Source organism: Eptesicus fuscus, chromosome 3 (genome assembly GCF_027574615.1).
Source record: "Eptesicus fuscus isolate TK198812 chromosome 3, DD_ASM_mEF_20220401, whole genome shotgun sequence".
In the NCBI taxonomy this organism is placed as follows: domain Eukaryota; kingdom Metazoa; phylum Chordata; class Mammalia; order Chiroptera; family Vespertilionidae; genus Eptesicus; species Eptesicus fuscus.
This window is the reverse complement of record NC_072475.1, coordinates 97,098,497-97,170,585: the sequence shown is the minus strand read 5'-3', so window position 1 is coordinate 97,170,585 and position 72,089 is coordinate 97,098,497.

The window sequence follows — 72,089 nt, the reverse complement described above, 5'->3', positions numbered from 1 at the left end:
AATCTCAAGATACCATGGGTTGGGGTGTTTTAGGGTCATGTTGTGAGCTGATTGGTTGGAAGTGAGGTAAGAGTAATAAATTATTTTTTCAGGTATTGAGGACAGTTCTAAGTCCTTTTCCAGCATCCCTCTGCCCAGTCTCAGGAAAGTAGCTAAGGGATTACTTAGGGCTCAGGAGCTGAAACATAAATTATCTTCAGCCTGCTAGAGGTCTGGATCTTTTGACCATTAGTCAGGTCTGGGATACTGTCTTCTGCTGCCTCTGGGGTTGTTGATTACTGGGGGAGAGGCTAGTCTCTGAAAAGAGCTAGGATTTAAAATTAATTTAACCAAAATCATAAGGACCCTCCATTTCAGACCACAGTGCAGGATGTAAAGGAGGACTACCAGAGTCATGTCAGGAGAACTGGGTGCTTAGAAAAATTAAAGGAGACCTGAAAAGTAATGTGGAAACCAACAGTTAACACAAGTCTTTAGCCATTAGACCTTAAAATTGTTTTGAATGTCTAAAGAAAGTAAAACAGCATAAATGTGCAGTGGATGCAAAGGTCCGCTCAGTGAAAACAGGATCTTTGCCCTTTGTCTTCTTTCCTACTTCCAGCTGTGCATAGAAAATTTAAGACCTACAGGTCTTAACTGCAGCCAAAGTCATTTCAAAAAGTCATTTCAAAGTTTCTTCTTAATCGAATCAGGGATATTAGGCAACTTCTCTTGTTTTCTTTCTTTCTTTCTTTTTTTCTTTCAGCTATCCTGAGATATAGCACATATCTTATCAACTGGCCTTGAAGGAGAAATAAATAAACACTAAGTGAACCACATGCTGACAGCATCCTCAATAACATAATTTCTTTGGTAATAAACCAAAAAGCATTTTCCCAGGATGCTAGAGCTGTGAATGTCAATTCTGAAACAGCTTAATTGTTTTTTATTTGTTTATTTATTTCCTAATGGAAGTGCCAGTTTTCCTATTGATTTTTCAACCTCCCCTGACTGTATTCTCAAGTGTCTAAGTAGTCTGCCATATAATCTATAGGTCCATACTGATAGGATCATCTACACCTATCAATCAGAAGGGATATATTAAATACAGGCTAAGTACTTGGCATTCCAGTAATAAGAAAAAAGTAAAGTATACATCAGTTGATCTAAAATGATGACCCAACATTTTGTCATTATAGCAATAAGACTGTATTGGTGAAATAGGAAGTATATTATCTGGTTGAAAAAAACAAACATGATTTCGCTAGGAGCTTGAAAAAAATATAGAAATGTCAATGGTAAATTTGGCATATTCAGTCTTGGGCATAGAACATTTTGTTGTTCATGGTTTATTTTTTCTTGCTTTTAAGTGTATCAATTAAGCTTATGAGAATATATGTCACTTGGTTTATCATTCCAACACCTTTAGGATGACACAGATTTTAAGTTTCTCCTTATTCTAATTTTTAGATTATAACCTCTTGTATGTTAGTCCTGCTTTCAGGACTATTGTGATGTCAGCAAACATGATAGAATGGATAATTATATTTGTGAGCTTAGCATTATTGCTTATACCTCTATTCTTTAGTGTCTTGGGAGAAATTAAAGAACATATCTTCAGCCTTAATCCCTGGCAAATACAAATACAAACTAAAACTTTACTTAAACAGACTTATTTCAGTTTCATGGTGTGTTTGACTGTATGCTTTGGAGACATGGTGTGGGAATCTATAATCTCTACTGTCTTCTAAACATTCTTTCCTAAGGATTTAGTTTACTCTCAAATCCAATTGGGATATTATTTCCCCATTTCTCCAAATAAAATGATCAATTCCTTGATGTTGCATGTTGCTCAGGCCTACTCTTACTCTGATGGGTATTCTAGCTTCAAAATAAACAAATCCATTTTAGCTCATGACTTAGGGAGTTTTTAAGAGGTCATTTTGTTATGAAAATTGAAAAATAAACTCACAGGTAAAAATGCATGATAGGGCAGTAACCAACAAGAACACAGAGTCAGTCTACAGGTTGGCATATCTGCCACAAATATCTAGGCATAGATAGATAGATAGATAGATAGATAGATAGATAGATAGATTATTGATAGATAAATAGATAGCTAGATGATAGATGATAGGTAATTCCATCACCATGTTGACCAGAGTCATATCCTATAGCTATGGAGCTGTGGGTGGATCTGCTTCTGTCATTTGCTAGTTACCTAATAGTAATAGTGAGTGCTTGTTCTCTCTTTCTGTTTCCCTCTCTCTTTCTTACTCTGAAAACAATCTAGACAAACTAACTTATGTCTGATATGTTTTCTATCTATCTATATAAAACCCTAATATGCAAATATACCAAAAGGTGGAACAACTGAACAACCAAACAACCGGTCGTTATGACGTGCTCTGACCACGAGGGGACACACGCGGGCATGGCGGGCGTCAGCAGCAGGTGGCAGAGTGTGGAACATGGCAGGCGTTGGCCATGGTGGGATGGTGGAGCGGGTGAGTGGGGGGTGAGGGAGAAGACCAAGGCGGGGCACTGGTCACTGTCATTGGGGTGAGCCTCTGGTGGTTACTGAAAGTTCTTTGCTCCCGTGCCATGGCCCTACCTGGAGCTCGTACCTACTGCTCATGCCCGGTGCCAGCCCCGATGGCTCAGGGCCGTCAGCAGGTGGGAGCAGTGGCTGTCAGCCCCAATCACCCCTCAGGGCTTCTCCACCTCCCCCTACTCCTGAGGGGCAATCGGAGCCGGCAGCCACCTCTTGCACCCACTGCCGGAGATGGCCCTGCTCACACCCGCTGCCGGCACTGCCGCTTGCACCTGCTGCCGGTGCTGGCCCCACTCACACCTGCAGCCAGTGCCAGAGCTGCCACTCGCACCCACTGCTGGCGCCCAGTGCCGGTCCTGATCACTTGGCACTGTCAGCAGGTGCAAGCAGCAGCTGCTGGCCCCAATCACCCCTGAGGGCTTCTCCACCTCCCCCTACTCCTGAGGGGTGATGGGGGCAGCAGCTGCCACTCTTAACCTGCTTACGGTGCTAGCACCGCTTGCACCCACTGCTGGCGCTGGCCCCAATTGATCTGCACCATCAGGCCCCAATTGCTCCACTCAGTCAGCAGTTGCAAGTGGGACCAGCACTGTCAGTGCATGGGTGCAGCAGCAGCAGGAGGGGGGTTGCCAGCAGACAGGGGACCAGGGACTGCAGCAGGAGGTGCCAGGTGGGGTCGCAGATGATGGGCCGAGGCATGCCCCTCTGTCCACTGCAACATCACAGCCCTCAGTTCCTTTCAAGGTGCACGAATTTGTGCACTGGGCCCCTAGTTAAAGAAATAATATGTCACCCAACTGGCGTAGCTCAGTAGTTGAGCATTGACCTAGGAACCAAGAGATTTCGGTTCAATTCCCAGTCAGGGCACATGCCTGGGTTGCAGGCTCAATATCCAGAAGGGGTCATGCAGGAGGCAGTCAATTGATGATGTTTCTCTTTCATCAATGTTTCTATCTCTCTAACCCTCTCCCTTCCACTCTCTCTAAAAATCAATAAAAACATATTAAAAAAAACAAAAACAGAAAAAGAGTGCACCACTAACTTCATCAGACTGCACCACTAACTTCACTGTAATAGAAAATTCTTGAACATTTTCTAATAATTTTTTTTTTTTTTTTTTGCTTTTTGCTTTTTTGGTAATTATCTCTCACAATAAAATAGAGTTCCTAACCAGTTTTAAGGAAAAGGACTAGGTACTTGAAAATAAATAAATAAATAAATAAATAAATAAATAATAAATACGTAAATAAGATTAGAATCCTCTTGATATGAATTTTTTTTTTAAATTTCTTTATTGATTAAGGTGTCACATATTTGTCCTCATCCCCCCATTCCCATCCCACCCCTCTCCCCACGCATGCCCCAACCCCCTGTTGAACTTAACTGTTGGATAGGCTCATATGCTTGCATACAGGTCCTTTGGTTGAACTCTCCTCCTCCCCCCACCCTCCCCTATCCTCCCTCTGAGGCCCGATAGTCCGATCGATGCCTCCTTGCTTCTGGTTCTGTTCTTGTTCCTCAGTCTATGTTGTTCATCATTTCCCCTAGATGAGCGAGATCATATGTCACTAGATATATACTTATAAGAACTGAATGTGAGACGAGCAATAATAGTTATGCTGACAGGCAAATGAATCAGTCTGTAGCGAGCTTCCCCCTGGACCAACAGTTCTTTTGAGACCCAATTTCAATGTCCAGCAGTTCCTTATGTGTACATGTCAGCACTGACCCCTCAGCTCTGGATGGTGGACAAATGGTGGTAACGGAGGTCCGACTCCCTCTGGTTTGGTCTCGGCCGGACCCAGAGGCACGGCGTCACCCGGATTAAGGGGCACGTGGCCACACCCATACCCAAGGGGCGCGTGGCCTCACCCGGGCCTGAGACCCAGCCTCACCCGGATGGATCCAGGGGCACACGGCCTCACCCGGACCCAGGATCCGGCTTCACCCGTACCCAGGGACGTTTGGCCTCTCCCAGACCCAGGGGCACGTGGCCTCACCCGGGCCTAGGTGCACGAGGCCTCACCCGGATCCTGGGACACATGGTCTCTCCCGGACCCAGGGACGCTTGGCCTCTCCCAGACCCAGGGGCACGTGGCCTCACCCGGGCCTAGGTGCACGAGGCCTCACCCGGATCCAGGGACACATGGTCTCACCCGGACCCAGGGACGCTTGGCCTCTCCCAGACCCAGGGGCACGTGGCCTCACCCGGGCCTAGGTGCACGAGGCCTCACCCGGATCCAGGGACACATGGTCTCACCCGGACCCAGGGACGCTTGGCCTCTCCCAGACCCAGGGGCACGTGGCCTCACCCAGGCCTAGGTGAACGAGGCCTCACCCGGATCCAGGGACACATGGTCTCACCCGGACCCAGGGACGCTTGGCCTCTCCCAGACCCAGGGGCACGTGGCCTCACCCGGGCCTAGGTGCACGAGGCCTCACCCGGATCCAGGGACACATGGTCTCACCCGGACCCAGGGACGCTTGGCCTCTCCCAGACCCAGGGGCACGTGGCCTCACCCGGGCCTAGGTGCACGAGGCCTCACCCGGATCCAGGGACACCTGGTCTCACCCGGACCCGGGGACGCTTGGCCTCTCCCAGACCCAGGGGCACGTGGTCTCACCCGGGCCTAGGTGCGCGAGGCCTCACCCGGATCCAGGGACACATGGTCTCACCCGGACCCAGGGACGCTTGGCCTCTCCCAGACCCAGGGGCACGTGGCCTCACCCGGGCCTAGGTGCGCGAGGCCTCACCCGGATCCAGGGACACATGGTCTCACCCGGACCCAGGGACGCTTGGCCTCTCCCAGACCCAGGGGCACGTGGCCTCACCCAGGCCTAGGTGCGCGAGGCCTCACCCGGATCCAGGGACACATGGTCTCACCCGGACCAAGGGGTGCGTGGCCTCTCCCAGACCCAGGGGCACGTGGCCTCACCTGGACCTAGGTGCACGAGGCCTCGCCCGGATCCAGGGACCCATGGTCTCACCCGGACCCAGGGGCGCTTGGCCTCTCCCAGACCCAGGGGCACGTGGCCTCACCCGGGCCTAGGTGCACGAGGCCTCACCCGGATCCAGGGACACATGGTCTCACCTGGACCCGGGGATGCTTGGCCTCTCCTAGACCCAGGGGCACGTGGCCTCACCCGGGCCTAGGTGCACAAGGCCTCACCCAGATCCAGGGACAAAACAAAGGGGGAAAGGTTGGACAACAAGATCTGTAGCAAGGAAACTGAGTCACAATTTGAATCCTTTCATGTACTACTTTATTTGCTTATTTTTAGTAGTGAGTAGTTATGCAGGATAAAAAGAAGAGCTGTAAGATTCTGCTCTTATTTTCTTTTGAAATGAAACAAGATCTCTATTCTTGGTTTTTAGAAGATAGTCCTCAAGTGTTTTTGTAGCTAGATACCAAGGATTCTAGTAAACATTCTCCTCTTTTTTTTTTTTTTTAAATTTGATAATTGCCTTTTGATAATTACTCATTGGCCAACCAAAGATAAGTGAACCAATTAATGATGGGCTCTTTCAACATTTCTGCTCCTCTGGAATGCCCTTAACTTTTTTAGAATAAACATGTATTTAGATACTTAACTTTAAGAAGCTCTACCCAGAGACTCACAATAAAAATGTATCTATGCCTATAATATCAGTAGTAGCTAAAGTATAAACAAACAAAGAGAAAGCATAATGTTAGATAACTAATTTATTTTAGTTTTCTCTTCGGTAAAGTGAAGGGGACTAGAGCTAATATTCCTAAATGTTCTTTTGTTTCCAATTATTTTCTCCTATGCATGTGCACACACACACTTTCTCTCTGCTTCTCATCAGTTTAATAGACAATTTATAATCTACAATCATTTTAAAATTCATTCCAAACATTGCACTGCATTCCTTTCCTGATACTGATGTATATAGCTTACTATGGGATATTTTAATGTATGTCAGGCATATAGAAACATTGTATTATGATGGTGGGTAAAACAAGCATAACATTAGAATAAATTAGTTCTGGGTTTGTTGGTAACTGGATGAGTTACTTGACCTTTCTGTGCTTCAGCTTCTTCATTTGCTAAATCCATTTCATAGAGCTATTGTGAGAATTAAGTATAATCAACTGACTAGATGTATAGGTGTGTGTATCAATTTTTCAGTGTCATACACTTTATTAAATATTTAGTTACTTTCTTTTTCTTATACATTGATAGAATGATCTTGGTTGGGCCTGGACCTTGGTACTTTATGTGTTAATTAAATATATGTGTAAGTGAATTTGAAGAAAAATAAGTGTGTGCGTGTGAAATCAAAGTATGTATTCATATATTTTAATGCATAAATACACACATATATAATTTATTGCTAAGATTATGTATCTTGGATCATTGGAGAACAAATTGGTTCTAGTAGATCTGAGTGCAAAAATTCTACAATTTATTAGTCCTTTAGGGGCAGTAACACTATTCTTTAGATGTTTGAATTTTTCATTCTTTCATATACAGAATATTGTATAATTGATTATATTACATTTAATGAAAAATTGTTGCCATAGAACAAGAGTGTGCTCCTCAGCTCTTATTCCTAGTCATTTTGCTTAACCTTTACATTTTCACAATTTTGAAAGTATGGGATGATGACAGAGTGGTACATACTCTGGTATTTCAGGCTAGCCTATTTCTTTTTGGAAAGTAATAGTGTCCTGGACTCTAGAATAACTGGGTGTAACTCCTTAGGCACTATCACCACTTTAGCATACGTGCAACATTTTAGTGCACATTCATAGAGCTTTGCAATTTGTTTGTAGTTGACACTTTCTCTCTAGCAGTTTTCCCACTGGATTAGAAAGATCAGGCTGATCTATATAAACCAGATGCCAAGGACTTCATTATCATTAACTTGGTTGTACTTGAAACTAAATTTGATCATTTCTACAGTGCTCGTGACAACATCAGCTACAGGTCATCCTGAGGTTAACAATGCAACTGTGTTAACAGCTGGAATCCCCATATTCAGAAGTTCATTCAACTGTGTATTAAGAGTGAAATAAATATTAATATCCAATATTATTGAGTACCCACTATACTCAAGCCACGGTTCTAGGTACAGGAAATACAAATCCTACCTTGCCACTGTGGAGCTCTCATATTAATGGAAAGGCTATGACCATCTAAGCCACAGAAACTATAACACAGAGTATAAAACATTATGACCAGAGAATTCAGGGATCATATGTCATAATGATCCACTTATTATGAGGGATTAGGAGAGACATTTTGAAGACATTTGAGCTGACTTTGGAATGAATAGGTATGACTTTAACTCAAAGAAAAGTAAAAGAACATCCCAAGCAAAGGATACAATATATGTAGAACAAAGTAGCTAAAGGGAAGAGTGAACATTTGATAAATGGAAATAAGTCTTATACAGTTGCCCTGCAGCCAGCAAAAAAAGAAAGGATAGGGAGAGGAGAAGGCAAAGAGAATTGAAGCACTGAATAAGTTAAGAAGTTATAGACCATGGTAAGGTTTTGATCATTATTTAAATGTCTGGGAAGACAATAAAGGATTTTGAATGCATGAATGTGTGGGTTATGGTTAGATTTTTAGTTAGAAAAAAATGACACTGGTGGGGGGGGGGTGGAAGGCATTCCTTCTTTTTTTTACAGCTGAATAGTATTCCATTGTGTAAATGTACCAACCTTTTCTTTTATTTTTTAAAAAAATATTTTTTATTGATTTTTTACAGAGAGGAAGGGAGAGAGATAGAGAGTTAGAAATATCAATGAAAAAGAAATATCGATCAGCTGCCTCCTGCACACCCCCTACTGGGGATGTGCCCACAACCAAGGTACATGCCCTTGACCAGAATCGAACCTGGGACCCTTCAGTCTGCAGGCCGACTCTCTATCCACTGAGACAAACCGGTTAGGGCACCTTTTCTTTTCTTAATCCTCACCCAAGCATATGTTTTTAATTATTTATTTATTTATTTTAGAGAGGAGGGGAAAGCGAGAGAGAGAGAAACATCTACGTGAGAGAGAAACATTAGTTTCTCTCAACCACCTGGGTCACAAATGCCAGGACACCACAGCTCTTTTATACACTCATCTACTGATGGGCACTTGGGCTGCTTCTAAATCTTGGCTATTGTAAATAACACTGCAATGAACATAAGAGTGCATGCAGCCCTAGCTGGTTTGGCTCAGTGGATAGAGCATCGGCCTGTGGACTGAAGGGTCCTGGGTTCAATTCCGGTCAAGGGCATATGCAACGGGTTCCAGGCTCGATTCCCAGTGGGTAGCATGCAGGAGGCGGCCAATCAATGATTCTCTCTCATCACTGATGTTTCCATTTCTCTCTCTCTCTTCATTCCTCTCTGAAATTAATAAAAATATATTTTTAGAAAAAAAAGAGTGCATGTATTCTTTTGAATTAATGTTCTGGTTTCTTTGGTAAATTTCCAAAAGTCAAATTACTGGGTCATAAGGCAGTTCCATTTTTAATATTTTGAGGTAACTTCATACTGTATCCCATTGTGGCTATATCAATCTGCATTCTCACCACAAATATTATATGATTTCACTCATGTGTGGAATCTAATGCACAAAATAAACTAACAACAAAATAGAGACAGATTCATAGATAGAGAACAAGCTGACAGCTGTTGGGGAGGAGCCTGGGTAGCGTGGTGGAAGGCTTGAGCAAAAAAGACAAAAGGAAAAAAAGAGCAAGAACTCACGGACATAAACAACAGTGTGATTGCCAAAGGGAGGGCTTAGGGAAGGTGAAGGAGGGTATAGGTGGGATAAATGGTGATGGACAGAGACTTGACTTGGGGTGATGAATACACAATACAGTGTATAAATAGTGTTTTGTAGAATTGTGCACCTGAAACCCATGTAATTTTGTTAACCAGTGTCACCCCAATAAATTCAGTTAAAAAATGACACTGGCTGCATTGTGAAACTGAAAATCAATTGAAAGAGAGAAAGAGACTAGCTAGTGCATCACTGCTTAAGGCCAGACAAAAGATGATTTGAAAGGATCAGATTTATTATAAAGGTATGGGAGAAGTAGAAACATTGGAAAGGATTCAATGAAGTGAAACCTGCAAGAGTAATTAATAAATTAATTTGAGGAAAGCACAGACTACAAAGACAATGTCAAAGATGATTCCACATATCTAGCTTGTATACTTGGTTTTCTGGTGATGTCGTTTCGTTGATATTGAAAATATTGGAAGTGTTATAAAAGTTAAGATCATAAATTCTGTTTTAGAAATATCACATTTTGGGTTCATATGCAATAATCAATTGAAAAGATGGATATACAGCTAGTCATAAATGGTTTGAAATTCAGAAAGAGGGATAAACTAAAAAAGTGAAAATAGTGTAATAAATAATCATTGAATCCATGAATGTGGTTAATATTGCCTAAAGAACAACTATACTAGTAGCAAGAAGAGCAGATGCTTCAAATAAATCTTAGAAAACTTCAAGGTATATTTTCTAGTTTAATAATGATAAATAGAGTACACTGAGAAAAATGGCCAGAGATATAGGGAAAATATCAGGAATATGGTAGAATTGAAAACAATACAAAGAGAGGGTTCCCCAAAGAAGGACAATGCCAGAAGTATTGAATGTTATATAAAAAAAGTCAAGTAAATAAGGACTACACTAAATGTCTTCTGATTTTAGTGACATGGAACCCATTTCTGACTTCAGTGAGAGCCATTTCATTGGAGTAATAAGAGCAAAAGACAGATTAGGGTAGGTTGGGAAGTTCTTGGAAAGCAAAGAAAATGAGTCTATGATATAAGACAGATTGTTAAAGAAGTTTGATGGTAAAGAGTGTCAGAGAGATAAAAGATCAGTTAGAAGACAAGTTTAAGCTGAACTATCATTCCATGGATAACAGGATAGCAGCTAGAAGCAACTTGGGTTAGGGGATGCATCAGAGACTGTTTAGAGTTATTTTGTGAGAGCTCAAAACAAGACAGTTATTCTGCCTTTTATGAAATCCAGTAAAATACTATCTATCTATCTATCTATCTATCTATCTATCTATCTATCTATCTATCTATCTATCATCTATCTATCTATACACTAGAGGCCCGGTGCACGAAATTTGTGCACGGGGGTGTGTGTTCCTCAGCCCAGCCTGCACCCTCTTCAATCTGGGAACCCTCAAGGGATGTCCGACTGCGGGCAGTCAGACATCCCTCTCACAATCCAGGACTGCTGGTTCCCAACCGCTTGCCTGCCTGTCTTCCTGATTGCCCCTAACCGCTTCTGCCTGCCAGCCTGATCACCCCCTAACCACTCACCTGCCAGCCTGATTGATGCCTAACTGCTCCCCTGCCAGCCTGTTTGCACCTAACTGCCCTCCCCTCCAGGCCTGGTCACCCCTAACTGCCCTCCCCTGCAGGCCTGGTCACCACTAACTGCCCTCCCCTGTAGGCCTGGTTCCCCCCAACTGCCCTTCCCTGCAGGCCCAGTTGCCCCCAATTTCCCTCCTCTTCTGGCCTGGTCAACCCTAACTGCCCTCCCCTGCAGGCTTCATCGCCCCCAACTGCCCTCCCTTGCAGGCTTGGTCCCTCCCAACTGCCCTCCCCTGCTGGCCATCTAGTGGCAGCTATCTTGTGTCCACATGGGGGCAGCCATCTTTGACCACATGGGAGCAGCCATTTAGTATGTTGGAATGGTGGTCAATTTGCATATTACTCTTTTATTAGATAGGATAGAGGCCTGGTGCATGGGTGGGGGCTTGCTGGTTTGCCCTGAAGGGTTTCCTGGATCAGGGTGGGGGTTCCCTTGGGGCGTGGGGCAGCCTGGGCGAGGGGCCTGTGGTGGTTTGCAGGCCAGCCACACCCCCCAGCGATCCAAGTGGAGGCCCTGGTATCTGGGATTTATTTTCCTTCTATAATTGAAACTTTGTAGCCTTGAGCAGAGCCAAGCCTCCTGCTTGCTCTGTGGCCACAGCCATTTTTGTTGGGATTTATTTATCTTCTATAATTGAAACTTTGTAGCCTTGAATAGAGGCCTAGGCCTGCCAGGGTGTGCGGAAAGCTTGGCTTCCTCCATTGCCGGGGAAACCCAAGCCTCCTGCTTGCTCTGTGGCTGCAGCCATCTTAGTTGGGTTAATTTGCATACTCCTGATTGGCTGGTGGGTGTGGCTTGTAGGTGTAGCGGAGGTACGGTCAATTTGCATATTACTCTTTTATTAGATAGGATAATCCAGCAACCGGAACACTGTAAAGACCAGAACAAGCGGTCTCTATGACGCCCACTGTGGCCAGTGAACCAGCCGGATCAGGGGGTGAGACCTGCGTGGAGGGGCCAACCTCCTGTAGCACCTCCCTGCATCTGGCCTGGCCCCTGATTGCCGCCCCTGTACCCCAATTAGGGGTGGGGCCACCATGCCAACCTCCTGCAGCCCCTCCCCCAGGCCAGCCTGCCCCAGTTGGGCCCCCACCACCCCGATTGGCCTGCAGCCCCTCCCCCTAGCCATCTCCGCCCCTGATCGCCCCCCCACACACACCAATCAGGTGTGGGGCTGGTTGGTCAACCTCCCATGGCTCCTCCCTAGCCCCATTTGGGGGTGGGGCCAGCCTGCCCACCACCCACAGACCCTCCCCCCAGCCGGCCCAGCCATGATCGGGCTCTGATCAGGGGTGGGCAGGCTGGCCAACCTCCCTCTGTCTCCTCCTCCCAACAGGCCCAGCCCTGATCTGCCAATTTGGGTCAGGCCAGCCGGACCCCAACCGTGCACAAATTCGTGCACTGGGCCTCTAGTTACATATAAACAGAAAAGAGATTTAGGCAAGATTTTACAAGATGTCATTGAATATAAACACTGATGTTTCAGAGAGGGTTAGACTGTTTTCTGATTTGATTGTTTTGCTAAAATGAGTACATTATGTCCTGAATTTATACAGATTTTGGGTAAATTATGCTTCAGACATTTAAAAAATTCAGTTGGAGAATTTGAAAATCATTCTCACCAAGATATTACACATAAGTACCTCGAGACAAAATGTTTTATAGGCAATGATTATTATACCTGCATTAAAGAAAGGAATTTATCTCAATACTGGCAGGCACATATTTGAAATGAAGGAATATTTTCTCAAAATATGTAATTTTTCAATATCTCACATATGAAAACATTGAAGCAAAATAATTCATTGTTATTTTATTTTATTTTTTAATCCTCACCAGAGGATGTTTTTTCCATTGCTTTTTAGAGAAAGTGGAAGGGAGAGAGACACGTCGATTGGCTGCCTCCCATTTGATCCCTGACTGGCTGGGGATCGAATCTGCAACCCAAGTACCTGTCCATGACTAGGAATCAAATCCTGGATCCTTCAGTGCAGTGGCTGACACTAACCATTGAAAAACACTGGCCAGGGCATTCACTGTCATTTTAATGTGAGATCTCACTTAAGGCTTTTTGCAAATATAAGCATGGAATACAATGCAGAAAATGTTATGATAATCTACACATATATAACCTCATAACTCTAGGGCAATATAATGCATCTATTTAATGGTAACCGAATTTATATGACTTCAACAACCATAAAACAAAGGTGCAGAACGTATATCCTTTTTTTTTTTTTTTCACAAAAAAGCTTAGGAAAAAAACATACATAAAAAAGCAATTAAAATGTTTCTACCTTAAATATCATAATTCTAGAATGAGATCTGTGATATATAGTATCTGTCATAATTTCTTAAAATACTAAATATTTTCCTCAAAAATTATTAAGGTTGTATATTCTAGGGCATAAATTTTTTTCCCCATAAAAAGAAAGACTTGAAATGAAGTCACTAATTTCAATTTGTTATATGGCATGTTGAAGGTCAACTTAAGGAAGTAGTTATTAACTTCCTCAGACTGCTAATTTAACTTGTGACACTTTTGCCAATTCTGAATGAGTTTTCTGTGCTTAAATCTAAATAAGTATGTTTGTATTTGGTATTAAATGTGTGCTGTATTGATACATAATGAATATTTTCCTGGGTTATTTTGAAATAATTTACATAATTTATCGTATAATTCTAATTATCAACTTTTTTAAAAAATGAAGTTTTATAAAAAGCGAATAGCCAACAGACAAGTAAGTTATTCTTAGCATTGGGTAAGTACAGACGTGATATGTAAATGAGTTACCCTCAGGCACCTTTAAAATATTCAAGTCTTTTCTCTTAGGAAATTCAAAGTTTTAATGACCTTGGCAACAAGGTAACAGTATGGTATATCTATTACAATGTATTATAAGAGAATATTACATTTCTGGAGGAATAAAACATCTTTCTTAAGAATTAACCATACCACAATTTTTAAATATATCTCATGATATGTTTACTCATCTGAAAAGACTCAGGTGCACACAAGAAAAATAAATACATTAGGTAGAAATCAATACATCTTTTCTTAACTTAAAAGGCTTTGCACTGAAATATAAAAAAAAACAAAAACCACAAATTAACTTTTTTATATTCATCATTTAAATAATTACTGTGTATTTATTTTAGACTTCTGAGTAAATTATTAATTACATTAATATTTATGATTCTCTTCTCTTATGATATATATTGTTCAATTCAGACTACTGCATTGAGTGATTAATGGGTATACATTTCTATTTGAAAGACTATTGTTATAATGTTTTTACCCCAGTAAACTAAATGTCTGTGAATAAGTGTTTCTGTAACAGATGCCAAGACAAGTGAATGGTAATCAGTTAGAATTGCTGTATTTCTGTAGTATCTATGTGTTCTAAAATGTTCTCATAATACCATATTACAAAATCTTGCCCACTTTAAATAATTTCAGAATTTTTTCTTCCGTAATATTTAGGTTATGTTTTGAATCTGTTTTCTTTATCTGGAAGACTAGGTTAACAGAGTGACTCAGTCCTTTCTTTGCCTATCCTGATTCAATTTCTTTTGACAAATGTAAATAACTGCTTCATTAATGGGTTTGTATTTTGTTCTATGTCAATTGAATTCGTTTATTATGATCACATAGTGTCAAAGATATTTCAATAATGTATAAATTGAGATTAAGTAGCAATTGTCAGGGCTTAACTATTTGTCTATCCCTTGATTCATTTCTTAAAACATATTTGTGATATTGAAATTTATAAGAAGACATATACAGTATACAGTATATTTAATCTAATCTGTGTTTCTAGCACAGAGCTCATAAAACTCTTGGCATTGCCAAAGCAATGATGAACTTGTCTTTTGTTAAATTGATGAGATGATTTTTGGAAAGCACCTAGGGATGGGAACTGGCTGTCTAGAGAACCAACCATGTAATTAGAGGGTTAAAACTTTCATTCCTACCCTCTGGCCATTGGGCCGAGAAGAGGTTCTGGAGATTGATCACCAGTGGCCAATGATTTAATCAACCATGCCTAAGTAATGAAGCCTCCATAAAAACCCAAAATAGCAGGGTTCAGAGAGCTTCTGGGTTGGTGAACACATGGAGATATAGGGAGAGTGGTGCACTCAGAGAGAGAGCATAGCAGCTCCCTGCCTTGGCTGGGTAGCTCTGTTGGTTAGAACATCATCCCCATATACCAAGGTTGTGGGTTCAATCCAGTCAGGGCACATACAAGAATAAAAAAATCTTCTATATATATAAAAGGCTAAGTGTCCGTCCTTCCCTCCGACCGGGAGCTATGATGTGCACTGACCACTAGGGGGCAGACGCTCAACACAGGAGCTGCCATGAGGCACACTGGCCATTTAAAAATAAACGGCACCACGGACCTGGTGCTGACAAACCAACACTTGGCTTCCCCCAAGTGGGACACAGGCCCAGCCACCACCCCGGAGTGACACCCCACCAAATTGTAGCCAACGCTGCCAAGACCCCATGGCACAAAATGTGGCCCACAGCTCATCTCAGCCCAGAAATGGTCTCTGTGAGCACCAGAATGGATTTAGGTGCCCAAATGGATTAAAAGAAGTTAAGGTCACTAAATTTAGAAATCAAGAACCATGAGGTTGGCCTATTAGAAGAGTTATCTGCATGAACATTCAACTTTTCCAAAACCCTAATAGGAATTGGATAAAGAAAAAGATTGTGAGCAGGTACCAAAGTTTTCAATAAATTTTTAGAAATGACCAAGAAGTCAGCATGTGACTGAGATAAGGACAGATAAAGGCCAGTATGGTATCGGCCTCAGAGGAAAAATATGCTTATCCTTGAGAGTACTGAAGAAACCAAAATAATACTAAGCCTTTACCTATACCACCCTTCCCCATGCTACCTTCATAGCTATATGATGTAAGGTGTGAGCAGCTCACACCAGAAATCAGTCAGGTTCAATTAAATCAGTGAGATAGAACAAGCATCCTGTGCAGAGGTTGAGGGATATGGGAGAGTTCCTAAGATCACAGTGGAAAGAAGGTGAAGTCAGGGTAAGAGATGAAGTGAGGAGGTACCTTCTCTTCTATGCTCATCTAAGTGTGACATGCTTGAGATTGGTGGTCTCAGCCATCCCTCCTTAGGCACAATTTTTAAAAATATATTTTTATTGATTTCAGAGAGGCAGGGAGAGGGAGAGAGCAATAGAAACATCAATGATGAGAGAGAATCATTGATTGGCTGCCTCCTGCACACCCCCTACTAGGGACTGAGCCTGCAACCTGGGCAAGTGCCCTTGACCAGCAATTGAACCTGGGACCCTTCAGTCCGTAGGCCAATGCTCTATCTACTGAACCAAACTGGCTAGGGCTCACAGCACAAGTTATTTTGATATAGAACTGCTTTAACGTCCTAAGGGCTGCAGCATAGGAACATTTCTGAAACTTCAGAAGCTGGCATGAAAAATTGTAGATGGCAGGTATGTCCTAGGATGAGCAAGACTGTTAGACAGTGTGTGGATAGGTAGTGAAGGCCCCGATATCCAGAGCAGCACATAAAATCTGGTTGCATATGATGATTTTCAAACAGGCTAACCATACTCTGGGGAAAAACACGTGTAGCATTGGCTGAATGAAGAAATAGAGCTTCATGATTTGGAGGACATTTGAAATCTAAACACAGGAAAACTTTTGTGTTATAGCTATAACAAGAAAGTATGGCTTTGCAAATCAGTACAGTAGTATCTATCTATATATATAAACGGCTAATACGCAAAGTGTCCCCTCGGGAGTTCAACCGGGAGACTGGGAGTTCAATTGCTCGCTATGACGTGCACTGACCACCAGGGGGTGGCGCGGAACGAAGGAAAGCCCCAGCCAGCAGCCAGCAGCCAGGGAAGGAAGGCCCCGGCTGGCAGACGGAAGGCCCCAATTGGCCCTGATCACTGGCCAGGCCTAGGGACCCTACCTATGCATGAATTTCATGCACCAGGCAGGCCTCTAGTCCTAATATATAAAGAGCCAGGGTCCATCACGACATAAACATCTGGACAGATGACCAAACACCAGGCTAGGGCCCCGACCGGCACAGCGGAAGTCAGTCCTGGGTTCCGGTGGGTGCGGTAGAAGTCAGTCCTGGGTTCCAGTGGCCCATGGCGGGAGTCAGTCCTGGGTCCTGGCTGCCTGCGGTAGGACCCAGGACTGACTCCCGCTGCGGGCGGCCAGGGCCGGAACCAGAACCATGCTGCCATCGACTGGCCTCTTGGTCCTACCCCTGCCCACAGGCCCAGGAACCAGAGCCATGCTGCGATGGGACTGGATCCTCCCTGAGGGGCCCTGGATTGTGAGTGTGCAGGCTGAGCTGAGAGACCCCCCCGAGTGCACGAATTTTGGTGCACCGGGCCTCTAGTATATAATAAAGAGCTAATATGCAAATGGTCATCACGCCATTGCACCCTGGTGCCAGGGCTGTGGGACCTGAGGCTGTGGCTGGGGGGACTGAGGCTGCTCCTCCTGCCCCAGCACCGGTACCAGGGGACCTGAGGCCAGGCTGAGGGACATGAGGCCGCACCCCCCACTCTGGAGCCGGGGCCAGGGACCTGAGGCTGCACCAGGGGACCTGAGGCTGCGCCCCCTGCCCGGCAGGGCTTGACAGGGGTAGGGCCAGCTGGGTCTGGGTCTTGTGCAATTTCAAGGCGCATGAAGGTGGGCAAGGACTTGACTCTGGGTCCCGCAGCACACCCCAGACTCTGACAGGAGGGAGATTTTTCATACACATTTTACTAATTTTCTTTCATCTCTGATACTTCTATTATAGAGAAAGGGAAAATAGCAATATTAAAATATTTCCTCTAATTTATTCCCTTTTAATGTGCACAAATTACATGCACCAGGCCACTAGTGAATACATAAATAAGTGGAACAACAAACCTCTCTCTCTCTCTTTCTCTCTCTCTCTCTCTCTCCCCCTGCACTGCTTTCTCTATCTCTCAAAAAAAAAAACACCCAAAAAAACCAACCAACAATAAATTAATTGATTGTTCCCATGCCTTATGCATTGCCCTGTGAATTTCTTTTATCTGGCTCCTCCTGAGTTATACCCATTTATAATAAACCTGTAATCTAGTAAGCTGCTCTAGCTCTAGAAAATTGATTTCCTCCAAGAAGCAGGTTGTTGGAATTTTCAGTCTTTAATGGGCGAATCAGAAGCCCAGGTGACAATCTGGACTTGACATTGGCATATGACTTACATGTGGGATATGAAGCTATCTACAGGTAGACTGTGCCAAAATTGCATACAATTGTAGAACACACAGCTGGTGTCCAGAAAATTTGTGATGATGTTGATCCCTCACCAACATACACATACACAAACTCACACACATAAGAATTAGGATCAGGAACTTTAATATGAAAAATAAAACTTAGCTTCTCTGTCAGATTTCTAGACTACTAATAACAATAAACCCTCTGTGGTCTGAATGTAGTGTCAAATATGATCAATATGATATTGAATATTATGGAATTAAGTGTCATAAAAATAAATTAGTTATTAGCATTAGTTAATATCAGGGAAGTCCAAATAATAATTGAAAGTTTAGAAAATGTCTCTCATTTCAAATTAACTAATTATTATGAGAATGTAAATTACATTTTGTTGACTACCGCCTCATCACTCAATTGTGTCAAGCATTATTGCAATATTATATTTAAAAGAGTTTAACAAGGCAGGAGCCTATCTGTATAAACCTGGAAGCTTGACTTCTGGAATATAGATATATGGGTCGATTTTCCCAAACATTTAAAATTCCCAGACTTTTCTGAAACTTCTGAGCCTTCAGTAGTTGTCCATTCTTTCTCATCAATAACATATTTCTGCCCCCGCACCCCCTCCCCCTGCCCCAATATGGAAATAGATACTTCAGTCTTCAGTGGCCCTATGCTCTCCCCTGGCTTCCAGGCTGATAATCAGATTAAAACACATACTAGGAAAACCATCCAGGGATGTGCTGGATCTTTTTAGGGAGGAAAGGGACTTTAATTCCAAGGAGTGAAATCTAGCCATCATGTACTGGCAGGAGGCTGGGACTATCCTGAAGGCGTTCAATTAAGGAGACCAGGAAATAAGACCCATCTAAGGAAAATTTATTGACTTAGGGAAAACTTATTTGGAGGCTTGTATTCCTTGGGCCAGACCCTAGGAAATGGATTTCGAAGTGTGTAAATATAAACTCAAAGTTATAGTAATCCCTAGAAACCTTGAAACAAAGATTGTTTACACTGAACAATGTGGAGATACCTTGTTGAGAAAGAAAAAATATGCTAAAAGATCAGGGAAATGGGCAAGCTAGAGAGATATGAGATGCGAAGTCCCACCAATGAATTACATTCCATGGGAAAGTGAAGAGAATACTGCTTTTGGAAAGAGCATCTGAAATGTGCTAGTGAAGAGACACCAGCATCACTAGGCGGTTCAGTGATGTTACGTGAGGGGCTCCTCGGAACAGCATCAGGCTCACTGGTAATGGGGTTTCAAGGCCTCTGGAAGAGTGCAGGCCAGGTAATAGTGCTTGGAGACCAGAAGCCAGGCACATTAGATAATTATTATAGTGCCTGAGAGTTAGATTTGCAACCCAAGGGATCTGACTAATCAAAATTTATGGTGATGGCTAATAAAGCTTGACTTTTCTAGGGACAAAATAGATGAGCAGTAAACAAGGGAACTGCTTAATATTGTTACTTAAAAGACAGCAATATTGGATGAAGAAGAAGCTGAGAGCAGTTGCACTAACAAAATGTTCCAAACTCCTTGACTAGTTTCTGGAACTGATCCAGTTTCCAGACACCAAACTCACTGATAAAATAAGTGGCTGCTTTCCTATGGAGAAAGACTGGGTACTGCTGTGGTTATTATATATTGTAAAGAAGTTCCTTAATCCTTTCCCACAGGCCATTATCTTAAGCGATTTTACAATGATTAAAGGAAAATGACCACATATTTTACTGTTGGATTCCAGCTCTGGATAGACATTGACAGCTGGGATCTGAAGCATCTTATGTTTTCTAAATTAGAAAATATATGGAGGGCAGAAATAAGTGAACTCCTGACTGAAAGCTGGCTTTCAGTGTGTCTCTGGACTTGCCTGGTCATCATTTTGCGGGTCCTTAAGCATATAAGTGGGATGGACAGACTTGGAATTTGGAGTGACTCCCACATTGTATCATCATGAGGAAAAGTAAGTTGGAAATCTTTAAAACTAGTCCCTAGCATAGGGAATAAATAAAAATAATATCACATTGGAAGGGGGTGCATATGGCAGAGATTAATAATAATCTCAAAAATGTAATGAAGGCAGAGAATGACTTTGGGTACTGTAAGCTCAGAGCCCTGATCATAGCTACTGTGTCAGATGTGTTACCTGAACTAGAGCAGGTTAATTTGGCTCAGGAATATGATGTTTGATATTTAAATAAATAAATGCATCCTTTCATATTTTAATCAGGAACGAAAATAAAATAAAATTCACATTCATTCACAGGAATACTCATGTTTATTTTTCCCCAGATCTATGTTAACCCTTCCATCTTTTGCCATGATATAATCCAAAGAGATCTGGGCCATCTCAGAACTCCACAGAACATCATATAAATTCACTATACCAAAGGCATGAGGGCTTATAAGAACTTTAATACCATAATTTATGGCCCCAAATTTGAAAATTTGCAGTTTGGACTCTGACTCATGACTTTTCTCTTTGGGCTCCAAAACCATGCCCAAGACAAACAGCCCCTGTGCTGGCTGTACTGTGTGATAAATCGTATCCCCTATATGGTTGATAAGCAACACTCCCTGCACCAAACTCTTTGCTCGCAGACCTGAAACTAAGACATTGATAAGTGCTTGATCATGCTACCCATTGCTCCCACTTGCTGACCACTGAACTGGCTGAACATTGAAGGTCCAGTTGCCCCCTCCAATCAGAAAAGGAATGATCTAGGTTTAAGACCTTGTTTCCTTAGCAACCCATCTCTGTGTTATTCACTCCTGTGCAACTTGCCTTTTGTCCTATTTCCCCCACTTCACAGTGTGTTTTTGGTTTATGCCAAAGGCTATGGTTTCCGGTTTGCAAATCATATTAGAATAAAGCTCTCTTTTAATTTCTCAGAAGTATCTCCTGGAAGTTTTGATTATAGGCATCATGCTGATCAGACAGAAGGTGCAAGAGGTAGCTGGCATGCTGTAGGCCTTGGTAAAACACATGTGTCCATACGGGTGGGAAACAAATCCTATAAAGATTCAGATTCTGCCATTTCAGGAAAGTGTTAGGAGTCCACCGATTTAGGACAACTTCTCCAGAGTAAAGAACTAACGGGTGCAGCTTCCATTCCTTACACAAATAAAGCAACACGAAACCTGGGAGACCTGTCTGGGTTCTGATGACAATATATCTCATAGCTTGGAATACTATTCTGGTCTTTAGAATAGAAGGTTGATAGTTGTGAGTTGGGTTAAAACAGGAAAGAGAAGGTCCAGACAGCATAAAAAGCAGTATGCTATTTGGGCCATGTAATCTGTGGACATTATAATACGTGGGTGTCAGCAGTGGGAAAAGATGCAGTGTGCAACTGAGAGTAGGAGAGTACAGCGGGGACTCAAGGTTTTGGAACAAAGCCATTGTACTTGCAGCAGAGAAACATACAGGTTCTGGGGTTTGACTGAGCCCAGATAAAGACAGAATGTTTGATCATAGGGTACCAAGGGACCATGTACCTGGAACTGCCCATCTCAGGCTGGGCTATTTTGGACTCACAAGACATTAAGTAAAGTGGATAAGTGGTCATCAACATTGGAAATAATATACCTTGAGTCATGTACAAGATTCTGGTCAGAGGGCACACGCAAGCTGCATGTGCAGTTATCCTAAATTCCCTTGTAACCACCGTGATTGTATCAGCATCCCTCCCTCAGCTCACATATCCCTATGTGAGTACTCTATGAGTGCTCTGTATGATTGACATAGAACGAAGAAAAAAGACATAACTTAGTTTATAGATAGGTAAGCTTGCTATGAGGAAGCAATTAAGAAATGACTGTCAGCTGCAATGCAACTTCACTCAGAAGTGGCTTTAAAAAAACAGCATGAGAGAAAATCTTCCTCATGTACAGAACTGTAGGAAGTCTACCTGGCAATCCACTCTGTGTGGAAGAAGGAGAAGTGGCCTGAATTTAGTATATATATATATACACACACACACACACACACACACACTGCTGAGTGGCCAGATTATTATGATCTCTAAATGCATAATAATCTGGCCACTCAGTGTATATTCTATATAATAAAAGGCTAATATACAAATTGTCCCCTCGACAAGGAGTTTGACCAGCAGGCAGGCCAGCCCACTGCCCATGTCCCCTCCCCCTGGCCAGGCTGGCCAGACCCCACCTATGCGTGAATTCATGCACCGGGCCTCTAATATATATATGATCATATATTATGATCTCTGAATGCATAATAATCTGGCCACTCAGTATATATACTGAGTGGCCAGATTATTATGCATTCAGAGATCATAATAATCTGGTCACTCAGTGTGTGTGTATATATATATATAGTATATAATGCTCTGGTTGGCTGGAAAATATTGGATGATGAGGAACAAAGAGAACTACGGTAAGGACATTGCTTAAACATGTGGGAGTGAATGGATTGAGAATCTTTGTATCGCATGCCCACCAGGGAACAACTGCCATGAAAAACCACTAGAGTCAAGTAGACACAATGACTCAGAACATTGGTGTCAGCAGCATTTTCTGGGATTCTCTCCAGTACTGGAATGATGGGCACATGAATTTAGGGATCACTGGGGAGCAAATGGAGGCAATGTAAGGGCTCAACAGCATAGGTTTCCACTTGCCAGGGCCCATCTAGCCACTGTTGCCAACTGGCCATCCACATGATAGCTCCAAGGGGCAGGGGCAGACTAGGAGGGGTCAATGGAGAAAAAAGGGACATCTGTAATACTTTCAACAATAAAGAGTTTTAAAATGACCACTTAGTGACAAATTAACTACTACATTTGTCCTTTCTCTCCCAGAAGGGCCATTGGTTTATTCTCCAGAAATAAATACTTTTTTAGGCTAGAGTTTATATCTTCTGTCTGCAGGCTCTTCAGCCTCAGTATTAAGGGCTTACAGAAGTCTTGATCACAGGCATGGACTTCTACATAATACATCATGCAATCAAGAAAACAACTTCAAATAAAAGAGATGTGGGAATAGACCCATCACCATGAGATCCACTGGTTGTGCTACATTTTGTACCATCTAGAAACTATGGACACTATAATGGTCTGTGGAAGATAACGCTGAAGTGGTAGCCCAGAGGTAATGCCTATAAAGATGAGGTGCCACTTTCCAAGATGCAATATAGGCATTTCATCAGAGACCACTACATGGCACTATATCCACAAAAAGAACACACAGATTTAGGAACCTAGGTATTGAAGCACAAGTTGTTTCACCTCCCATTACGTCCTATGGCCCACTAGGAATTTTGTGCTTCCCATCCCTTTAACTTTGCATGCTGCTGAGTAGAGGTCCTCCTGGATCTGGTCCCTGATAGGAGTGTGCTCTTGCCTGGAGCACAGCAGGGGGTCTCAAAAATGCTATGAGCTAGTGATGCCACTTAGACACTTTAGGGATCAGCAGGAGATACAGTGAGGCACGATCTTTTCAGGGGTAATTGAACCTGATCATCAGGTGGAGATGAGGCTGTTGTTTTACAGTAAGGACAGGGAGGGATACCTATAGGGTTTGACTGACTCAGTTGCCTTGCTTGGGGGAGTCAAGACTTTGCCTAATTGTAACTGTAAACAACAAGTGCAGTGTTTCCAGCCTAAGGTGATACGTGGGATAGGAATGAGTATTTAGATCACTTCACCAGATAAATCATTGTGACCAGCAAAGAGGAAGCTAAATGTGGGGAGAATTTAGGAGGAACCGTGAAAGAGGGAGAAATGAGTATCAGTCATGACCCTGGACCACTGGAGCAGCTGGGGCTGTGGTTCTTCCCTCTCTTTCCCACCTCTACATTCCCCCTCAGGAAGAGATTCTCACAGGGATCCTGGAGGAGCTCCTTCCCAACCCTCCACGGAGAAGTGGACCACAGCAGTACAGAGGGTAGACTGTGGCAGACATGGAGAAGGGCTACTCAGCTCCCCCTTTAAGAAATGATTAGCTTCACAGCTCTCTGGACTGGGTCTAGTTGACAGCCTTCAGCAGTTAGGCCCTTCAAGATTCACCCTGGAGCTTTTTGAGCTGAGATGATCTCTTCAAGCCAAAGACTGAGCAAAATACTAGTGTTAGGGGAGAACATGCTCTTATCCAGAAAAGCGCTGGACAGTTATAGACCTCCTCCCAGGGGGTTTTCTCTGAAACTCTCCTTTTGACTGGTACAGATTTTATCATGGCCTGTAGGCTTCTCTTGCCTGATTCTGCTTCTGTTCCCACTTCTTCACAGGTGCTGCTTCTTTATAAAATGTTTGCACTGGCAACTCTCTCTTCAGTACTTTCTGCTTCTTTTTTTATTAATATATGTTTATTGATTTCACAGAGGAAGGGGGAGAGAGAAACATCAATGATGTGAGAGAATCATTGCTTGGCTGCCTCCTGCATGCCTCCTATTGGGGATGGAACTGCAACCAGGGCATATGCCCCCATCTGGAATAAAAGCATGAACTCCTGGTTCATAGGTTGACACTCAACCACTGAGCAACACAAAAGAGGCAGTACTTGCTTCTTTAAAAAAGATTCCTGTGGCAAAAAAACTGAATAGTGTATATAGTATTCATGATTTTATTCCTATTACCTAGGAGAGTGCCTACTAAGTTTTTTTCTTTCAGTAAGCATTATATTTTATTATTATTATTTTAGTCTATTACAAGTGTTAAGAGAAAGGAAGAAAAAAGTCATTTAGCACCTAACATATGTCATGATTAAGTATCATGTAGGATAACTTTTTAAAAAAAAAATTTTTCTTGTTTAATGTATAACATGTTTCCTTTTTCCCCCATTGATTTCTCCCCAGCCGCCCCCAATCCCCAGCACAAGCCCTCCCCCATACCCTCTGTCTGTGTCCATTGTTTTTGCTCATATGCATGCATACAAGTCCTTTGGTTTTTCTCTTACCCCCTCCCCCCCACCTTCCCACATAGGTTGGACAGTCTGGTTGAAGCTTCTATGACTCTGGTTCTATTTTTGTTCATCAGTTTATGTTGCATAAATGAGTGAGACCATGTGATATTTGTGTTTCTCTGACTGGCTTATTTCATTTAGCATAATGCTCTACAGTTCCATCCATGTTGTTGCAAATGATAAGAATTCCTTCTTTTACAGTGGTGTAGTATTCCATTGTGTATATGTGCCACAGTTTTCTAATCCACACATCTGCTGATGAACACTTAGGCTGTTTCCAAATCTTAGCTATGGTAAATTGTGCTGCTATGAACATAGGGGTGCATATATTCTTTCTGATTGGTGTTTCTGTTTTCTTGGGATATATTCCAATAAGTGGTATTACTGGGTCGAATGAAAGTCCCATTTTTAATTTTTTGAGGAGACGCCATACTGTTCTCCACAGTGGCTGCACCAGTCTGCATTCCCACCAGCAGTGCACGAGGGATCCTTTTCTCTGCATCTTCTCCAGCACTTGTCATTTGTTGATTTGTTGATGATAGCCATTCTGACAGGTGTGAGATGCTACCTCCTTGTCATTTTGATTTGCATTTCTCAAATGATTAGTGACTTTGAGCATGTTTTCATATATCTCTTGGCTTTCTGAATGTCCTCTTTTGAAAAGTGTTTATTTAGGTCCTTTGTCCATTTTTGGATTGGATTGTTTATCTTCCTTTTGTTAAATTGTATGAGTTCCCTGTAAATGTTGGAGATTAAACCCTTATCAGAGAGAACATTGGCAAATATGTTCTCCCATGCAGTGGCCTTTCTTGTTGTTTTGTTGATGGTTTCTTTTGCTGTGCAGAAGCTTTTTATTTTGATGTAGTCACATTTGTTTATTTTCTCCTTAGTTTCCATTGCCCTAGGAACTGTGTTGGTAAAGATATTGCTATGACAAATGTCTGCTATTTTGCTGCCTATGGCTTCTTATAAGATTTTTATGGTTTCCCGTCTTACTTTTAAGTCCTTTATCCATTTTGAGTTTATTTTTGTGAATGGTGTAAATTGGTGATCTAGTTTCATTTTTTTGCATGTATCTGTCCAATTTTCCCAACACCTTTTATTGAAGAGACTGTCTTGACTCCATTGTATGCTCTTGCCTCCTTTGTCAAATATTAACTGGGCATAATGGCTTGGGTCTATTTCTGGGTTCTCTGTTCTGTTCCATTGATCTATACATCTGTTCTTGTGCCAGTGGCTTTGTAGTATAGCTTGATATCTGGCATTGTGATCCTTCCAACTTTGTTCTTATTTCTCAAAATTGCTGCAGCTATTCGGGGTATTTTTTGTTGTTGTTACAGATGAATTTTTGGAGTTTGTTCTAGATCTTTGAAGTATGTTGTTGGTATTTTAATTGGGGATTGCATTGAATCTATAGATTACTTGGGGTAATATGGACATTTTAATGATGTTGATTCTACCAATCCAGGAACACGGTATATTCTTCCTTTTGCTTATGTCTCCCTTTATCTCTTTTTTCAGTGTCCTGTAATTTTCTGAGTACAGGTCCTTTACCTCCTTGGTTAAATTCATTCCTAGGTATCTTGATTTTTTTTGTTGCAATGGTAAATGAGATTTATTTATTTATTTATTTATTGATTGATTTATTTACTTATTTATTAGTTTCTCTGTCTGTGAGTTCATTATTTGTGTATAAAAAAGCCATAGATATCTGGGTGTTAATTTTGTATCCTGCTATATTGCCAAATTCATTCATTAATTCTAGTAGTGTTTTGATTGAGTCTTTAGGGTTTTCTATGTATAATATCATGTCATCTGCAAATAATGCCAATTTTACTTCTTCTTTTCCAATTTGTGTGCCTTTTATTTCTTCTTATTGTCTGATTGCTATGGCTAGCATGTCCAGGATTATGTTAAACAGGAGTGGTGAAAGTGGGCATCCCTGTCTTGTTACTGCTCTTAGGGGAAATGGTTTTAGATTTTGCCCATTGACTATTATGTTGGCTGTAGATTTGTCATATAAGGCTTTTATTATGTTGAGGTATGATCCCTCTGTTTCCACTTTGCTGAGAGTTTTTATCAGGAAAGGGTGTTGGATTTTGTCAAATGCCTTTTCTGCATCAATTGATATGATTATGTGATTTTTGTCTCTTAATTTGTTTATGTGATGTATCACGTTTATTGATTTGCGGATATTGTACCATCCTTGCATCCCCAGAATAAATCCCACTTGGTCATGGTGTATGATCTTTCTAATGTAATGCTGGATCCAATTTGCTGGAATTTGTTGAGGATTTTAGCATCTATGTTCATCAGGAATGTTGGCCTTTAATTCTCTTTCTTTATAGTTTCTTTATCTGGTTTTAGGATTAGGGTAATGCTGTTTTCATAGAAAGAACTTGGAAGTGTGCCTTCCTCTTGAATTTTCTGGAATAGTCTGAGGAGGATAGGTTTTAGTTCTTCTTTGAATGTTTGGTAAAACTCCCCTGTGAAGCCATCTGGCCGTGGGCTTTTGTTTGCTTGAAGTTTTTTTTTATGACTGCTTTAATATCCTCCTCAGCCTGTTGAGATTTTTTTATTCTTCTTGATTGAGTTTTGGAAGGTCATATTTTTCTAGGAATATGTCCATTTCCTACATATTGTTTATTTTGTTGGAATAGAGTTGTTCATGGTAATTTTTTTTATAATCCTTTGTATTACTGTGGGGTCTATTGTTATTTTGCCTCTTTTATTTTGCCTCAATCCCTTTCTTATTTTGTTTATTTGCGTCCTCACTATTTGTTTCTTGGTGAGCCTCGCTAAAGATTCATCAATCTTGTTTATCCTTTCAGATAACCAGTTCTTGGTTTCATTGATTTTTTTTTTTTTTTTTTTTTTGTCTCTATGCCATTTATTTCTGCTCTGACTTTTATTATCTCCATTCTTCTGCTCATTCTGGGCTTTTCTTGTCGCTGTTTTTATAATTATTTAAGTTCTAGAGTTAGGTAATTTATTACCATTTTTTCTTGTGTTTTTTTTTTTTTTGTTTGTTTGTTTGTTTTTGTTTTTTTTTTTGAGGTAGGTGTTTAGAACTATGAACTTCCTTCTCAGGACTGCTTTCACTTTGTCCCATAGGTTTGGGATTGTTGTGTTTTAATTGTCATTTGTTTCCAGGGTGTTTTTAATTTCTTCTTTGATCTCTTTGGTAACCCAATCATTGTCTAATAGCATGTTATTCAGCTTCTAAGTGTTTGAATTTTTTTATTTTTTTTATTGTAGTTTATTTCTAATATTATGCCATTGTGGTCTGAGAAGATGCTTGATTTGACTTCAATCTTCTTGAGTATGGAGAGACTTTGACTGTGTCCCAATATGTGGTCTATCTTTGAAAATGTCCCATGTGCTCTGGAGAAGAATGTATATTATGTAGCTTTAGGTTGAAAGGTTCTAAAGATGTCAATTAAGTCCATCTGATCTAGTGAGTCATTTAGGATTGCTGTTTCTTTGCTTACTTTTTGTCTAGAGTATTTATCCAATGATGTCAGTGGGGTATTAAAGTTCCCTGCTATGATCATATTGCTATTGATCTCTCCCTTGATATCTTCCAGAAGTTTTTTTTATGTATATGGGTGCTAATGCATTGGGTGCATATATGTTTACCAGAGTTATATCCTCTTGTTGTATCAATCCCTTTAGTATTATGAAGTAGCCTTCCTTATCTCTTGTTATGGCCTTCACTTTGAGGTCTATTTTGTGAGATATAACTATTGATACCCTAGCTTTTTTTTTTTTTTTTTTCATTTCCATTTTCCTGAAAGATATTTTTCCATCCCTTCACTTTCAGTCTGTGTGAATCTCTTTTTCTGAGGTGGGTCTCTTGACGACAGCATATCAATGGGTCATGTTTTCTTATTCATTCAGCCACTCGATGTCTTTTGATTGGAGCATTTAGTCTATTTACATTTGAAGTTATTCTTGATAAGTACTTGTTTGTAGCCATTTTTATTTTTTTGTGCCTGTGTTCCTTCTTCTCTTTTTTTCTTCTTTTTACAACAGTCCCTTTATCATTTCTTGCTTTGCTGGCTTGGTAGTGATAAAATCCCTTAGCCTTTTTTTTGTCTGTGAAGCTCCTGATTTTCCCTTTAATTTTGAATGATAGTCTTGTTGGATAGAGTATTCTTGGATTCAGTCCCTTCCTTTGCATCACTTTGTATACTTCATTCCATTCCCTTCTGGCCTGATGTGTTTCTGTTGAGAAATCATTTGATAATCTAATGGGAGATCCTTTGTAGGTAACTCTCTTTCTCTCTCTTGCAGCCCTTAAGATTCTCTCTTTGTCGTTAATGTTTGCCATTCTAATTATTACATGTTTTGGGGTGAGTCTTTTTGTGTTCAACTTGTTTCAAACTCTCTGTGCTTGGGTGACTTTTTTCTTCCCTATATCAGGGAAGTTTTCTGTCATTTTTTTTTTAAATAGTTTCTCTAATCCTTGCTGCTCTTCTTGTTCTTCTGGAACCCCTATTATACATATGTTATTTTGTTTCATGTTGTTCCAAAGCTCCCTTAGTCTTTTCTCCTGCTTTCTAATTTTTTTCTCTAGCTGCTCTTTAGATCGGGCTTGTTTCTCTACTCTATCTTCTAGCTAACTAATTCTGTCCTCTGCTTCTCTTAGTCTCCTGTTGAATCCTCCCATGGTGTGTTTTATTATAGCTGTATCACTTTTGATTTTTTCTTGATTCTTACATAGGTTGCTGATTTTCTCATCCCTCTGATTTATGAACTGTAGGACCATTATTCTGAATTTTTCTGACATATTGCATGTCTCCTTTTCATTTAGTCCCCCTTTTTTTGTGATTCCTCATTTTCTTTCCTTTAGGAGTTGCTTTTTTGTCTCCCCATTTTTGCTGTCGCTGAAGAGTCCTTGTGCCCAGTGTGTGAGGCCTTAGCTGTGGCCGCTGGCTTGGTGAGAACATCACACACCCCAACAGTCAAGGGTGGACTTGGGGTATTGGGAAGTGCAGCCGACACAGGGCAATGGGAGCCACGTGTGCTGAGAGTAAGGAGATGACTCGAGTGCCCAGGAGACACTGTTGTTGACAGTCAGGGGTCAGCTAGGGTACCTGGATGGTGCAGCTGGCAGGAGCCACACATGCAGATAATCAGAGGCTGGCTCGGGTGCCTGGGAGACGAGCATCCACTGCAGTCCAGCAGGAGCTGCCCAATGACAGTCAGGGGCCATCTGCAGTGTCTGGAAGACACAGCTAGTGGGAGCTGTGCACACCAACAGTCAGGAGCCAACTCGGGTGCCCGGGAGATGCTTGATCACCGTATTCTGGTGGGAGTTGCATGCTGACAGTCAGAGCTGGCTGGGGTGTCTGAGAGAAGCGGCTGGCAGGAGCAGCACATGCCAACCATTAGGGGTCAGCTGGGGTGTCCAAGAGACTTGGCTGGAAGGAGCTGTGTGCGCAGTCAGGGGTGGCTTGGGATGCATGGGACCTATGCCACTGTAGTGGGTAGGTGGGAGGGGAATGCCCTCCAGGACTCACAGGATCCTGTGGCTGGGGTGGCTTGAGTCTCAGTGTCCACAGGTCTGCAGCTGTGGTATCAGGTCTTTGTCCAGAGTGGCTGTAGGGTATTATTGGTTTTTTGTCTGAGGCTAGTCTGGGTGGTGGTGAGGCTGGGCTCCTAGTCACAGAGGTTGTGCCCTTCAAGATGGTGTGGTTTCTTTGCCAGAGCTGCCACCAAGGAGTGCCTGTAGCAGTAGTGGGGGCTACCCATCTACGAGAGCCCAGTCGCCAGCCCCCGAAAGTCTTGTAGGATCTAACTGTCCCTTGTGCACACACACACACACACACACATCACCACCACCACCACTACCACCACCACCACCACACACATCCACACACTCCCTTTCGCTCCCTCACTCTCTCACACTCTCTCCCTCACTGCCATCCTGCCAGCTGCCATCTTCCAAAAACTATTTTTCCTTTAAATTCAAGTAATTTTTACTGAATATTGAAAAAGTAAATCAACTAAGCCACTAAAAAATGAAACTTGCACATTTTTCTTGTTGTTGTGGCATGTATTTTTTTTTCTAAAACACTTATGCTGTGAACTTTTACAATTAAATTGATATTCATACAGAGGTGGTGTTTATGGCCAGATGTAGAGGCAATACCTAGGATACAGAAGCTGATCATCTCAAAATATCTCTCATGTCTCTGTGTTCTAAATCTCCTCAATCTAATGCTATTATTCACACACACACACACACACACACACACACACACACACACACACACAGAGATACATTTATAGATCCATTCTAAGTAATTGGCTCACAGGATCATGGGTGCTGACAAGTATGAAATTCGTAGGGCAAGCTGGCAGGCTGGAAATTCAGATAAGAGTTGATGTTACAGTCTCAAATCTGGACAGCAGACTTGAAACTGGCAGATTTTCTATGCTGTTGTCTTTATGAGAGTGCCTTTTTCTTCTAGAAATCTCACTCTTTATTCTAAAGGCTTTCAACTGACTGAATGAGATTCATTTTTGGAAGTTAATCTGCTTTATTCAATGTCTACTGATTTAAATGTTAATTCCATCTAAAAGAAATGTCATTGCAGCAACATGTAGACTGGTATTTGACCAAACAACTGGATGCCATGGACTATGAAAGTTGACAAATAAAATTAATCATCACAGTGCTATTTTATATGAATGACCAAATTTAAATGCATTTCTTATTTATTTTACAAAAGGCAAAATCTTGGAGTTTTGCTATTCTTTTTCAGATCATCAGAAATTCCTATTAGCTAGGAAATAAGAAAATGAGATTTGTGATCACTTGAGTTTTTATTGCAGTGATTAGAATGAAGTGGCTCTCAGGGGACCTGGGCTTGGTAAAGATGATCCTGGGCTCTCAGGTCTCCACTTATGAGACCAGAAGTCAAGTGATCTCTGGAGGTTAAGGAAACTGTTCATACATTCTCCTTTTTTAAATGTTTTTGAGCAAGAGTCTTGCTCAGAATATTTGATTGAAGTAATTTGAGTCTCAGTGCAGAGACAGAAAAAGGAGATAAATGAACTCTTATGGGAACATAAAATAAGGAAAGAGATCATTATCTGTTCTTTTTCTTCATCCTTATTCATTGGACCACATGCGTTTCAAATTTACTGATAAAATATTTGCATGTTAGAAAAATAGAGAACTAGATTGTGTTTTAAATAAATTCAGTTATTAGTCTCTGATTCAAGAAGAAAAAAATGGTATTTAGAGAAAGAGTAGGTCAAAAATAAAAGTTATTAATTTTACTTTCAGGTTTGCTGTAAGCTTTAATTTCATTTTAAAATAAAGTTAAAGAAAAATACCTTGCTAGAGTGAAAGTATTATCATGCTTAAATATGCAGTGAATGATTTTGAAATCTAATATTTGAGGGTAATTTCTTAATACTACACTGAAATGAAAGGTAAAGTAACAGGTGTGGAGAATATATGACAAACCCCATTGGTTTTGGGGACAGAATCTGAGGAGGAGATAGATTCTCCTAAAGTTATATTGTCCTTTATCTACTCACTAGCAAGGTAGATGAAACAGATGACTCTACATCTTGTTAAAAGATTTATCTATTTCTAATAAATGTTCTTTTTAATATAATCATGTTTTTGAACTGTAACTGTACTGTAATTTCCTATTCATCTCCATTTAAATCTAAACAAAACTGTTCACTATAGTCTTTTTTTATTTTATAGGACTTTATCTTTTGGTTTTTATGTCAGACATATAAAGCAATATACTCTGCAGAATAAATCATGAAGATAGAAACAAAGTGAAATAGAATTTGAGTATGAAGAGAAATAGTCGAGATTTAGAATATTAAATCATACATGGATCATAAGGCCCCTCAGGGCACTATGTCAATTTAACTAATTTGCCTAAAAATACATTTGCATTATAGTTGGAACTACCCAAGTAATATTTGTCATAGAACCAGACATGAGAGAATAATGAAGGATTATCTTTATTATATAGTTTATAAACAAACAAGGTGATAGATAATTTTTTTGTAGAAATGTTTCTGTGAAATTTGTGTCATAATTTATTGTTTATTTTACTAATGGCTTTGTACTCAGAAATTTGGTAAAATAATGGATACTTACTTTGTTGAACCCATTGTTTGAAAGGCCTTATTTCTGGTGTTTATGCAATCACAATGGGGTGTTTAAAGGATTAGTAGCCTTGTTTATTCTGTAATTTAAGTTTTCACATGTTTTTTAGCATACGAGTTTTGTTTATAGGGATCAATTCTATCATACCACATTAGTACTATCTACTTCATATTGTGTTTGAAAAAGATAATGGGTGGGCAATCTATTTCATAAGCAGATATTGATACTCAACCTCAGTAGAATCCCTGGTAGTTTAAGGGTATAAAAATGGGTTTTACTGGAGCCTTCACTACACAAAATGAAACCTTTGGTGAAAAACAAAGGTTTCCAAGTAATTAATAGAGTAAAGGGTATAGAAACAGACCCACCCATATAAAATTAACCAATAATTGAAAAGCTGGTACTGCATTTTATTAGGAAATGGGCTGTGATTTGAATTAAGTGGTAACCGTTTAATTGGATTTCAAATGAAAAATAATTCATATTAACCTGGAATTCACATCATAAGAGAAAAAATATTATTCCAGATAGTTCATATGTATAAATATAAAAGAAACTTTTTCTTGAAAATATAGTTGTTTACCCACATATTTCCCAGATTTTCCAGAACACAGCTGTCCTGTTTTCCCAGCCACTTACCTTTTACCTTACAGCTCCTTCTGCTTCAGCTGATGAGACACCTCACAAAGGACTGATGTCCTCCATCACAGCGATGAACCTACTGTACTTGCACATATGCCCATATTCTTTTATTAAATTAGAGGTTCTACCTCTGTCATATCAAAGAAGTCGTATCAAAGACCAAAACCCCAAACACTTTCATTCTGTATTTTCTCTTTCTAGATATTCTTTGCAATAGAGCTCAAATATCTCTGAATAGCTAAATTTTGAATACTTCAAGGCTGGATCTTCTTTCTTTAATTTATCCCCTCTTTCTAAGTGACACATGAGCACTATGATTAGACCTTCAGTTTCTATCAACAGTTCAGAGATATCCTTGAGGTCAGAATTGTGCACTAGATGGGTACTTGCTCTTTCTACATGTCTACATGTCTACAACTGAAATGGTGTCTTTCCTCCTCAAACCTGTTTACTCCTGTGTTTCACACATCTGTGAATAGTGCTGTTAGCCTCTCAGTTGCTCAACTCAAACATATAGGTGTTCTCTTTATTGTTCTTTTCATCAGAAGTCCATCCTATCTCAGAAATACATTACTAATGCTCCTAGACTCTTTAGAGTTAATGACAGATCCCTGATTTGAATCATAACCACCTCTGACTGCCACTTCTCTATCACGTCTGCTACTACTAGTACTGCTGCTGTTACTACCACTGCTGTTGCTGCTCCTGCTATTGCTATTACTACAACTGCTACTACTAGCAGTGCTGCTACTTCTACTGCTTTACTACTGCATAGATTCCTAAATGTGCTTTCTAATCAGTGTCCACAATATCTCCACTTTTGCTGTTATCCTTAAATTCTTCACAAGATGAAGATTATGTTCATTTTCTATTTAAGTAAACAAGTATTACTTTAGTGAATTTTTATTGATCTTAGAATTTTAAAAAAATTACAAAGTCTAAACTTATTAAAATTAAAGAATCTTACAGAGTCTACCTTTAATTATCCTCTAAAGACTTACTATACTTTAGTAGTATTGATATTCTTTCTATACTAAAAATTCTCTAGATGTTACCAAGCAAGGTTTTATACTTACTGATTCTTCTGGAGGTTGTTTTCTTCCACTTTTTGTATGGCTGGCTCCTTCACTTCCTTCAGCTCACTATTCAGTTGCTCCTTTCTTAGTTCTTCTCCAAATATCCCATATGAGTTAAATATCCCCCCATTTATGCTAAGTGATCATTTATATTATCGTTATTGTCAGAATTTTAAAATGTTTTCTTTCTTTCTTTCTTTCTTTCTTCTTTCTTTCTTTCTTTCTTTCTTTCTTTCTTTCTTTCTTTCTTTCTTTCTTTCTTTCTTTCTTTCTTCCTTTCTTTCTTTCTTTCTTTCTTTCTTTCTTTCTTTCTTTTGCTCACTAGTTGATCACTAGAATCTGGTACAGTGAAACGCTTGATGTTTCAGTTGCAGTTGACTTACGGTAAATATCTTGAAGTATTGATTATATCATTCCCTGATAATGTCAACTATTGATGGATTAACACCTCACTATTTAAAGTAGTGTCTCAGACCAACAGCAGTGACATCTGGGAGCTTATTAGTTTGCAGAGTCTGCATTTTAACAAAATCCTAGTTGGTTTGTATGCACATTAAAATTTGAATAGTACTAGATTAACACTAAGAAATTTTTCTTTTAAAAAAAGCACTGCTCAGAAATCTAAGATCTTTGTCATCTAAATAAGGTTAATCATAAAATTCACTTGGAAATAAAGAATAATAAGAAGTACTTGAAATGTAGTTTATCAACTAAATGAATATAGACTAGGTAGGAAAAATAGAGTGGTTTAAGAAAGGTTTGTAGAGAGAGAGGACAAAATGGTGGCAGAATAGATGGACATGTCCCGAGCCTTGTCCCAGAGCAGATAGAACGAGCAACTAAATCGAATAACATCCACCCCGAATTGGTGAAGTAGACACAGCTGGTGAGACAATTCACAGCCAGGAAGGGCAGAGGATGCCTGGATAATGGTAAAATCAAGGATCTGGGTTGGAGAGAATTGCGAGACTTCAAGCCCAGAGGGTCAGAGGGAAACCGCACTGCACCGAGGCCGTGTCCCTTGGGACAGGCATAGCGTCTGACTGTGGAAAGGAGGTCTGCAGGACTATTGGTGGCAGGGGATTCTAGATCTGGGTCCACAGCCACGAGATACTGAGCCCAGAGGGGGCAGGCTGGACGGCTGCCCAAGCTGCGATGTGCCAGGGGGAGAGGGGCTCGCGGTGTGCTCAGCTCTTTCCTCTCTTTTTGGTCTTTGCTTTTGTTTGCTGAACCTAGTTCATAGGACCTTTCAAATACAGACACTCACCTGTGGCTGAGGTGCAGGTGGAGGTGCAAACTTGTGGAGTCCAGGGAGAGGCCAGGGAGAGGAGAGGGTTGGGAAGAGGTGGCCACGAGTCTGGCACTGAGTCATACTTGATGTGCCGGACCTAGGCAGCCATTTTGTCCTGAAGAGATAGCCCCTCCCTGCTGTCTTCAGGCAACCAATACAGCCACACCCAGACTACACCCTGAGTTGTACAAAGGATACCAAAAAAAATAAAATCTAAATAGTCCCTGAGTGCCCACAAGGACTGGCCTAAAGAGAGGCCTTTAGTCCCAGCAACAGAAAACTGAGAAGTGGCAGACAATACAGAAGAGTGGGATCTTAAACCAGCCCTAGTTTTTAATTTAATTTTATTATATTATTATTTTGTTATCTCTTTTTTCTTTTTTCTTTATATTCCCTTTGTTTCATTTGTTTCTTTATTTTCCTTTTTTTGCATTATTTTTTCATCATTCTAATTTTTTTATTTTATCCTACTTTTTTAAATTAATTTTTTTATATTTATTTTTTTTCTTCTCTTTCTTCTTATCTACTCATTCTCTTTCTACTTCCTCTGTACTGAACTGAGGCCTTCCCATATTTGTCCAATACCTTAACCTTACTTTCTGTATATAAGATTCTGCGCCCACCCTCTTTCCTGGGTATTTGGTATTTGTATGTTTTGGTTTATCTGTTTGTTCTCTGGTGTTTTCTAGATATATATATATATATATCTATATATATATATATATATATAGATATAGGTTTTTTTCATTTTTCTTCCTTTTTCTTCTTTTACTTTTCTCTCATACCATTTTTTTCTCTCTTTGATATCATTTGTGCTTTATTTTCTTCCCCTTAATTCTCTTTTCTCTGGTGGTCACTTATATTGGAGTTATCAGTGTTGTGAGTACATTCATGTTTTGTTCCCTTTGTGTCATGTCTTGTTGAGGAGAATTTTATCCGGTTTGGCCAATATGGTAGAGAGCGAGCCACATAAACAGACACCCAGAGAGGAGACTCCATCCACGAACAGGTCAATAACACTCTAGACCCAACTACAGAGGCAGGAAGAAGGCGGCAGTGAGGGAGAGAGTGTGAGTGAGGGAGGGAGCAAAAGAGGAGTATGTGGATGTGTGGGGTATGTGTATGTGTGAGTGAGGCACAGTTAGAACCCACAGGACCTTTGAGGGCAGGCTGACCAGGCACACCTAACAAGGCAGCCTCTGCTACAGTTGCGAACAGTCCCAGAGCAAATGGCTCTTCCACAGGGGCCACACCTGTTTGAAGGGGAGAGCTGCTGCAACTGGGAGCCCAGCCTCACCTCCACACAGGGTGCCCTCAGATAACACCCAGGACTCAAAGCCACCCTCGCCAGGGTCCTGTACCTCGGCTGCGGTCCCACCGTCACCGAGACTCCAGACACCACAGGCGCGGGTTCCTGTGAGTTCCGAAGCGCACTCCCCTCAGATGGGCCCAACGCTTTAACCCAGGGCACTGTGACCATGTGAGCAGTAGCAACATGAGCAGCCCGCCCCCATCTGAGGAATAGCAGCCTCACGCGGACTGCCCCCATATGAGGAGCAGGAGCCCCGTGAGCTGCCAGCCCCAGTCCGAGGAGTGGCAGCCTCACACAGTCTGCCCCCATCCAAGGAGCAGTATCCCTGAGAGCAGCCTGTCCCCGCCCGAGGAACAGCAGCTCCGTGAAGAGCCTGCCCCCATCCAAGGAGTGGCAGTTGTGTGAGCACCCTGCCCCAGTCTGAGAAGCAGCAGCCTCATGTGGCCTACCCCCATCTGAGGAGAATTAGCCCCACAAGCAGCCCACCCCCACCTGAGGAGCAGCAGTCACATGAGCAGCCCACCCCATCCAAGTTGTGGAGGCCACACACAGTCCACAACCCTCCAAGGAACAGCAGCCGCCCGAGCAGCCCACCCCAGTCTGAGAAGCAACAGCCCTGTGAGCAACCCACCCCCATCTGAGGAGCAGAAGCTGTGTGAGTGCCCCCCGCCCCAAATCTGAGGAGTAGCAGCCTCTCACACAGCCCAAACTCGTCCAAGGAGCAGCAGCCCCACAAGCATCCCACCAACGTCCAAGGAGCAATAGCCCCTCACAGCCCTCCCCCACACGAGGAGCAGCAGCCATGCACAGCCTGCCCCCATCTAAGGAGCAGCAGCTGCAGAAGCATCAGGCCCCCATCTGAGGAGCAGGAACTGCATAAATGGCCTGCCCCCTCCAGCCAGAGGAGCTACCACTGCTGCAAGCAGGGCCCACCAGAGGAACCGCCGCCAACTGAGGAGCAGGCAAAGTCTATCCAAATTCAAGACTGAAATCATATCAAGCATCTTGTCAGACAACAATGCTATAATATTAGAAATAAACTACAGCTGAAACCGGTTTGGCTCAGTGGATAGAGCGTAGGCCTGCGGACTCAAGGGTCCCAGGTTCGATTCCGGTCAAGGGCATGTACCTTGGTTGCGGGCACATCCCCAGTAGGGGGTGTGCAAGAGGCAGCTGATCGATGTTTCTCTCTCATCGATGTTTCTAACTCTCTATCCCTCTCTCTTCCTCTCTGTAAAAAATCAATAAAATATATTAAAAAAAAAAAAGAAATAAACTACAATAAAAACAATAAAAAAATTCAAACACTTGGAAGCTGAATAGCATGCTATTAAACAATGATTGTGTCACCAAAGAGATCAATGAAGAAATTAAAAATATCCTGGAAATGAACAACAATGAAAATAAAACAATCCACAATCTATGGGACATGGTGAAAGCAGTCCTGAGAGGGCAGTTTATAGCTCTACAGGCCTACCTCAAAAAATAAGAAAGAAAGGTAAGAAACCATCTAACTATACAATTTAAAGAATTCGAAATAGAGCAACAATAAAATCCCAGGGTGAGCATTAGGCAGGAGATAATAAAGATCTGAGTAGAAATAAATGACACAGAGACCAAAACAAATAAACAAACAAACAAACAAACAAACAAAAACCCCACAAAATACGAATGAAACCAAGAGTTGGTTCTTTGAAAGGATAAACAAGATTGATGAACCTCCAGCTAGGCTCACCAAGAAGCAAAGAGAGGACCCAAATAAACAAAATCAGAAATGAAAGTGGCGAAATAACAACAGACCCCACAGAAATACAAAGGATTGTAAAAAAAAATACTATGAACAAATCTATTCCAACAAACTAGACAACCTAGAGGAAATGGACATATTCCTAGAAAAATACAACCTTCCAAAAATCAATCAGGAAGAATCTAAAAATCACAATAGGCCTATAACTAGGGAGAAAATTGAAGCAGTCATCAAAAAACTTCCAGCAAATAAAAGCCCAGGGCCAGATGGCTTCACAGGGGAGTTTTACCAAACATTCAAAGAAGAACTAAAATTTATCCTTCTCAGATTATTCCAAAAAAAATTAAGAGGAAGCAATACTTCCAAGCTCATTCTATGAAGCTAGCATTACCCTAATACCAAAACCAGATTAAGACACTACAATGAAAGAGAATTACAGGCCAATATCCCTCATGAACATAGATACCAAAATCCTCAACAAAATTCTAGCAAATCGGATCCAGCATTACATCAGAAAGATTATACATCATGACCAACTAGGATTTATCCCAGGAATGCAAGGATGCTACAATATCCGCAAATCAATAAACGTGATACATCACATAAACAAACCGAGAGATAAAAATCACATAGTCATATAAATTGATGCAAAAAGGCATTTGACAAAATCCAACACCCTTTCCTGATAAAAACTCTCAGCAAAGTGGAAACAGAGGGATCATACCTAACAATAATAAAAGCCTTATATGACAAACCTACACCCAACATCATACTCAATGGGCAAAACCTAAAACCATTTCACCTAAGAACAGGAATGAGACAGTGATGCCCACTTTCACCACTCCTATTCTACAAAGTTCTCGAAGTGCTAGCCATAGCAATTTGACAAGAAGAAGAAATAAAAGGTATCCAAATTTTAAAAGAAGACATAAAACTTCATTATTCACAAATAACATTACATTGTACATAGAAAACCCTAAAGACTCAATCAAAAAATTATTAGACTTAATAAATGAATTCGGTAATGTAGCAGGATACAAAATTAATGCCAAGAAATATATGGCATTTTTGTATACCAATAGTAAACTTACAGAAAGAGAAAACAAACAAACAAACAAAAAATCCCATTTACCATCGCACCAAAAAAATTAAGATACCTAGGAATAAACTTAACTAAGGAGGTAAAAGACCTGTACTCAGAAAACTACAGAACACTGAATAGAGATATAGAAGAAGACATAAACAGATGGAAGAACATACCGTGTTTATGGATTGGTAGAATCAACATCATTAAAATGTCCATACTGCCCAAAGCAATCTATAAATTCAATGCACTCCCCATTAAATTACCAATGGCATATTTCACAGACCTACAACGAACTCTCCAAAAATACATCTGGAATAAAAAAAGATCCCGAATAGCCACAGCAATCCTGAGAAATAAGAACAAAGTAGGTGGGATCTCAATACCAGATTTCAAGCTGTATTACAAAGCCACTGTTCTCAAAACAGCCTGCTAATGGCACAAGAACAGGCATATAGACCAATGGAATAAAATAGAGAACCCAGAGATTGACCCAAACCACTATGCTCAATTAATATTTGACAAAGGAGGCTGGAACATACAATGGGGTCAAGGCAGTCTCTTCAATAAATGGTCTTAGGAAAATTGGACACATACATGCAAAATAATGAAACTAGACCATCAATTTACACCATACACACAAATAAACTCAAAATGGATAAAGGACTTAAACAAAAATGGGAAACCATAAAAATACTAGAGGAATCCACAGTCGGCAAAATTTCAGACATATCCTGAAGCAATATCTTTGCTGTTAAAGTTCCGAGGGCTGTGGTTGGCAAACTGTGGCTCGCGAGCCACATGTGACTCTTTGGCTCCTTGAGTGTGGCTCTTCCACAAAATACCACGGCCTGGGCAAGTCTATTTTGAAGAATTGGTGTTAGAAGAAGTTTAAGTTTAAAAAATTTAGCTCTCAAAAGAAATTTCAATCGTTATATTGTTGATATTTGGCTCTGTTGACTAATGAGTTTGCCGACCACTGTCCTAGAGCAATGAAAACTAAGGAGAAAATAAGCAAATGCAACTACATCAAAATAAAAAGCTACTGTACAGCAAAAGAAACCATCCACAAGACACCAAGAAAGCCCACTGCATGGGAGAACATATTTGCCAATGTAATCACCAATAAGGGTTCAATCTCCATTTACAGGGAACTCATACAACTTAACAAAAGAAAGACCAACAATCCAATAAAAAAATGGGCAATGGACCTAAATAGATACTTTTCAAAAGAGGGCATAAGGAAGACCAAGAGATATATGAAAATATGCTGAAAGTCACTAAACATGTGAGAGATGTAAATGAAAACGACAATGTGGTATCATCTCACACCTGTCAGAATGGCGATCATCAACAAATCAACAAACAACAAGTGATGGCGAGGATACGGAGAAAAAGGAACCCTCTTGCAATGCTGGTGGGAATGCAGACTGGTGCAGCCACTGTGGAAAACAGTATGGAGTTTCCTCGAAAAACTAAAAATGGAACTCCCATTTGACCCAGTAATCCCACTCCTAGGAATATATCCTAAGAAATTAGAAACACCAATCAGAAAGGATATATGCACCCCTATGTTCATAGCAGCACAATTTACAATAGCTAAGATTTGGAAACAGCCTAAGTGTCCATCAGCAGATGAGTGGATCAGAAAATTATGGTACATCTACACAATGGAATACTATGCTGCGGTAAAAAAGAAGGAATTCTTACCATTTGAAGCAACCTGGATGGAACTGGAGAGCATTATGCTAAGTGAAATAAGCTAGTCAATGAAAGAAAAATACCATATGATCTCACTCATTTGTGGATAATAAAGAACATTGTAAACTGATGAACAAAAAGATAAATACAGATGCTGTAAAGCATCAAACACACTGTCAAATTACAGGGGGAAAGTTAGGGAGAGGTGGGGGAGATAAGAGATCAACCGAAGGCCTTGTATGCATGCATATAAGCATAACCAATGGATGCAAAATACTGGGGGGTGAGGGCATGTATGGGAATGGAGGGGGGGTAATGGTAAGATATGTACACATATAATACCTTAATTTAAAAAAATGGAAAAAAAAAACTTCTGGGTAAGTTTGCTGACCACTGGTTTAAGCAATCAATATATTAATTTTCTCTATAAAAATAGAAACACCAACAATTTCAGATGCTGTGGTTGAGTATTTGGCATGTTTGAGAAGAAGCAAAAAGATACATAGCAAAATTATTTTAAAAATTATTTTATTTTATTGACTAGTAGCCCGGTACACAAAATTCGTGCACATTGAAAGGGAATTAATTAGATGAAATATTTTAATATTGCTATTTGCCCTTTCTCTATAATAAAAGTGTGAGAGATAAAAGGAAATGAGTACAATGTATATGAAAATAATACATAAATTTATTAATAAGTAAACAATAACAAAATGATATAACAATAACAAACTCGTAATATAAAAACAACATTGATGCAAATAATGATTGATAAAGTGATTAAACTTATTCTAATATCTTCCTGTATACCACATTAAGAGTAAAAACACTTTCAGAGTGCTTGACTAATTTCCCTTGAGATAAAGTATTTACAGCTTTAACTTTAACGTAACATGCTCTTTGAACTCAAGAGAAAGCAATAGCCGTAACTGGTTTGGCTCAGTGGATAGAGCATCGCCCTGTGGACTGAAAGATTCCAGATTCGATTCCGGTCAAGGGCATGTACTTGGTTGCGGGCACATCCCCCGTAGGAGGTGTGCAGGAGGCAGCTGATCGATATTTCTCTCTCATCGATGTTCCTAACTATCTATCCCTCTCTCTTCTTCTCTGTAAAAAAATCAATAAAATATTTTTTAAAAATGCTTTAAAAAAAAGCGAGAGAGAAAGCAATATATAACTGACCATGTCCAAAAATGGGTTCAGGTAGGAATACTCCTACTCTGTCTAGAGTTTGTCCTTGTGATTTATTAATAGTCATCACAAATGCTGGCATAACAGGAAAATATCTTCGAATTAATTTAAATGGGTGGCCAGTGTCAAATGGGGACAAATCAATTCTTGGAATCAGAACAATCTCTCCCTCTGCAGATCCTGTTAATATTTCAGCTTTGATAATGTTAGGTTTCAATCTTTTGATAACAAATCTGGTACCATTACAAAGACCCCATTTACTATTAAGATTTCTCAATAGCATGATGATTGCACCCACTTTCAATTTTAATTTACGACACAGCATTCCAGAAGGAGTAATACTATTAAGAAATTCAATAGGAAAATTTTCCTTTTCAGCATCATCTGTTGAGTCAATGGAATCACCACTCAAATAGGCGTGAAAATCTCCATCAAGTATATCCAAAATTTCTTCATTTAATTTTTGAACGTGCTCATTTTTTGAACAAAGAATTGCATGTTTAGACATATTTTTAATATTATCTATAGATATACTATTTCCAAAGATGGCATAAATAATAGATCCATTAAAAATCATTTCATGGGGAATTTTAATAATATCCATTCCTAAATGAAAATTGCTATCAAGTTTGCCATCTCCAGGTTTTACTAACCATTCACTATAAGCAGAATCCTCTGATCTCATATTTGTTTTAAGAGACAACTGTCTGAAACATCCCCAAACACTACAGTACTTTAAAACTTATTTGTACTATGGCCAATCGTATAGCATGGCAACACAAAAATCCCCTCTGAAAAGAACTTTCCCACCAAATGCAACATTCAAATTAGCGCCAGCGAGAGCTTTATATGTATGGCACGTGTGCGAGTCAAAGTTTATTTTTATATTTCCAGTGCGTCATATGTACCAGTTGGTCGGAAGGATGGACAAATGTCGGTCACTTAGCCTTTTATCTATACAGATTATAAGTCATGATTTTAACTTTTTAAAAAATTATCCTTTAATACCTCCAAAGCACAATGAGTAAGAATCTGAAGGTTTATGTGGCTTCTATTTGGTTTCTAGGACAAAGTTCTTTCCTTTACCCACCACTCACTTCTCTCCTTTTACTCTTGAATGTTAATTCCAACATAATTTTTGTAACACCTCTTGAAAAGGATCCCACCAAGTTTTTGATAGTCCACATGATAAAACTTACAGAAAAATACAGCATGAGACTTTCATTCTCTCACTAAGTTCTTCATATAACTGTAATTCCTCAGCCTCTAAAGAATGAAAAAGGAGAATAAAAGTGCCTTCTCTCATTCCAAGGCCTTTCTCAGTCAGGCAACCACAAAAAGAAAGAATGAGCCTACAATTCATGCCATGTAATCTCTATCAGGCATAATTCAAATCAAATCCCATCATGCAAAGTCTGGGATAATTAAAATGTATAAGAGAACAGTGGTGACCTGGGGGAGAACTTATGAAACCTTGTCTCCTGCTTTTGCTGAGTATTCTTTTCGTTATGCTAGACTCCAAGTCCCTATCGGGGACCTGGTCATATGGCTGTGGGTGCTAACCCACGCCACCTGGATCCGTGATCGGGGACCTGGGCAGCCTGCTGCAGGCATTAACCCACGCTGCCTGCCCTGGTCCATGATCCCTGATAGGGGCTTTGAGTCAGCTGCCACTGGCGATGGCTGACTTGAAGCCCTTATCCGGGACCTGGTCAGGCTGTTGCGGGCGCTAACCCACACCGCCTGCCCTGCTCCATGATCGGTGATGGACCTGGGCAGGCAGCTGCCCTGGTCCGTGATCCCTGATCGTGGACCTGGGCAGGCGGCTGCAGGCCTTAACCCACACCTCCTGCCCTGGTCCGAGATCGGTGATGGCGGACCTGGGCAGCCGGCTGCGGGCATTAACCCACGCTGCCTGCCCTGGTCCATGATCGGTGATGGCGGACCTGGGCAGCCGGCTGCGGGCTTCAACCCATGCCGCCTGCCCCGGTCTGCGATCGGTGATGGCGGACCTGGGCAGGCAGCTGCCCCGGTCCGCAGGCGGCTGCCCCGGTCCGCGATGGGTGATGGCGGACCGGGGCAGGCGGCTGCGGGCTTCAACCCACACTGCCTGCCCCGGTCTGCGATTGGTGATGGCGGACCTGGTCAGCCGGCTGCCAGCGCTAACCGCCTGCCCCAGTCCACCATCATGGCTTGGATCTCACTGGCATGGGTGCTGCCCTCTCCCCGCCGCCATCTTTGCTGGTTTAACGTGTATATTTGCTTCTGATTGGCTGGTGGGCGTGGCTGGTGGGCGTGGCTTATGGGTGTAGCGAAGGTGCGGTCCATTTGCATATTACTGTTTTATTAGGTAAGATTTTTAGAAAGGGGAATGGAGAGAGAGAAAGAGAGGAGAGAGAGAGAAAAAAACATCAAGGTGAGAGTGAAACCTCAATTGACTGCCTCCTGCACACTCCCTGACCAGGGATTAATCCTGCAACCAGGGTATGTGCCCTGACCAGGAATGCAAACCACCACCTTCACCACCTTTTCATATGTGGACAATGCTCCAACCAACTGAGCCACAGAGGTAAGGGCTAAATTTTTTATTTACTGATTGATTTTGTTCAGAGAGAGAGAGAGAGAGAGAGAGAGAGAGAGGATTGTTGTTCTACTTATTTATGCATTCATTGGTTGGGTCTTGTATGTGCCCTGACCTAGGATAGAACCCACAACCTTGGAATATGGGAACAATGTTCTAACCAACTAAGCTACCCTCCCAGAGCCCTATCAGTATATTTTTATTAATTTCCTATAAATACAATTTGAATAAAAAGGTAGTAAAACTTTAAATAAAAAATTACCTAATAAATATGTTATGATTTTTCTTTACAACTTTTTAAAAGAAAAATAATTTCCCCAACCAAGAGATTACCTGGTACTACAAAGAATTCCTAGATAGATTTTGTTATTGGCAACATAGAATAGTGAATAATTTTTTGCTCAAAGCTTTATACAGAATGGTAAATTCATTTTTCACAGCTGAATAGAAAAGAAATTATCAAATTTTAAGTATTCAAAAACATCCAATATATTAAACTGTAAAGTTCAACCATATACATCCTGATTCTTCTGAAATCAAAACAAATTGAATGAAATGAGGGAAAATATGCTTTTGGAGTACTTTTGCAGAAATCCTTTCTCAATATAAGAAATACCTACAAATAAATATGATGGTACTTAAGACAACCTCCAAACATCTGAGGTTTTGCTGACACAAAGTAAGTGATAAAAAAGAATATAAAATTAACTTTATCCCTCTTTTTCTTTGCATATATGTAATATGTTTAGGTTAAGATGTAAACATGTACTTCGGCTACAGTGAACTTTTCAATATAACCTAATTTTTTTTTATAATTTTATTTTTTTCACATAATATTTTTTCAGTTTTTGATAATGCTCTTTTATCCATGGTTCCAATAAAATGCTTGACCAAATACAAAGCCACACTCACATGCACCTCCTATGGGATATACTTCCTATTATTTATCTGATCACATTTCAGAAATTTGTGTTAGATGGCAAAATTGCTCAAGTCAACCACCACATCTAATTAATCTCTATAGTCCCAAGTCTAACAAAGTGATCAATGCCATCATGACTCTAATTTCCTGAAAGAATGGATAACAACAAAAAATTCAGATCTTAAAGCAATACTTTACTCTGTGATTGTTTCATCAGGTTTTAGATGACAGTTCAATCTCATAAAATAAAATTTACTAGTACCTTCCCATTTTTGTGAGTCAGACTAGGTTAACACGATACTGTATTAAAACCTGAAAGCTTTGATGGCTTACAATAATGAAAATTTATTTCTCACTCAGGCCATATATCTATCATGGTTGGCAGGCATCCCTGATCATTGTGGGGTGCCCAGGATGATGGCATGCTAGTGTCTTGCCAATTGCCAGTTGCTGTGTCATAGAGAGAGAAGGATGATTCATATTAGCTCAAAAACTACTAACACAAATTACAAGGCCAAACCTTATTCAAAGAGTAGAGAATTTCAAGGGAAGGGAGAAATAACTATCATGTGCCTGAGAGGAGCTGAAAATACTTGGCCAACAGCATTGATGATTATTATATAATTTTTAAAGGGCATTATATTCAGAATATAATGATCTTTCACCATCTCTCTCATTGGCAAAAGGATGTGCATGTGAGATTGGGAGGGAGAGGGTAAAGAGTCAATTTTCTGTATCTGAAATACTGATAATAATTTTAAAGTTGGAAGAGTTTTAACCCATTTCCAATTTTATGACAGATACAATGCATAATTGAGTAACATAAGAAATAGCTTAAGAAATGACAATGTATCTCCCCCATACTATTTTGTGATAGTTTGTGTGTGTTGAATTATAATTGAATACATATTCATATGTGTACATATACATGTATATATACATATACATACATACATACACAACACACACACACACACACACATACACACACATACACACACACACGGACACTTACTTCAAACCCAAGAAAAAGAAACATCTAAAATAGCATTCTGCACAAAATTGGTGGCAATCAATAAGTTTCACTCACCCTTATTGCTAATATGGAATGCATTCAGATTCCACATTTATTTTATTGCCAAACTTTACTAGAATGCAAATGCAATATTAAATAGTTTTATTTGAAAGTTCTTCTTCCTGTTATGTCTAAATCTATAACTATGAGACCTCAAAGTTAAATAACCTTGTAGTCTTACTTCACAAGCATTTAAAAAGTAAATATACAGAATATAAAAAACACATTTTCAAATAACATCTGTGCCAAGAAGAGAATCCCGAGTTCACAATTTTGGCATTACATCCAATAAACACTACATATTAATAATAATTATTATTTTTATAAATACAATTACTAATGATATCCTTAAACTTATTTTGTTTTGAAGCTAAATATTTACTCTTTTGAGTGTTTGTAATGTACAGGGTATAGGATTCTATATCCCAGACATATTCTTACTTAAAGTATACCCATGTTTCTAATTGCCTTGCCAAAGTGAGTTATATTATGGAAAATAATTCTTAGGACACATATAGGTGAAATCTCTCCTACACGCACTTTCAATGAAAAGATCACCATAAAAACTTCATGTATATTCTGGCTGGCATCCCATGTTAACAGAGTCATGTAGAGCTACTGAGAATGAATTCCCTAGCATTAAGTAACAGTATCAAGCTGTTTCATCTTTAAAAGTCATAGTAATTTTTAATTGTCAAATGTTTATTTTTTAGCCAGGCTGGTGTTGCTCAGTGGTTGAGCATTCACCTATATACTAGGAAGTCACTGTTCAATTCCTGATCAGGGCACCTGTCTGGGTTGTGGGCTCGATCTCCAGTAGGGGGCATGTAAGAGGCAGCTGATCATTGATTCTCTCTCATCATTGATGTTTCTCTCTTTCCCTCTCACTTCCTCTCTGAAATCAATTAAAAATGTATATTTTTAAAGTTTATTCTTTATTTTATCCTTTTAATCTTTATTGTTGAAAGTATTACATAGGTCCTCCTTTTCCACCCATTAACCTCTTCCAGCCCACTCCTGTTCTCCCTTCCCCAGGCCCTCACCACCCCATATATGCATACAAGTTCATTGGTTGATCTCTTCCCACCTACCCTCTCCTGCTTTCCCTCTGAGTTTCAACAGTTTGTTCATGCTTCTTTGACTTTGGGTCTATTTGTGATAATCAGTTTATTTGGTTCATTAGATTCCACATATGAGTGAGATCATGTACTACTTATCTTTCTATGACTAGCTTATTTTGCTCAGCATAATATTCTCCAGGTCCATCCAGGCTGTTGCAAATGGTAAGAGTTCTGTCTTTTTTATTGCTGCATAGTATTCCATTGTGTAAATGTACCATAGTTGTTTTTGTTGTTGTTGTTTATCCACTCATCTGCTGATGGGCACTTAGGCTCTTTCCAAGCCTTAGCTATTTGTAAATTGTGCTGCTATGAACATGGGAAAAGTCCTAGAAGAAACCATAGGCACCAAAACCTCAGATATCTCTTGTAACAATATGTTTATGGATCCATTTCCTAGGACAATGAAAACTAAGGAGGAAAAAAAGGGACTACATGAAAATAAAAAGCTTCTGGGAGGGGGGTAAAAGAAACCATCATCAAAATAACAAGACACCCCATTACATGGGAGGACATATTTGCCAACAATACATCTGATAAAGGGTTAATCTCCAAAATATATAGGGAACTTATACAACTTTACAAAAGGAAGACAAACAATCCAATTAAAAAATGGGCAAAGGACCTAAATAGACACTTCTCAGAAGTAGACATACAGAAGGCCAAGAGACATATGAACAAATGTTCAAAGTCACTAATTATTACAGAGATAAAAATCAAAAGGACAATGAGATATCACCTCATACCTGTTAGAATGGCTATCATCAACAAATCAACTAACGACAAGTGTTGGCAAGGTTGTGGAGAAAAGGGAACCCTAATGCAATGCTGGTGGGAATGCAGACTGGTACAGCCACTGTGGAAATCATTATGTAGTTTCCTCAAGAAATTAAAAATGGAACTCCCATTTTACTCAGTCATCCCACTTCTAAGAATATATCCTAAGAAACCTGAAACACTCATCAGAAAGTTTACTCCTTATTGTGAATTCTTTGCTTCTTGTGATTTTGTTGAGAAATAGTTTTATTTTTTTCCCTGGGAAAAGTAGAGGTATATATGATCCTCAGCATTTAAAAAAAAAATGTTCCCAATTTTTCATATCGTAGAGATTTAGGAGGTGCAAGAAAGATAGTTTTATAACATCTGTCTAAGGCAGTGGAATCTGTGAGTTTCTGAGATTTTATAAAATGTTTCCTTCTATATCTGCATCATTGTATTATAATAAATAGATAAACACTAAATGTCCAATATTTTTTTCTGAGATCATAAAAATATTAACTCTGGGAAGACAGAGCCTAATGATAAAAATATGGCTCCTTTGAAATGGGAGGAAATTCCCCTGGGAATTTTTTTCCTTCCTCTGCTAATTTAATCTCTACCCTTTTAATGCACCTAAGCTTTTTTTGGCTAGTTGTTTTAAGTAACGGTTGTAGTAGCATGAAAAGAAGAATTTTACTGTCTCTGGTTCCTTAGATAATATAGGGAATCACAATTTGGGGGGAAATATTTGAGATGAAGAAGATAGACCCTCTGTCTTCTCCTGCCCACCAAATTGTCCCAAAACCTTTACTTGGTCCCCACTTTAAGACTCCCATTCCCTCAACAAGTACACACAATGTACAAAAGAGTGTATGTCTCTGACATTTGGTGGGATGGTGGTGGTATAAGATCAAGAGTCCTCAACCCTTTCATTCCTAGTTGTTTGGGAAATAAAGGTGACAAAGGTTATAGAGAACATCTAGAGATTCATACTACTTTGGGAAAGAGCAAAATATGTGATCTCATTACATGTGGTCCTAGTGATAGACATCCTGTGGAAAGTCTTGGAAGAGGCACTTAAAGATAACTGAGTTCCTTGATGAAACTGTGGATTGCCAGGTCAGTAATAGCAGGATGTGAAGATAGGAGAGGAAGGCTGACAAATAAATTTAGAAGGATCTGATTGTTCACTAGACTTGGGAGAAGTTAAAAAACTACGTATCACAAAGAAGGCAGAAATGGGATTCAGTGGAAATAAGGGGATGGAAACAAACAAAAACCAGGAAGGTCCTATGGATCAAAGATCTGGAAGTGAGTCCATTTCACATGGCAACAGACATGGCCATGATGCTGACAACTCAGGCAAGGTGAATGCTAAGATCAGGGTAACTAGGCTATTGGGAGGTCAGTGGAATAAAAGGATGAAAAATTCTGGAACTACTTTTAAAAGCAATATTTTACTAGTAGTTAATAAAGTAAATGAAATTGAGGAGGTTAAAGGTAGAAACTTTCATGCCACTGGTAGGCAGAGCTTAGGCTGAGAAATTCTTGCATAAACCAGACTTGGTTTGCCTAATGTGTAGACTCCTAGCTGCCTAAAATTCATTTTCCCATTTTTCTAATAGAACTGTTACTATATTTTGTGTGACTCTGTTCCCAGTTACATGTACTCACAACCAAGCCTCTCTTGTAGCTAGGAATGATTGTCTCACATACTTCTCACTATTAGAAACTGCTGGGTGGGTATTTATAAAAAGGGTGTTGTTGTTGTTTGTGTTTACTTGTTTGTTTATTTTTAAAGAAACCTGACTCAACTGGTCTTGCCTTTTTCCTTTTGTCCTGGCCCTTTACACTGCCTGGAACAGAGAGAGGTACAATAACAGTGCACCAAAGCCAATTTTTTAACATCCTGATAAAGGTCTTTGGTTAAAGATGCCTGAACAGAGTTCTAGAAGGAGCATGAACTCTTATGGGTTAGAGAAGCCACTTTATTTTCAGCCCTGGATCTGTTTTTCATGTGCCAAACTTAACCCTTATGTGATTAAATCCCCCCAAAACAGTTTCTATTACAGGCATCCAAACATGATACCTAATTGAGAAGAGATCCACTTGTAATAATGTAGTTGTGGAAAAGTTATGCCTTAATAAATAAAAACCTGACACTTCAGATGAATAAAGCCTAATGGTGAATTCACTGATTAAAAAGAAGGGCAAAGTCCTTCCTCCATGCTTGCATCCTCCAACAAGCACATCAGTGTTACAACTAAACTATGAACAACCATCATTCAGAACTGCCTGAACCCTAGTTGAATGAAGTCCTACAGCTAGGGATTTAAAGAAGTCTCATCAAGACTGGTAGGAGGGGTGGAGATGTGCAATGGGCTGGTGCCACACCCACGTGTGGCAGAGAAATATTGAGAGGGATATCTCCAATGCAGAGGTCCCTCCTGGGGAGTGAGGCATTCAAGGCCCACACCAGCGCTCCCCACTTCCTCCCATCCCAGGGTTCCAGTGCCAGGAAGAGAAGTACAAATTGGTCGTAACAGAATGGTCATGGGGATGTAAAGAGCAGCATAGGGATATATTCAGTAATATTATAATAGCTGTGTATGATGTCTGATGGATTCAAGATTTATCAGGATGATAAGTTATATAATGTCTATTCACTGTGTTGTATGCCTGAAACTAATATAATATTTTATGTCAACTGTAATTGGAATATTACAAAAATATTTAAATAAAGACGAAAGAAGAAGAAAGAAAGAAAGAAAGAAAGAAAGAAAGAAAGAAAGAAAGAAAGAAAGAAAGAAAGAAGAGCAATGTTTAAGTATTTGGCTGGTATCCTGCCATTTTCAGTCTATCTCTCTGGGTACCCTATATAATAAAGAGGTAATATGCAAATTGACCCTCACGTCCTCATGTCACAAAATGGCTGTCCCCCATGTCATCACAAGATGGCCGCCCCCACACTGTCACAAGATGGCCACCCCATGTTGTCACAATATGGCTACCCCCATGCCATCACAAGATGCCCGCCCCCACATCATCCCAAGATGGCCACTCCCACAGTGTCACAAGATGGCCGGCAGGGGAGGGTAGTTGACAGTGACCAGGCCTGCATAGGATGGCAGTTGGGGGGGACCAGGCCTGCAGGTGAGGACATTTGGGGTGATCAGGCCAGCAGGGGAGCAGTTAGGTGTCAATCATGCTGTCAGGGGAGCAGTTAGGAGGCTACCAGGCTGGCAGGCAGAGTGGTTAGGGGCAATCAGGCAGGCAGGCAAGTGGTTAGGAGCCAGCAGTCCCGGATTGTGAGAGGGATGTCCGACTTCCCCTGAGGGGTCCCAGATTGGAGAGGGTGCAGGCTGGGCTGAGGGACCCTCCACCTGCCCCCTAGTGCATGAATTTCATGCACTGAGATTCTAGTTCAAGAATAATCATAAATTTTAAAACTGTTGGAATTTATTTATGATCATTTATACTGTGCTATTCAGTTATATTAAAATGTTATTGAAATTGATCCTTAAGTTAACTTGGAGGAGAAAAAATATTGGCAGGTCAAAGTCTGAATAAATTAGTGGATGAAAAGTAGCATACATTCTCAGAAACCTAAAAATTAGTTGCAAAGTCACCATTAATTTAATTACCTTGTTGTACTCCCTTGGAATAATAATGCAGAATGAGAATTATAATAAAATTAGCCAAAATACAACCTATTACAATTTTATTTTTTATTTTTATTTTTTTAATATACCCTATTGATTTTTTTACAGAGAGGAAGGGAGAGGGAGAGAGAGCCAGAAACATTGATGAGAGAGAAACATCAATCAGCTGCCTCCTGCACACCCCTCACTGGGGATGTGCCCTCAACCAAGGTACATGCCCTTGACCGGAATCGAACCTGGGACCTTTGAGTCCGCAGGCCGATGCTCCAACTACTGAGCCAAACCGGTGAGGGCCCCATTACAATTTTAAATGGAAAACCTACATGGGTTGGCTATCTAATTTAAATATAACAGTTTTGCAATTGAAATATAATTTTAATAATAATAATTTATTTACTTAATATAAAAACACTTTCATTTCTATTATGCAACCTAATGAAACACATGTAATCAACCATTATCTCTTATATTTTCAATTGAATAGTTTTCAAATAAAGATCCTCAGATTAAATGGGTATGAAACAACATTGTAACTACAGATTCCACTAGAACATGTCATATAATTGTAGTTGAGACAACAAGTAACCTATGATAATTCTGTGTAACCTATGTAGTCATATCTGAGCATGGCTATATAAACTTTGAAAAGCATGATACACACACAAATTAAATTTTTGCTTATAGAATATCTCTGATCAGAGGGACTAAAAACTATAATTTAACATAATATGGCTTTGAAAGAGAAGATAAAATGTTCCATCTTATACTTGGTTCAGACCACTGATCTGCTTCTTAATTTTACTATATGCAGGCAAACACAGACACAGACACACTCACATATGATTCTATTGTTCATGTTTTAACAAACTCTATTTACAAATTAAAGGACCTTCAGCTATGATTCAGTATAATATACTTATAATAATTAATACAATAACCCCCAAATATCATCTAATTTAGAGTCCCTAGAATTGTCAGTTAAATAAACCTAATTAAAAGCACTCTTCATAAAGTAAGCTTCCTTGCCCAGATAGAATTTCCTATTACGGATTTTAGATCCTGTCTATCCTAATAAAATCTGATTAGATTCCATGCCATAGTTCAGGATGGCTTCTGCACACACATTGAGTTTCAGAAAGGTTTTCTAGTTTTATATAAAATAAGAACTGCATTATTTAACATACACCAAGTGTTCAGTTCAGTGACTGGCACATAGCAAGTGTTTACTATATGTTAGCTATGATTATCTCATGTATTACTTTACTTTCATATTTTCTAGTATTTTCTAGTATTCTTCTTTATTTCTTAACAAATTAGCCCATTATTTATATCTGACACAGAAACCTGGGAATGATAAGTGGCTCTTCCTCCTTCTTTATTTCTTAACAAATTCATGCACCAGTGGAGCCCCTCAGCCTGCCCTGTAGGATTGGGCCAAAACCGGTTCTCTGACATCCCCCGAGGGGTTCCAGATTGTGAGAAGGTGCAGGCCAGGCCAAGGGACCTCACGGGTGCACAATCAGGGACAGGGAGGGATGCGGGAGGTTGGTCAGCTGGGGAGGGAACGTGGGAGGGATCCAGGGTGTGTCAGGCCCATCTCACTCAGTCTCAATCAGCCTGACCCCAGCAGCAAGCTAACCTACTGGTCAGAGAGTCTGCCCCCTGGTGGTCAGTGCACATCATAGTGAGCGGTTGAGCGGCTTTAGCATATCATTAGCATATTACACTTTGATTGGTTGAACGGCCGACTGGAAGACCAGACACTTAGCATATTAGGCTTTTATTATATAGGATGCTATTGTGTAGTCTGGAATTTATGGATCTAACATCAGTTTTTCAATGAAATATGTAAGTTTGCCTCAGAAATTTGCTAGCTTAAGCGGGTTATTTAATTTCTCTGTGACTCAGTTTCCAATTCTGAAAATAGGGATTATAATTATATCAAATCTATAAGGTCTTATAAGAATTACATTAGTTAATATACACCAAATGTTCAGTTCAGTGCCTGGCACATAGTAAGTGTTTATTATATGTTAGTTATGATTATCTCCTGTATTCCTTTACTTTCATATTTTCACAACTACTTATATGTTAATGACTCTATTCATTGTTGAGAAGATTAACAAGCTTCAGATAGAAGCCAACTCTTGTAGCTATCTGAGTTTGAACTTCCCATAAGCACTCAAACTTGGAATTATCTTTCACCCTTCTGACCTGGTTTGTCTGACACAAACTAGCCCATCATTTATATCCTACACAGAAACCTAGGAATGATAAGTGGCTCTTCCTCCTTCTACTCTACCTTCCACATTCAACTGTGCTGGGGCTTGAATTGTGTACCCTCAAAAGATATGTTGAAATTCTAACTTCTAGTACTTATAAATGTGATCTTATTTGGAAATAGAGTCATTGTAGATGTAATCAAGTTAATTAAGGTTGTACAGAATTGGAGAGGGTCTTAAATCCAATGATCCAGAGATGCAAAAGATACACAAGCACAGAGATGAAGAAACAAGAAAACAGAGACTGAAATGATGCAGTGGAGATACAAGGAAAGGTAAAATTATATTGCAGCAACCACCAAACTTAGGAAGAGTTACAGGAGAATTTCCCTTGGAGTTTTAAGATGATTTTAGACTTTCTGCTTCCAAAAATGTGAGAGAATAAATTTATGGTTTATAGCTCTAGGTCATGGTACTTTGTTAGAGCAGTCCTAGGAAACTAATACAAACTGATTCTTCAATTTTGCTTTTTAAATATCTCTTGAATCTATACTCTCACTTCTGTCTCTCACATTGATTCTAGCTTGGTCTTCATGCTATCTGTCCAAATGATATTTCTGCTTCTGATCTTTCTTAAGGATCACAGAAATGATAAAATGGGGATAAGCAGGAAATCACAGATAAGAGATAATGGAATGTTAAGCTAAATTATAAAAATCAAAGGATAAAGTCATGGGCACAGGATAGCTTAATTAAAAATCTAAGTTGCTGGGCAAATGTAACTAACCTATAGCACAGTAATAGATTGATACTAAGTTGTTAGTCTATTAAGGTGCTATGTTTGAAAACTGAAGATAAGGTCACTATTTATATTTTGCAAATTGTGAATTGGTGGAGCCAGACTCATCAGTTTAAATGTCTTCTATGTGCTGAAGACTCTACTATTTGAATCTTCATGTGGACGTCTATATACACATGCTTACTAACATTTCCACTGGGACTTCTAATAAACCACCAAATTTCACACAGGCAAAATAGTACTCCATGTTTTTACTAAACCTGTTCTCTCTACAAATTTCTTCAACAAAATCTGCAGTGTCATTCTTGCTTCCTCACTCATTCATTTTTTGACATTTAATGCATTATTTTCAAAATATGTACAGAATCCAGTCACTTCTCAAAACCTACATGGTCATCACCCTAATCTGTGCCCCTGGCATCCCTGCTGGAAACTGTAAGCATCCTCTAACTGGTTGCTCTACTTCTATTCTCATCCCACAGAAGTATTTATTCTCCCCAAGCAGTCAGATGATTCTTTAAAAATGTAGATCAGATAACTTCACTGTCTGTTCAAACCCTCTAATGGGTTGTTACCCTTAAAATAAAATCTAAGGCCTTAGGATTTACACTACCCTACCTGACTTAGCACTGGCTACTATTTCTGCTTTGTTGCCTCTCACTCTTCCTAAGTATCACTACACCAGCTGCTCAGGTAACTTTGACTTCTTTGAACAAACTAAGCATGCTCTCTTCAGAATATTTTCACTTGCAGTTTTCTTTGCCTGAAACACTTGTCACCAGAATATTTGCATGATTTATTCCTTTTATTCTTTTCAAATGTCACATTTCAAGAGAGATTTAACTGAACACTCACTTAAAAACAAAACCTTACAAGACTTCAAGATTTACTATGAAGCTATAATAATCGAGACAGTATGATATTGGCAAAAATACAAAATAGAACAATAGATCAATGGAAAAAAATAGAGAGCCCAAAAACATAGTCAACTGACTTTTGACAAAGGAGCAAAGGCACCTCTTTTGATCTCAGTAGTATTTTCGACAATGATGCTAGAACAACTGGACATCTACAAAATGGTAAATATAAACATAGACCTTGAGCCTCTTACAAAAATTAACTCCAAATAGATCATAGACCTAAATATAAAATGCAAAACAATAAAACCTTAGCAGATAACATAGGAGAAAATCTAGATGACCTTGGTTGTGATGACTTTAGATACAACACCAAAAGCATGATTCATTAAAAAATAACTGATGAACTGGACTTCATAAAAATTAAAACTTCTGCTCTACATAGAACACTGTCAAGAGAATCATAAATGAAGTCATGAGCTGAGAGAAAATACTTTTGAAAAACATTGAAAAAGAACTGTTAACGAAAATATACAAAGAATTCTTAAAACAACAATAACAAAATGAATAATCTGATAAAAAAATGGGCAAAAGAGCTGAACAAACACTTCAGCAAGAAAGATATGCAGATGGGAAATGAACATATGAAGAAATGTTCAATATCACATACCATTAGGAAATTGCAAATTAAAATGATTAGATACCAATACATGCCTATTAGAATGGCAAAACCCCAAACACTGATAAAACCAAGTGCTGGTGATCCTGAGGAGCATAAGAACTTTCATTTATTGCTGGTGGGAAGAAAAATGGTACAGCTACCTACAAAGACATTTTGGCATTTTTTATAAAACTAGACATACTCTTATCATATGAGCCAGCAATTGTATTTCTTGCTATTTATACAACGGTGTTAAAAACTTAGGTTCACATAATAACCTGCATTTGTATGTTTATAGCAGTTTTATTAAAATTTCTATAACTTAGAAGCAACCAAGTTGTCTTTCAGTAGGTTAGTGGATAAATAAATTGTAGTAAATTTAGACCATAAAATATTATTCAGTGTTTGATAATAGAGCTATCAATCCATGACAAGACACAGAGGAAAATTACATGCATATTATTAAGTGAAAGGTGCTATTCTGATCAGACTATACATAGTAGTGGCCCTTAGGTATGAGGAATATGTCCCAAGACCACAGTGGATGCCTGAAACCATGGATAATACCAAACTGTGTATATAGTTTTTTTTCCTCTACATACATACCTATGATAAAGTTTGATTTATAAGTTAAGCACAGTAATACATTAATATACCTATGATAAAGTTTGATTTATAAGTTAGGCACTGTAAGACATTAACAACTATAGCTAATAATAAAATAAAACAATTATAATAATAAAAGTTATGTGAATGTGGTCTCTCTGTGTTTATATCTTCACCCATTAAATATTTAATGCCTTTTCCATATTTTCTATTGAATTTATTGGGGTGACATTGGTTAATAAAATTATACTAGTTTCAGGAATACAATTCTACAATATATCATCTGTATATGGTATTGTGTGTTTATAATTAAGCATTTATCAAACACTGTGGGCATAGCTTTTGCAATGTGTGAGATAGTAAAATCTGCAAACTAGCACAAATTGCTTTTTCTTTCTTCACAATCTCAGAACAGTTATTCTTACTGTAGACCTTAGCCACCTCATGGTACGATATTTTTTAATTCTATATTAAATCAAGAGCTTTACCTTTTTTCTCTTAAAGCAAGCACTTTATACCTTCTCTTTGGCATATCTGAATTGCCACCATCACTACTCTTGCCTTTTAGGGTCATTGTCAAGTAAAACAAAGGTTACTAAACAAGCATTGCTATACGGAGACAGCCGATCAGATGACTTCAAGTGACTAAGGATAGGAAACATCAGAACCTTGAAATACTGGACAAAGAGGTAATTCATGCCCCAGGCAGGGAAGTGCAAGATTTCAACACACTACTCATAATGGCACACCATTAAAAACTTGTGAATTTCTTTTTTATTTCTGGAATTACCCACTTATTATTTTTAGATTTCAGCTGACCCTGGTAAGAAAAATCGAGGAAAGGAGAACTGCATATAAAGGGGGACACTCAACTGCATGATTCCAACTATACAGCATTCTCAAAAAGGCAACACTCTGGACAGTAAAATTTTAATAGTTTCAGGGTCTAGGGGGTGAGAGAAGAATTAATAGGCTGAGCAGTTTTTTTAGGGCAGTGAAACGACTTTGTATGGTACTGTAATTGTGGATACATGTCATTATATATTTGTCAAAATCTGTAGAATGCATGACATCAAAGGGAACCCTAATGTAAACAGTGGACTCTGGGTGATAATTTTCTATTAGTGTATGTCTGTCTTTTATAACAAATGTCTGTCTGTGGTGAGGGATGTTGACTGCCATTAGATGAGGTTGTGCAGTTATAGGAGTGGGTAGGTGTATGGGAGTATATGACAATGCTGTAATTCCTGCTCAGTTTTGTTGTGAACATTAAATTACTCTAAAAATAAAGTTTATTAAAAAAAATTACCAGAGTTTTATCTTAACCAGGAATTTTTCATAAGAAAGTAGTGATCAGTTGAAGATTTAGATTGTAAAATATTACTTTGAAAGTGCAAAGCTCCTCTATAACATTTTAGAAGCAACCAATAATCTTGAATCACAACCTAGAAAAATCCTATCTAATAAAGAGGGAATATGCAAATTGACCATCTCACAATCACAAAGGTGGTGGTGCCCATAGCCACAAGATGGCGGTGCCCAGTCCCCTCAGCCCTGCTGAAGTCCCCCAGTCGTTTCAGCCCCACCAGGGAGTGGGGGGTGGCAGGTGCACGATACAGCTGTACATGCCCTCAGCTCCCCAGCTGCCCAGGACTGGCCTGAGCCACAGGCAAGCCTCGGATGTTGGCTTCCCAGCTGCCCAGGGCCAGCCCGAAGAGCAGGCAAGCCTCAGATGTTGGCTTCCCAGCCGCCCAAGGCTGGCCTGAGGTGCAGGCAAGCCTCAATGTCAGCTGTCCAGGGCCGCCTGAGGCTCAGGTAACCAGGACTGGCCAAGGCTTGCGCTGCTGGCAGTGGCAACAACAGAGGTGTGATGGGGCGTTGTCTTCCCCTGATTGCTGGGTCGCCTCCCGCCCCTGAGGGCTCCCGGACTGTGAGAGGGGCAGGCTGGGCTGAGCGACCACCCCCCCCCCCCCCGCTTCAGTGCATGAATTTTCATGCACCGGGCCTCTAGTAGATAAATAAAACAAATCCTCCTTTAAACATTCCTCTTTCAAATTTTAGTCCCTTATTCTACTATACCTTTTGTCATAGTAAGCAACAATATTTAATATATAATTATAGTTCATTTTTTAGTTGTCTGTCTTCCTTGGTAAGACATGAATGAGCCACATGGGATCTTGGACTTGGCCCATATTATTTACACCTCTGTCTGTCAAATGCTGGTAACTTGAGTTTGAAGTTATTGTACTTTAGGTTAATTTTGAATGTAGCCTGAGGCAGAAGCCAGGGCCAGTGGTATCTTCTAGTGAGCTCAGCTGGTTTTATGCCAGTTCTTGCTGAAGAATGGCTTGCTTCTGGAATGCATCAACCTAACAGGTGCCTTTGGTGTTTGCATCTAGGAAAAAGCTACAAATTCTGTTGAATAGACACCAACAGATCCTCATAAAAACAAACAAACAAATAAAAAACATTAACAGGATGATTTGAATCACTAAAGAAATATCCAGCAAACCAACATAGAAACTGAAAGAAGCCAAATGTGATATTGGAATGGCTTTAAATTTGAGGGAGGGTTCATTAAGAGTAATTTAAAGCTTCCAGTTGAGATGATTAAGAGGCTCATAATAAATTGCCATATTTAACTTTAGCTGGAATCACATGTTTCTTTTTAAAATAGGTAGTATTAAGTAACTAATTAAAAACAGCCATTTCTTTAAAACTACCTCACAAATATATTTTTTAAATATATTTTATTGATTTTTTACAGAGAGGAAGGGAGAGGGATAGAGAGCTAGAAACATCGATGAGAGAGAAACATCGACCAGCTGCCTCCTGCACACCCCCTACTGGGGATGTGCCCGCAACCAATGTACATGCCCTTGACCAGAATCGAACCTGGGAGCTTTCAGTCCGCAGGCCGACACTCTATCCACTGAGCCAAACCGGTTTCGGGTAATGGAATAAATAACCAAATTATTTTGGGCTTATTATAGAATTTATTTATGGGAATTATAGACATTAATTTAGTATAGACTATATTTCTATCCCTTTATTATTTCTCTTCTGAGGATATTAAGGATCAGGTTCCAAGTTACTGTTTTTAACATTACCTTGATATCTCCAAATACATTTCAAATTTACTCAATAATTCAATAATTTAGGGTGGCCTTGCATCCTTAGAAGTTCCACGTAGTTATTGAGAAATGAGATGTTTTATATAAATAATAAAAGTTTTAAAACATTTAAGTGAAACCCTAGGTCAGTGATGGCTAACCTATGACACGCGTGTCAGCACTGACATGTGTAGCCATTTCTGATGACAAGCGGCCGCCTCAGCGGCCACATGCCGAGGATGAAACATTTGCTGCTCCTGAGGATGAAACATTTGCGAAATGATGTTTTTATCCTCAAAGTGACACACTACCCGAGTTATGCTCAGTTTTTTGGCGAAATTTGACACACCAAGCTCAAAAGGTTGCCCATCACTGCCCAAGGCTAATGCTTCCCAACTCCTTTCAGATGCTTCCTGAAAAAATAAGTTTGGGAAGCACCTAAGAATTCATCTCCAGTCACAAAGACATGTGCCCTACATTAAATTATTAAAGGACTCAGGAGACATCTATATATATAAAAGCCTAAGCAACTGGCCAACCAGACAGTAGCTATGACGCACAATGACCATCAGGGGGCAGACGCCCAACACAGGAGCTACTGAGCAACAACAACTTTCCAGAATGCCCTCTCACACTCCGGGACCCCTCAGGGGATGATGGACTGCCAGTTTTGGCCCAATCCCCACAGGCCAGGCCAAGGGACCCCACCTGCTGGAGGAACCCTGCTTACTCTGCAGACATCCTTTGAGCTCTGGTGCTGCCCCAGGTGCAGCTGGCCTGGGAGGGACCACATGAGGTGGGCTCTAGGGTATGTCCAGGCCATCCTGCCTAGTCCCGCCCCACCAGCCACCTTCTAATTAATTTCCTTTCTATGTGCACAAATCCATGCACCAGGCCTCTAGTGTAACTATAAAAAGTGAAGCAAGCAGTTTTCCAAACGTATTCATTCACAGAGGTCTTTCTTTCTAATACAACAAATAACATATCTCTGCTTAATAAAAACAACATGAAAAACCCTAAACTAATCCAACTCTGCAAAGGTTGATCCATTCTATGTGTTCTTCACTACAAGTAATTTAAAGTGATATTTGGAAATTATCATGGAGCATCTCAGATCACAAACACTGTGCCAAGTGATTGCAACAGAAGATATTTGAACCCTGGAGAGATAGAGGGAGCCCAAATCACCTCTTAGAATTGCTCTGGAGATGTGAATCATCGTGTTCTCATAAGGCAAAATTGGTGAGCAACATCATCAAGGCATCGTCATCACTGTCTTCATTTTATTGGATGACACTATCTTGGGCCCTGGCCTAACATTTTATATTCATTGCTTCACTTAATGCACATTGGTTCTGTAAGGTGTCTGTCCTTAACATATCCATTCAACAGAGAAGGAATCTGGGAATCTGACTCACTGGCTCAGAGATATACCCTTAGAAACTGAGAGCCATAAACCAAGCCTAGGCTGTTTAACTCCAAATTTTCATGAGCATTGTGAATAGATTTTATTTCTCAGAACCAATGTTTCAGCTCAGGATTCAGAAGGCTTCAATAATTTATCTGTTTTCACTGACATGCTTTGGGGCTGCTGCTATAACCATACTGACTACTTAAAAAATACCAAATGTCTTGAAAAATGAACATATATAATTTTACACATCAATGCATTATATAGAAAAGTTAAAACATTGGGCAACCAAAATTTAAAGGAGAATAATTGCCTGGGGGGAAAAACATATCATTTTTGCCTATTTCCTCCATTATTTTGCTATAGAAATTATTTATATATGTATGGAAATACATAAAAATAGTTGATAGTTTATTTTTGCTTACAAATATTTATGAATATTTCTGTAGTAATAAATATAATGGTGCCAACATTTAAATAACTAAACAGTGTTCTTTGAAATGAATGTAAAATAGTTTCACTTTGCCTGAGGTGATAGAGGAAAACAATGACCACATTTCTTTTGTGTGTGTGTGTGTGTGTGTGTGTGTGTGTGTGTGTGTGTGTGTGTGTTCAACTCACAAAAACTGACCACTCTCTACAAAAAAGCCCCCACTCTCCAAGTTCTTCAACTCCCATATTCAGAATCACCTCCACAGTAGCTTGGAACCAGCTGCATAGATTTTGCATCTTGCTCTATGTACTTGGAAATTACCTTATTTCTTTCAATTTTAAGCCTCTTCTAAAACACTAGGAAGTGAAGGGAAAACATTATAGGCTTTGGCAAAGAGTTCAGGCACATTGGCCTACAATTATTATTTTTTAATCTCCAAAGTCAACTCAAAATACCTAAGGAATGAAACTTACATCTTAAAGCTTTGTTCTTGATCTTTCTCAATATGCCATTCAGGGCACTTCGGTTGCAAGTGACAGAGAATAATTCTGTCTAAAAGGAATTTATTTTTTGGAGGGATGAAATTGCAAACAAGGTTAACAAAAATTAAACGAAAATAAATAAATAAACAAAAAACTAAGAACCAAGCTTTGAACAGACAGGAATAAAGTTGATCATGTTGAAGACCAGTCATTTAAGAGTTGCCACTTTCTTGAATGCTTGAAATTGAACTGGAGACTGATATTTACAGAGGAATCTGTTGTCAGAAGCTTCCAGACATCCCTTTAACTTCTGTGGTAGGTGAAAACAACACCCTGCTTTACTCTCCCACCACCTACAGTGCGTGTGGAGTGGGACAGATGATACATAAGAAGAAAATCAGGTGCTGCCATGAATGGCTCATGGAATCTTGGAGGCTAGAAACAACCAAAGTCAACTATACACTGGAAACTTCTCCTACAGCTTAAAACTTGAAAACAGTGATATTTGTAAGCACTCTAAGAAAATCAGCACTTGCAAAAGTCCATTAAATGGTAGAATTTGTTAGATTTTATTCAGCATATCCAATCAATTTATAGTAACTATAGGCACATGTAACACAGATGAAAATCTCCATAAAATGTTTTTACATAAAAAATAACTTAGAAAAGAAAATATATAATAGAAAACATACATTTGTTCTACTGCCAAATAGGACTTAAAGCATAAAAATAGTAATTTAATTTTAAAATATGGCAGAAATTCCTTCACTGCAATCTAAACAACCTTAAATATAAAGTGTATGGATAATTTTGGTACAGACCCTGGTGCTTAATGTTGATTTGAATCACCCAGTGAAGCACCATTTTGATCATCATGACTTTGCATCATCAATTATAAATGAAAAAAATAAACCCTTATAATTTTCTATCTTATGCGTCAATCAAAACCTCTTCTGATGATGAATTAATGTTAATCCATTTGATCAGTAAAATGTTATAATAATTTTGGGGAGACACTTATTGTTGTGGGACTAGATAGGAAACAGGAGGCCTCAACTCAACCATGAAATGTAGCTGCAGGGCCTTTAAATGGCAGAAGCACAAATGCAGAAGCACAACACCCTCTGAGCGATTAGGGACCTGAAAAGAATTGGTGTTTCCTTCATCATTTTGCTGTTATCTTACTCAGATCTCTGATGAACCCTTAGGTAACAGTATAGAATTTGTAAAGCCAACTAATTCTGGATTGAATGTTTCAAATGCCTCTGTCTGTCCTTTACACTGGAAACAATTTTTTTTTTTGATGAATCGGTATGTTAATGCCACACGCACTCATCTGTAGCCCATCTGGGACTTGGGGGAATATGACCCCATTGACTGGAATGAATAAGAAGAAACAGAACTTGAAACTAAATGGCAGGGTACGTGGATGCTTCTATGAAAGTTCTATCTTCAGGTTCTTAATATTTTATCCAGAGGGCAATGGCAAGTCTGGGTTGACCAATTAGCTAAGACATCGTCATGAGATACCTCAAAAAATAGTCAAAGTGTTGCTAGGAAGTGCATACTAGTAGTGGCAGGTGTCCCAGGTTGTTAACGAATTGGCATCATAATGTTTAAATATTCACCTAGCTGGGTGGTAAGATATCAGTCATACTACTAAGAAGTTAGAATTATAAGAAATATAAAAATATTTAAAAGAATAAAAAATAAAGAATTTGAGCACAGATAGGAAATTTGGGGATAGTTTTATATAGACAAGCTGGACTTTGGGAAAAAGAGAGATGATTGGGTTTCTTTAAACATGGGACTAAGAAAAAGGGACTAAGCTAAACCAGCATCAACTAGCATGAATGTGACAATGCTGAGCCCAGAATGTGTGAGTGGGATTCAATTCCACTATGCGATATTTGAAAACTGAATACTATTGATAAACTGAATGATTTCCTTTTCCCTTAAGTCTCTGTAACCTAAGGATTTTCTCCTGATCTACCAATCTTTCTCTTAGAATTTTCTTATTCTTATATGATTTCTCCCTAATTCATATTATTTTAATATATACCCAGATATTTCTTAGTCCTTTTAAATTGATGACCTCCTTGGTTTTAACAGTCATCAATTTTAGCTGAATGGCCTTATAATTGTTGTGAACATGGCTGACTTACTGAACGCCAGCAAATGATGGGGCTTACGCATTTATCAGGCATCTGGCACAAGCAGTGCTTTACTTAGCTTTAAGGAGATAAATTGAGCGGTGAGGAGGAGGGCAGATAAGAGATAGTCAACAGCCAAAATAGACTTGTCACTATAGCAATTGGAGAAGCCTTATCCTCTATGGTAGAAGTTCTCAAAGAATTGTTATATTGGTGGGGAGCACTCCTTGTTCTCATCTGTTGGCAAGTGAGAGTGGGCTTCTTGTGATGTCACAAGAAAAGAAATTTTCCAAAACTGGCATGGGAGAATGAGTGGAACTTATTTGCATGAAATTATGTCCTTGAGTTTTCATGATTTTATTTCCCTTTGTCCTGTCAAAGAAGTCTAACTGTGCTTTTAGCAGGACTAGGATTGAAGCCATTGCTCCCCTTCTCCCAGCCGGTGTGGCTCAATGGTTGAGCATTGACACATGAACCAGGAGGTCATGGTTTGATTCCTGGTCAGGGCACATGTCTGGGTTTCAGACTTGATCCTCAGTGGGGGGCATTCAGGAGGCAGTCAATCAATGATTCTCTGTCATCATTGATGTTTCTATCTTTCTCTCTGTCCTTTCCTCTACCTAAAATCAATAAAAACATATTTTTTTTTAAAAAAGCCATTGCCCAGAGTTTCCATTCCATGTTGGGACATAATCTAATCCAGCATCAGCTAGTTTAGTTTATGTTCCCATCTGAAGTCCATCAGTCCATTTGTGTGGGGCCTGCATGGATGTGGGCCATGTGGCTTCTAGGAACACCGGAGAATGCAAGGAATCAGGAGCATAACCAGGGAACAAGAGAGCGAGAATTCCTTTGTCTCAGAATTATATATTCCTCAAATTTTTGCTGGCTTGCAGTGGCTTTTCCCCCCACAACCAAGGATCTCTGTTCCCAGGTTTGACTGACAACCACCGTTCCTATGTTACCCGACTTTACTGTGCATGTGTCCATCTCCCCTTTGTTGGACCCCTTCCCCCAGTGACCTGCTGGGAATGGACTGGTGGTTCTCTGGGGAGTATAAAGTTGCAGCTTCCTGGTGAAGCTGCCTAGATGCCACACCTATAATATCTGGCTTCCCTTTTGCCCCTTTTCTATTAATATTAATAACTATCTAACTGCAATGGTCACAGAGTGATACATATATATAATCATGAGTTGGGTATTTTATAGTTTCACATAATTCTATTGTGCAGCCAGGAGTGAGAATTGCTGTTATAGCAATTGCAAAGTTAGATGTAAGGGTTAAAAAAGTGATCTCTGTGATCTCTGAGGCTCATTGAAGACATTTTCCCCAAGATCAAAACTATCCTACCTAATAAAAAGGAAGTATGTAAATAACCATCACTCCGCTATGCCAATGATTGGGCCAGCAGCAGGCTGGGGGCGGGACTCGGGGTGGCCAATTGGGCTGGCAGGAGGAGCGGGGGGCGGGGACTCACGAGTCCCCACCCCCCATCCCTCCCGCTGGCCCCAACGGCCAGCACTGCAGGAGGACCGATGGAGCCGGTGGAAGGCACCGGTGGCGGAACTCGGTGTGTCCGATTGCATGGCTGCCAGCACCAGTTTTCCGCCAGCAGCAGTTTTCCTCTGGCCACCCGCCCGATCAGCCTCCCGATAGGAGTTCCTCTCGGGGTGGTTGATCGCACTGACGGGAGGCACTCCGATTGGAGGGTGGCCAGAGGAAAACTGCTGCTGGCGGAAAACTGGTGCCGGCAGCCAGGTGAAGGAAGGTCTATTGCACGAAACTTCATGCAATGGGCTTCTAGTTTAAATAATAATTGCATGAGGACATTTCTCCCTACTTTTATTCTTTCATGACTATACAGTATGGTTTTCAATGGCTACATGATATGTGATATCAATAGATTGAAAGCAGAAGCAGAAAGGTGAATAGAGCTGTCTTCTATCAAGCCAGATATTAACAATGCTTATAAAAAATATAAATAATACATACTACTCACCAATTTTTTAAAATAACGCTATTTAAAAATGTGTTATTTATATTAAGTAAGGATTCACTATTGTTATTTTAAAGTGAATTAATAAATATTGTTTCTGTTTTAGTTTCTAATCAGTGAATATTGATTGATTTAATTCAAATAAATAATAACTCATTGGGATTTTCAATCATTTTTCGGAGTAAAAAGTATCCTAAGATCAAAAACCTTGGGGAGTGACAGATAACTCAAGAAGTTTTGAGGGACCCAAAAGGCTCTAGATAAACAGAAACTTTCCACAGACATAGTCAAAGAGGTGTTCTAGGTATAGGTGGTATTTATCAATGTAGCCCATAGCTGAAAACTTTAAATCTAATAAAATGCATATTCAGATCTAACTCATGCTGAATGCTATCCACTTATTTATACCTCGTCACATTGGAAGACTGTTAGTGGCTTTCCGTTTGAACCCTAGTTTCCACCCAGGAGTGACTGACTGCTCATTGGTGCTATATCTCTGTGTTGAGAGGAATACTTCATGCTCTCAGGGTTTAATGACATTGGGAAATAAAATATTCTATTAACTGCTCTTGTTTATTCCCATGTTGACTGTGAAATCATATAATTATAATTTAACTTGCCTATAGGGAAGGAATAGGGTGATCAGTAAGTAGAAATATTTAGACTTTTTGATAGCTATGTGTTTTATTTAATAATAATTAGGTCCTACTTGGTCGTATTGTAAATTAGACTCTTGTGAGTGTGGTTAGCTTGATTTAATATCCTAGAGACTGACTGATTCAGGGTGCACAAACATATTTCTGAGCCTAAAAAGCTGAGTACCATACGCTAGAAATGGAATTCCTGTGGAGCGATAATCTTTCCTTCTGTCTTAAACATGTCCTTGAAATTTGCAGTAGTGGGTTAAAATTCATTTGACTCAGCTTTAGGCTCATCAGAGGCACCAAATGCCCAGCAGCTTTTATAAGCACTTATATCAACCTGTGTCCACTGTAACATTCAGTGTTGAAGGATTTGTTCAGGATATAGATTTTATCAAAGTTTTTTATGTGCCTTAAATATTATGGGAAACTATACGATTCCACATAGAAAAAACAAGATGCAACTGAGGAGTGAATTGCCCATTGATCTCCATAAAAACACTCTTAGTCTGTTTGAGTATCGAGTTCTCTTAGAAGCTTATTGAACTTTTGAGCTATAACTTTAGCTTTTATACTAATTCTTTATAGCCACGGCTTCAACCAGAGAGATAAATGTTTTAAATTAGGTGTCCAAGAAAACCATTAACCTTTACAGGTAAATTGTGTTATTTCCTTTACTACTATGAATTATATAACTAAAAATAATGTGTACACAGACAAAAGATGGTACTTGTGACCCACCATAAAAGGGATGTACTAGAACTGTTTTCTGGAATGATGGATTTGTGCTGATGATATCAGACTCCTCCCAGAGTTGCCCTTAGCATATGCCTCTGTGGTTCACTGTGTTTGGCTGAGAAGGCTATAGCTCCTGTCAGCCTGTGTTAACAAAACAAAAACAAAACCCTGAGGCTCATATAATCACCATTCCTTCGTACAACCAGCTGGTACATGACGTTTGCTTATCTGCCTGGCAGTTGCCATCATTCTATAATAAATTTTCGTCTCCGAACACTCATTTATTCTGTCTTGCACCTAGACCTATGAGTGACCTGAACACCAGTGTATGAAGCCAGAATGGTTGTCTCCCTACCCTAAGCATAACTCTATTTTCCATCCCTCCCCACTTAGTCATTTGAAAGGAATGGAGCACATGTTTTTAAAAATTAAGCATATATTCTGCAACTGTGGGACAGTTCATCCACGGCATACTAAAAAATTCTAATATCTTTGTTCATTCTAGAACAAAATAATTAGCCCAGAGAATTGTGGCCTGAGATGCTCTGAATATAAATGGGCTGGTTGAGAAGAATTTTCTATCTATATGAAAACAAAATAGCAGTGAAATCAGTTTCCCCCATCATTTTTCTGTTGCTTTTGCCCATAGGATGTGTTAAGAATTTATCAGGCAGAAAATTGGAAATGAGATGTGTCTCGTCAGTGTTAAGAATGTCATGGCTTTGCAGCTTTTTCACAACTATGGCAAACATATTGAGGGAAGAAAAAAACCCTTCATACTAGACTTAGAGGGAATAAGGACAGGCTATATTTCTTTAGAAGGCTGGATAGAATTCATATCAAATGGAAATAACTATAGAAATATAAGAATGTGAATCCCTTTCAGCAATGACACAGATCACATGAACTGAGGAGGACCCTTCCTTCTCTCTCTACTGCTTCAGTCTGCTCAATGCCAATTGAAATGAAAAGCAATTTTAGGTCACAAGTTTTGGGGTGTCATTTTGTTCTTGTAGGATTTTAGCCTTGAACACTACTGCTACATACATTTTGTTTTATTTTTTTTATTTTATTTTATTTTGTTTGTTTTTGTTTTATATTTTTTTGATTTCTCACAGAGAGGAAGAGAGAGGGATAGAGAGTCAGAAACATCGATGAGAGAGAAACATCAATCAGCTGCCTCCTGCACATCCCCCACTGGGGATGCGCCCGCAACCAAGGCACATGCCCTTGACTGGAATCGAACCTGGGACCCTTGAGTCTGCAGGCCGACGCTCTGTCCACTGGGCCAAACCGGTTTCAGCTATTGCTACATACATTTTAAATGTCTCTGCATTAAGAGTTTTATACACACACACACACACACACACACACACACACACACACACACACACACATATATATATATATGAGATGTACATAGAGATTTTCATATATGAACATTAAAATATCTGTAAAGCTTTCTAGTAGAAAAAAAAATGTTCATCTCAATATGATTAGTCAAATGGGAGACAGTTAAAAATAAGTAATAAATCAATAGAAATGCATCCCCACTTTCTGGACTAAAATATAAAAACAAAATAAATTTTGTCTTTCTAACATAGGCAATTTAGTCATAAATATTGCCTTTTTTTACTAATCCTATATTAAGTGCACAAATAGTAACTAACAAGAAAACTGACTTGTTTTGTAATTGTCATTATGAAGAAACACATTTTCAACCTAAAAGATTTTTATTTTTTAATGTATAAGCCATTATTTTATTTTATTTTCTCTTTTTAATTTTTCTTTATTGTTGAAAGTATTACAGGTGTCCCTCCCCCCTTTCTTTTTTCCCATTGACTCTCTCCACCCTACACCCAACATTCCCAGGCCTTCACCACTCTATTGTCTGTGTCCTTCGCTATGCACATATGCACATAAATTCCCCAGTTAATTTCTCCCCACCCCTGCTTTCTTTCTGAGATTCCTTAGTCTGTTCCATGCTTCTATGTCTCTGGATCTATTTTGTTCATCTGTTTATTTTGTTCATTAGATTCCACATATGAGTGAGAATACGTGATACTTGTCTTTCTCTGACTGGCTTATTTTGTTTAGGATTATACTCTTCAGAATTATACATGCTATTGCAAATGGTAAGTGTTCCTTCCTTTTTACAGCCATGTAGTATTCTATTGTGTAAATGAAATTGTGTACCACAGCTTTTTTATCTACTCATCGGCTGATGGGCACTTGCTCTGTTTCTAAATCTTAGTTATTGTAAATTGTGCTGCTATGAACATAGGGGTGCATATATTCTTTCTAATTAATGTTGCTTAGAATATATTCCTAGAAGTGAGATCACTGGGTCAAATGACCGTTCCATATTTAATTTTTTGAGAAAACTCTATACTGTTTTCCACAGTGGCTGCACTAGTCTGCATTCCTACCAGTAGTATACTAAGGTTCCCTTTTCTCCACATCCTCTCCAGCATTTGCCATTTGTTGATTTGTTGATGGTAGCCATTCTGACATATGTGAGGTGAGGTCTCATTGTCATTCTAATTTGCATCTCT